The following is a 70,756-nucleotide window of genomic DNA, read 5'->3' as shown; positions in this document are numbered from 1 at the left end:
TTGTGCAGGTTCCACGTTGGCGCCGGAATCCCTGGTGTTGCGCCGCACTACATCTCGCCGCCATCAACCTTCAACATGCTTCTTGGCTCCTACTGGTTCGATAAACCTTGGTTTCTTACTGAGGGAAAACTTGCCATTGTACGCATCACACCTTCCTCTTGGGGTTCCCAATGGACGCGTGCTGTACGCGTATCAAGGGGCGATGCGAGGGGCCCACACAACAGGGCCGCGCGGCCAGGGGCCGGCCGCGCCGCCCTGGCGTGTCGCCGCCTCGTCGCCCCACTTCGTTTCCCTTTCGATCTTCTGGAAGCTTCGTGGAAAAATAAGCCCCTGGGCGTTGATTTAGTCCAATTCCCAGAATATTTCCTTACTAGGATATCTGAAACCAAAAACAGCAGAAAACAGCAACTGGCTCTTCGGCATCTTGTTAATAGGTTAGTGACGGAAAATGCATAAATATGACATAAAGTATGTATAAAACATGTAGGTATTGTCATAAAACAAGCATGGAACATAAGAAATTATCGATACGTTGGAGACATATCACCTGCTGCGGACCATACCTCCGATCCGGCAACGGCAACGGCTATGGACCCATAGTCCAGGGGTAAACTACTCACACATCACTCCGGAGGCGACCATGGCGGTGAAGAGTCCTCCGGGAGATGATTCCCCTCTCCGGCAGGGTGCCGGAGGCGATCTCCTGAATCCCCCGAGATGGGATTGGCGGCGGCGGCGTCTCTGGAAGGTTTTCCGTATCGTGGCTCTCCGTACTGGAGTTATTATCGACGAAGGCTTATGTAGGCGGAAGGGTGGGTCAGGGGGCGCCACGAGGGGCCCACACGCTAGGGCCGCGCGGCCAGGGCCTGGGCCGCGCCGCCCTAGTGTGGCGTCACCTCGTCGGCCCACTTCGTTTCCCTTTCAGTCTTCTGGAAGCTTCGTGGAAAAATAAGATCCTGGGCGTTGATTTCGTCCAATTCCGAGAATAATTTGGATTTTAGAAACGACTATGATTTAGCCAATGCCATCAGTACCTTTGGGAAACTCCTACATTGGCATCAGGATGATGTGTTACTTGAAAGAACAATCTGTTATGTGGCTTTCCCTTTAGATGCTAAGGTTCCAAGGGATGTGGTGTTCAATAAATTTGCATCTGTTGGAGGAGTAAAGGAATCATGGACTGCAGCTTGCTTTATTCTTACTGCTGAGTTTGCTGATGAATTGCCTGATGATGAGGATCAAATGCCTATCAATGGTAACCCTCACCCTCTACCAGGACAGCTTATGCCCAATCTGAACAATTTTGTGAATCCACAGTTCCCTGAGATAGGTTGGGATGAACAAGAGCAGATGCAGCCTAATGACAATGATCAGGGATTTCAGCATCCTCTGTTTGCTCCTGACCAAGTTCAGGATCCAGTCATGGAGGTGGATGATGAACCATTGCAGCAACAACAGGATGAGGAGCCTGAGCAGCATGTGATCCAGGAGAGTCACCAGTTTAATGACTCTGCAATCATCAACTCTTCAAGCTCAGAAGGTTCAGTTAATATGTTAGCTGATTCACATCAGTTGATCATCAACAGAATTGAAGTTCAGTTTGAAGTCTTGGGCAAGGACATTACATCCTTGTTGGATAGGGTTTTTCCTACATACACAAGCTATCTGCCTAGCTATATTGTTGGTCCTGTTCTGCCTAAGGATATGTTCTTGGACAAAGTCTATAAGGGTTTGGCTCCTGTTTTCCTCTTGAATACAATTCCCCCTGTACTGCCAACCCAGAAGTTTGCTTGGATTGCCAGAGGTATGCCTCTTGTCCCTGAGACAGCACATAGCATCTGTGAGATTTCTGTTGTTGGGAGCAAAGTTGTTGCCAAAAGAAGGAAAAGAATTATTCCACCAACTACAAGAGTTACAAGGAGTGCACTTAAAGTTCAGGTTCAGAATCAGAAGAAGCCTTGGAAGAAAGGATCAAGGAATTCTTTGGGTAATGTCACTTCTCTGTTTACTGACAAAACTGATAGCTCTTCCTGGAATTATAGTTCTGTCAGAAGATGCACTAGGCACATGACCAAAACAGATGGGTATAAGTTTGAAAGCATGCAGGACAAGAGCTCAGTCAGAAAGAAACCTAAGGCTTCCAAACCTGCTGAGGATGAAAGGGAGGAGGTTGCTCCTTTTATTCCCATTCCAACTCTGCAACAAATTGGTAGGCAACTTGAGATCCCAGATGAAGACCTGACTAGGGACAAGCTTATGGCTGCTCCTCAAGAACCCAAGAAGAACAAATCATCCAATGAAGATTAAGTCTTTATGTCAGGAAGTCAGTGCTACTTTTGTGTCAGTATGGGGATATCATTTTGTGTGTGGACTTGTCATGCTAGTGATTGTAATGAACTTATTAAGCTCTGTTATGGGTTTGGGTTGTTATTTGTATGCCATGCTATGCATGGTCCATTACTGCTCCCCTTTAAATGGTTTCAATGAATAGTTCCTCAAAAATGAAGGTTGACTGGAATGTGCTTTGTTGGAATGTCAGAGGCCTGAATGATAAAGATAAAAGATTGCTGGTGTATAATAAAATTGATGAAAGTAATTGTGCTATCATATGCTTACAAGAGACAAAATGTGAAACTTTTGAACATTCTTTTATCAGGACTTTTTGCCCCAAAAGATTTGATAGATTTGCTTTTGTGCCTTCCATTGGGGCTTCTGGTGGGATTATTGTTCTTTGGAACAGCAAAGTTTTCATGGGCAATTTATTAGAAACAACTCACTCTGCTATCAAATTACAATTTGTATCTTCTCATACTGCTGAAACTTGGACTTTGGTCACTGTGTATGGGCCTTGTAGAGGAGTCATGAGAGATGAGTTTGTTCAATGGTTACATGATTTGGATATTCCTATACATGATAATTGGTTACTTATTGGAGATTTCAATTTCATGAGATCAGTTGATAATAGGAATAAACAAGGAGCTGACATGGCAGATATCTTTCTGTTCAATAATATTATTAGTCACTTGGGTCTACTGGAACTACCTCTCAAAGGTAGACGTTTCACATGGTCTAATATGCAAGCCACACCTTTGATGGAGCCGCTGGATTGGTTTTTCACCTCTTGTGAGTGGACTTTAAGATTCCCCAACACTATGGTATTTCCTTTGTCAAAATCTACCTCTGATCATACCCCTTGTGTGGTGTCTATCTCTACCTCCATTCCAAAAGCAAAAAATTTTAGATTTGAGAATATATGGTTGGACCAACCAGGTTTTATGGATGTAGTGAAAAAGGCTTGGGATTTACCAACTCATAAACAGAATGTTGCTTCAGTACTGGCTGCTAAATTCAAAAATCTTAGATATGCTCTCAAGAAATGGGGAAAGAATCTGTCTCATTTAAAACTACTTATTGAGCAGTGCAACAAAGTCATCTTCTTCTTTGATAATTTGGAGGATTCCAGGATTTTAAGTAGGGAGGAATTTAACTTCAGAAATATTGTGAAAGTTCATCTCAAGAAATTATTGGGCATACAATCTGATTATTGGAAGAATAGATGCACTGTTAGATGGATTAAGCTAGGTGGAGAAAATACAAAGTTTTTTCATGCAAAGGCAACAGAAAGATATAGATACAATGTTATATCAGTAATCAAGGATGAACTTGGGAATTCTATGGTGGAGCACAATCAGAAGGCAAATGCTTTTTGGACATGTTATAAGAATAGGATGGGAGTTACAAATGATAATGCCACACAAGCTGATATTTCACATCTTATTAACCCAGTGGAGGGATTGGATATTTTGTCACAAGAATTTTCTACAGAGGAAATTGAGGATGTGGTCAAGCACATGAAAACTGATAGAGCTCCAGGCCCTGATGGATTTAATGGTTTGTTTGTTAAAAAATGCTGGCATATCATCAAGGATGATTTCATTAATCTGTGCAGAGATTTTCATAACGGTCAGGCTCCTTTGGAAAGTATCAATAGTTCTTATATAACTTTGATTCCAAAAAATTTATCTCCTGAAACAGTGAATGATTTTAGACCCATTTCACTGACAAACACATGTTTGAAATTTCTCACTAAGCTTGCTGCTAATAGACTTCAGATCCAGATTACAAGATGTATACATGAGAACCAATATGGTTTTATCAGAGGCAGAACTATACAAGATTGCTTAGCATGGACTTTTGAGTACTTGCATCAATGTCATACATCAAAGAGGAAAGTGGTTGTGCTAAAGCTAGATTTTGAAAAGGCTTTTGATACAATTGAGCATAAAGCTATCATAAAAATAATGGAGCTAAAAGGTTTTGATCCCACTTTCATCCATTGGGTGTCAGAGATTCTGGGTTCTGGTTCTTCTGCTATTTTATTAAATGGAGTCCCTGGTAAAACTTTTTTATGTAGAAGAGGAGTTAGACAGGGAGACCCTTTATCCCCTCTTTTGTATGTGCTAGGGGGAGACTTGTTGCAAAGTTATATCAACAATGCATATAGGGCAGGGAGATTGCAAGCACCAATACCAAACAGAGGAAGTAATGATTATCCTATTGTACAATATGCAGATGATACTATTATCATGTTAGCAGCTAAGGTAGAACAATTGCAAGTTTTGAAAGAAGTGCTTAAGGAATACACAGCTTTCACTGGGCTTAAGGTCAATTATCACAAATCATCACTTATACCAATCAATATTTCTCAGGAGGAAGCTGAGACTCTTTCAACAGAAATACAGTGCAATATTGCCTCAATGCCTTTCCCATATCTTGGTATCCCCATGGGTACAACTAAGCCAACAATAAGAGATCTTTCCCCACTCACTGATAGAATTGAGAGGAGACTCACTGCTTCTGCTTCTTTTCTGTCTTATGGTGACAGATTAATTCTGGTCAATTCAGTTTTATCCTCAATGCCTATTCATTTCCTTGGTACTTTGGACATACCAGATGGGGTGATAGATGTAATTGATAAAGCTAGAAGGAATTGTTTATGGAGGAAAAGGAAAGATGATGACAAAGTGCATTCTTTAGCCTCTTGGGATATGGTCTGTAAGCCAAAGAATAAGGGAGGATTAGGTATCATAAATTTGAAGATTCAAAATAAGTGTCTCATGATGAAGCAACTACACAAATTCTATAACAATGTGGATCTTCCTTGGGTCAAATTAATTAGGAACTCATATTATTATAAGGAAGTGCCACATGCTGTTACTTCTTGTGGATCATTTTGGTGGAGGAACATTATGAAATATTTTGACATATACAGACAATTGGCACATTGCAAGCTTGGGAATGGGGAGACAATTCTATTTTGGTCAGATAATTGGAATGATTGGATTATTCAGGAAAGATTTCCAAGACTGTTTTCTTTTGCCAAAGACAAACTTATTTCAGTCAAAGAGGCCTTACAAACTACTGATCCAGCTCAGGCTTTTCACCTTCCAATTTCTTCTGAGGCTGCTGATGAGCTGCGAATTCTTCAAGATATGTTAGCAGGGGTGGCCACAACAAACAATGATGATCAGTGGCTTATATCAATTAATAAAACTGGTGTTTTCATCCCCAGCCAAGTGTACAGAATGAATTTTCAGCATATACCTTCTCACTTTCCCTCACAATGGATCTGGAAGAGTAAGTGTACTTCCAAGCATAAATTTTTTGCCTGGCTCATTCTGCATGATAGAATTAACACAAAGGATATGCTAAGGAGAAGGCATTGGCAAGTTACCTCGGACCATACTTGTGTTCTTTGTCCCACTGATGCTTTGGAGGATTGGTCCCATTTATTCTTTGAATGTACTTTTAGTGTTAGAATATGGATATATTTGCAAATTGACTGGACACAAGGATCTGGACCAGAGATGTTGAAGAATACCAAGAGAAGATTTAAAGGTCCTTGTTTTGTGGAAATTATAATTTTGGCTTGCTGGAATATATGGAAACAGAGAAATAACAAGATCTTCAAGAATATCCGGCCAAGTTTCAGGAATTGGAGAGAAGGTTTCATTTCTGATGTTACCCTGCTTAAACATAGGGTCAAAGAGAGTACTGTGCCCATTTTGTCATCATGGCTTGACAACTTGTTGTAATTTCTTGTAAATAGCTGTAGGTAGTATTTTTTCTCTTTTTTCCTTCTCTTTGTATATACTTTTTATGTTTTAAAGCAATAAAAGGCTGTGGGGGACTCCCCTGCAGTAGTTAGTTTCAAAAAAATACGGAGTATAATATAATGTGGTGTTGATTGTAAAAAAAATCCTTTAAAAACGGATTTATTTTTCTAACCACCTCCCTAAACACCTTTGAATTGTACATGCGCTACTAAACACCAACGTGGTTCCGTCCCTTTCCATCGACCTCAGACTTGATTTCTTTCGTGGCCAACAGGCAACAGGTGATATATGCTGATCTGGATCTCAACCTCGGCTATCGAATCCTGGAAACATTGATGGGGAACAATCTTCCACGTTATCCCGGCCGGATCTTGGACGATGCACCACGTCGAGAAGGAGTGGCCACCGTTCTGATCAGCTGCCGCTGCAACCCCAGCCTGATCTGCCATTGCAAGACGCCATGCTCCCAAGAGGAAACCCCACGGGGAGGAGCCCAACCCATATGCATCGACCATCCGTCTTCCGGCGCCGCCGGCCGTCGGAAGCAAACCCGCAGCAGATCAAGGAGAGCAGCAGCAGCAAGAGACCCGTTCGGAGACCTTCCGGCGGAGCTGCTGCCGACGATCCTGTCAAATCTAGACGTGAAACAGGCCGCGCGGACCAGCCTTCTGTCGAGCGCGTGGAGGCACGCCTGGAAACAATCTCCCAAGCTGACCCTCGACATCGCCGCGCTATGCGGCGGCGACGGATATAAGTCCTCCAAGACCGGCGAGGAGCATTACCGTGTGTTCGTCGACATCGGACGCTACGTGTAGAAGTTCATCAACAACGTCGACACGATACTGCGCCAGCGTCGCGGCAACGGGGTCGAGCTGGAGCTCAGATTCGACGACCACCACCTTCCGCAAATCTCCAGCCGTCTGGATGACTGGATACGTTTCGCGGTCTCGTCGCGGGCGAAAAGCGTGAGAGTTCACGTGTCTGAAAGTGAAACACCTCTGGCATTGAATCGTCATGACCGGTATGAGCTTCCCCTGCAATTGCTCGACGCCGGAGGACGTGTATCCAACCTCCAACATATCCACCTTTCCTCTGTATCGCTCAAAGTTCCTCCCCACACACAGTCTATCGGTTTTCCAAACCTCAAGAGTCTTGCCCTGCGCTTGGTGCCCATGTCTACAAGTGATTTGCAACATATGCTGTCGAATTGCCCTAATTTGGAGCGTCTGGATTTATACATGGTTCGTCTGGATGATGACCTCATAGTGCATCGGCCCTTGCACCGGCTGTTGTACCTGCGTTTGGTTGACTGCGGGGTAACGAAGATAGAACTCAATGCCAACAAGATCACAACTTTCATATTCAGGGGGCATTTGTTTCCTACTGTCATCAACCTCGGTGAAACTCCAGGGCTTCGCAATGTTTGCATTCAGTGTTTTAAGTTAACATTACAACAGGCTGTCAGCTCATTTCCCAAAGCGTTTCACATGGTGCAACGACTGTCTCTCTGTTGTACTTGTGTACTACCCACGGTTCCCTCGCCGCAGGAGAACACCTACTGGTTTTCCCATCTCAGGTACTTACAACTGCTATTCTGTATTTACCCTGAACATTCCGACGCCGCCCTCTCTATTGCGTATTTTCTAGAGACAGCTCCGTTGCTTGAAGAATTGGACATAAAGTTCGTATCAGCTTCCAAGAATGGTGGTGAAGGACCACTGACGAGGTTAGAACAGAGTCAGTCCGAATACAAGCATCTGAGGAGCTTGAGGGCTCGTGAATTCACGGGTCAAAAGGATCAACTAGAGCTTATGATACACATTGTGGAAAATGCCCCCGCTCTTGAGATTTTGACTATAGGTCCAACAAGGCAACATGTTCCAGCTACTAGAGATCGAGTTATGGAAGACGAAACAAGAAGTCTCTCAGATATCCGTCGTAGAGCCATAGCATCCATCGGTGAGAAACTTTCAGCCAAGACAAAGTTCATTGTTGTGTGATTTTTTTTATGTGTGGTTATTAGCCAAGGAGACATGTTAAAACTGAACACAAATTACTCATTTTGGTGATCGAGATGAACACTAATAGTAGCAGTGTGCACTTCTCGTGTAAATTTGAAGGTCCAAGCCTCCAAGGTGTGGCACATCCTAGCCTCTACCACTACAATAGGTAGCATGTGTGCATGGATCCCGGACCTCTACCACTACAATTGGGTGCTGCAGCCGGCTGCTATTATTTCCCTTGTTTGTTTATTGCAAGTTTGCAACACATCTGCTACTGTACTGGATGCCGTTTATGTACGTATTTTTAGCCCTACGTAGGCTCTAGGCTGGTCTTTCTGTGCGACTTGTATATGTGTACATGCCACGCACATCTCCGTAAACAATCGGTAGTTAGGCTGAAGCATCTCTAGCAGAAGTATAAAGCAGCTTTAGAGGCGGAAATATGCGCCCTAACAGCCTGAACTGACTCTAGACGATCTTCCAAAAGCTTTAGCAGCGCATAATTTTTCCTCATCTGCCTCCACGGCCCTCAAATATCATCGTCCAAAAATTCAAAAAAAAAATTCAAAAATTCAAAAAAATATCATCGTCCACGGCCGATCTCCTATAATTTTTCTCATCCAACCCCCCCCCCCCCCCCCCCCCCACATCCCCGCCGCTCCTCGACCAGTCTAGCGCCTGGAACTGGTTGTCGCCGCCTCCGCATAGCCTCCACCGACATTCCTACCCTCTCTGCGTAGCCGCCGGTAGCCTATATCGACCGAATCAAGCGTCGTAGACAAGAAAAAACACCTTAGATGTATGTAGGCACTAATGTTTTTCGGTTTTAGGTTGGTTCCTATTTTCGGTTTTAGGTCGGTTTCTGAAATTCTCAGCAGAGAAAAAACACCTTAGATGTATGTAGGAACTAATATTTTTTCGAAATGAGGAAGCCCCAGCCTCTGCGTCAATTGATGCATATGGCCCTTTATTAATTTATTTAAACGGAATGCTAGGGTGTTCGAGGACACTGCTATGGGGTGTTGGCCGAGTTCTGGATGGTGTCCTACAGGAATGGCGTTTGTGGATTGCTTGTAGAGGTGGGTCGAGGCAAGAAGTAGGGTAGTATCTCTTGCTCCTCATGTCGGAGCGGTGGTGTATGCGTCGGGTCTATTTTGGCATGTCGTGTTGTAAACTGGTTTTAGCTTTCTAGCTTATCTCTCCCTTAATGGAATGACCCGCAGATCTCATGCGAGTTCTCCAAAAAATAATTTATTCAAGTTCAACAAAGTAAACCAAAGTTATTACACGCATATCACCTCTACAAAAATCAGTCATCTAAAAAGAGAAAATAACATGAAGCGCATATGCATCAACATTTAGCCGCAAAAAGTAATACTCTCACCGATTCATATGAATTGACTCAACTTTATATAAAGACACGTTTGTTAACTAGACATTGTCTATATTTAAATAAAATTGAGTTAATTAATTTAAATGAGAAAAAGTATTGTAAACTGAAAAGATCAAATAGAATGGCAGGTCAGCGGCCGCGAAGTCGCTGAGCCGCAACAGTCGGCGGCAAACCAAAGCAAGCCATGACGAAAACCTTGGTATCATCGCCGGCAATACGTTACAATATCTCTTCTGCCCTCGACCCTCCGTAAACATCCCGTGGTTTGTGGCTCGCTCAAAGGGACAAAACTGGAATTAGCAAAAATCCTACCCCTCGCGTCGAGCCCATCGCCTGCACCTGCACGGCGCCGCGGCTACACAAGGCTGCGCAGCCCGCCGTCCGATTCGCCGGCCACGATGCAGAGCTCGCTCGCCAGGCAGCTGGCTCTGCCTGTCCGGCCCGGCCGCCTTGATCGATCCGGCTCGCTCCGGTGCCGCGCCGAGGCCGCGCCGCCGGCGTCTGTCGCTAGGACGGGGCCGCACACCGGGAGGGACCCGGAGGCGAAGAAGCCGGCGTGGCTGCGGCAGCGGGCGGCGCAGGGGGGCAAGTACGCGCGGATGCGGGAGTCGCTCGGCGAGCTCAAGCTCAACACCGTCTGCGTCGAGGCCCAGTGCCCCAACATCGGCGAGGTATATATGCACACCTCGCGCACCACCAATGCTTCGGTCGCGTGATTCGGTCATAGGCTGACTAGCGTTACATGATCAGCACTGCGAATTTCTGCAAGATAGTAAGCGATTGTTTTAACGAAAAATTTCTGCTTTGGGGGCGTAGTGCTGGAACGGAGGCGGAGGGGCGGGCGGGGAAGGCGACGGCATTGCCACCGCCACCATCATGGTGCTCGGTGATACCTGTACGCGCGGATGTCGGTTCTGCGCCGTGAAGACCAGCAACAAGCCTCCGCCGCCGGATCCCGTGGAGCCTCTGAATACTGCCCTCGCCGTCGTCAGTTGGGGGTATGATATATCTGAAGCTACTACTTGCGCCCATCTACCCATTTGCTAGTATTGCCTTGTCATTTTTCAGCGACTGGTTAATCGAGGAACATAAGTAACTAAATTCGTTTATGGTTGTGAAGTTTGTATGTGCATTGATGCAAATAAGCCTTATCTACCTTGCATGAACACATAATATCTGACAAAATGCTGTTCTTTCCAGAGTAGACTACGTTGTGCTCACAAGCGTTGACAGAGATGACTTACCTGATGGTGGAAGCGACCATTTTGTTCAGACAGTGAGAGCTCTGAAGGTCTACCCTGTGCTATTTTGGTTTGTCTTCTATTTGAATTTGACTTTGGTCAAATTCGTGCTAACGATTTATGGACTTCTTATTCAGGAGCTCAAACCTGGGATATTGGTGGAATGCTTAACCTCGGATTTCCGAGGTGATCTCGAGGCTGTTTCCTCTTTGGCAAATTCTGGTCTAGATGTCTTTGCTCACAACATTGAAACTGTGAGGAGTCTGCAAAGAATTGTGAGGGATCCTCGAGCAGGGTAATTTGATCCACTAAATTTTAGTGCCATAGCATTGTATGTTAGACTATTGAAATAAGTTTGAAGCGCCAATAACATAACTTCCCGGATTCACTGACACTATTAACATTACCAATCGTCAACAACTCTTCAGCAGCTAAAATACAAAGAATCACCGGTTCCAGTTTATACTTGCTTATACTCTGATATTTCTTCAGAGGTGTACAATGGTTGCATGTTTGAAACATTGTATAATATCAACATAGTCACATAGAGAATCGACCGCTTAAACCTTTATTTACCTTCTTGTTTACGTGAATACTATACTGAGTTAGCTAAAATCCTCAGACCAACCTAACAAAAATTTCCACAACACGACATTACTATGGTAATGTGATGTACTTCAGAGTTCAGACCATCGACGTGTTTTAGTCTAGGTGATATATCTCCCATTTGTACCCTGAAAAACCATGAATCTCATTTTTATCTAGCTGTCTAACCTTACCAATGCAGATTTCCTCTATATAGGTTGCAATCTGTTGCTGCTGAAGTCATAATCAAAATGTTGGATATTACACATTTACAATATGCAAACATCTATATGTATATAATATCAAAGGCCTAAATTAGTTTCAGGGCAGAGTCTTACTGTCAATTTGATTAGTGAGTTGCTATAGTTGTAATGTTGGTCAGATCCTGGTCTCCTGTATGTGATTGTTTTAGCTGGCCAATTACCACTCCCTCAGGAGTACTTTGTTTGAGTGTTGATAAAATTTGCACGCATATTGATGTAAATGATAACACAAAATAGTATACTCTGGAAATGTCCAGTTAACCCTTGTATCCATTTTTTCATGGCATCTGGCAACGGAAGCATCTCTTATCACCTCTTATTTTTACAGATATGAACAGAGCTTATCTGTTCTGCAGCACGCCAAAAATTGCAAAGAGGGTATGATAACCAAGTCTTCTATCATGCTTGGTCTTGGAGAAACCGATGAGGAGGTGAGACAGGCCATGACTGACTTAAGGGCCATTGGTGTTGATATTCTCACATTGGGCCAGTATTTGCAGGTTAGCCCAGTACCAGCATTTGACTTTGGTGCAGCATGTCTTTGAATCCTTTGTTCTTACAAACCGAACTACTTTATGTTACAGCCAACAGATAAGCATTTGACAGTTAGAGAGTACGTGACTCCTGAGAAGTTCCAGTTTTGGAAGGAGTATGGAGAGTCGATTGGTTTTCGTTATGTTGCTAGTGGACCTCTGGTGAGTACTACATGCCGCTGGTTACTCCTTCATACCACTGGTCTCTGAAAAATGGCACTTTGATGCATAACTGATGTTCTGGAAAGGATATCTTGATTTACCATGCTATAAATTAATCAAGAAATACAGTTTGTGGCCCTATTGCTAATTGTTCAGTCCAGTAGTGGGAGTAAGCATGCCCTTTAACACTTGCTCATATTAGTGATATTTTAAGAGAAAGTTGCGGACAAACCCTCCGGCTTGGTATTTTGAAACCCACATAGATTTCAGAAGTCTGAAACAAGAAATAAAAAACATTCAGACTGAGCTCTAGGTGGTCGAACGCCCTGGACTATGTTCTGCAAGCATACAAACGTAGCCCCTGCACTGCAGTGATTTGCACGAACTCACTTTCGTTATTTTGTGATTCTTGTCAGGTTCGGTCGTCATACCGTGCAGGGGAGCTCTTTGTGGAGAATTTGGTCAGGAATCAGAAAGCCAGACCTGCAGCTTCCTCCTCTTAAACCAATATGCCTACATACAGAAGCAAGCCATCGGATTCCTCTGTCTTGCATGCCTAGCTAGAACAGCACCAGAAAAGGATGGCGACATAATCATTCTATTCTTCTGAAAGTTTATCCCCTGCTTTTCTTCTTTAGATAGCATAGACACATTTGAGCTTTACAGTAGATGCCCTTGTTGGATATAGCAGATCGAGTATGCAGTTTTTTGGTTGTTGTATGTGTATCATTGCCTCTGAAACCATATATGAAAAGCTGTCCGTGAATAGTCCATATGAAGCTGTCCCTCCCAGGTTTGATTACGCAATGCTTTTCACAATCATTTGTGCAAGAAAAAGGAAAGAAACTAGGGCAAGAGGGGAGGCAGCTTGTGCTCCATGACCAGTTGACTGCAATGGTGAACTTGATGAGTTGGTTCATGACAAGTAGACATACTGCAGGCCATGAAATGAAATGGTACTCTTTTTTTTCCAGAAAGACGAAAGCTACTCTTTGAATAGAAAAGGAAAGAAAGAAAAATAAAGCAGAAAATCCTGCAAGACTGAAGACGCTTTCATCCAGGACATCTGAAGCACAAGAAAGCCGTGATGGTGGTGACTGCTCGCTGCACCAGGCGCCATTTTTTGGATGCCATTTTATTAGACGCCCTTGTTGGATAGACCAAATTGAGGATTCTTTTTTTTGGCTCTTGCATGTGTATCATTGCCTCTGAAACCATATATGAAAAGCTGTTCATGAATAGTCCATATAGAGCTCTCTCTCCCCTGGTTTGAGTATGCAATGCTGTTATCCATCATCTGTGGAAGGAAAAGAGAGAAACGAGGAAAAAGAAGGGAGACGCTTGCGTCATGATCAGTTGACAACAAATGGTGCACTTGACGAGTCGAAACATGACAAGCGTACAGACTACAGACTGCAGCCCATGAAATGAAAATTTCTCTGCATTTGGCATTGCCACGTGTAAAATGTTCTATTCTTTTTTTTTCAAGAAAGACGAAAGCTGCTCTTCATATAGAAATGGAAAGATAAAGCGGGCAAAAGAACCGTGATGGTGGTCACTAGTCTGCCCTAGTCCTTGGCTCCCTCCACTGCTCCTCAGCAACACAAGTTGGAAGAAAAGAGGTACGCCGCAGCTGTGCTGTCTAACTGTTGGTAACAATGTGGCCTAGTTGTCTAAGTGGAGGCTGAGCTACATGTAGCTATTTATTTTTAAACACTTAAAATTTGTATTTCAAAGTTTTTTAAAAAACTGATTTTTTTTGTAGAGGCAGCCAATGATGTATATTATGAACATGAAAATCTCAGTAAACTCGTCCATATTCTAGGCTACACAAAAATAACAAATTCTGAAAAATTATATAGTCTATAGATGTGCATTATTCACTATAAAAATTCGTCAGATTTTATCAATTTCGTCTAGCCTAGAATACAACTTAGTTCGCATTGGAATTTTATATCATTATAGCATACATTATTGGTTTGTTTCAGATTTTTTTAAATTTAAAATATAAAATCTGAGTGTTTGCAAATAAAAAGTTAGTGCAGCTTAGCATCTGTTTTGAATTTCGCTTGCTAAAGCTCGTTTTCTCTCCCTCCACAAGCTGCGAAGAAAATCAGTGCTCTGAAACTATTGGTAACAATAGGTAACAATGCGTAGTTGTCACTGCCAAAGCTTGTGATCGTGGTAGGTCAACTTTACCTTAAAAGGCTTAAAGCTCGTGCGGTACAGTAGATGCCTCTTGTTGGATAGACCAAATTGAGTATGCAATTTTTTGGTTGTTGTATGTGTATCATTGCCTTTGAAACCATATATGAAAAGCTGTCCGTGAATACTCCATAGGAAGCTGTCCCTCCCAGTTTTGATTACGCAATGCTTTTCGCAATCATTTTTGGAAGAAAAAAGAGATAAACTAGGGCAAGAGCTGATTCATGACAAGCAGACAGACTGCAGGCCATGAAATGAATGCGCTCTGCATTAAGAATTGCCACTTGTAAAACGAGATGTGAGATGTTCGTCCTTTTTCTTTTCCAGAAAGACGAAAGCTACTCTTGAAATAGATAGAAATGGGACGAAGGAAAGATAAAGCCGGCAATTCTGCACAGCTCTTTCGTCCTGAACATCTGAAGCACAAGAGAGCCGTGGCGGTGGTCACTACTCGCTGCAGCAGGCGCGACAATCACGCGAAACAAGTCGGGGAAAGGGCGTCGCGACGCAACGCTCTGTGCAGTGAGCAGACATGCCTGCGCCATCGTTTTCCTCTCGGTGTAGACAGTTCTGCCCTCGTCTTTGACTTGAGTTCTTATCATAAAGCTATCACTTTTATGCGAAATGTTAGAAAAACTAGCATTTCACATTTTTGGGACTTCGGTGTCAGTTTGCCTTGCTACGCATAACACTGGCTCGGTTGGTTGCTAATCGTGTCAAGGAGGCGCCTGCTCCCCTTCTTGAAGAGGTGACAAGTCCAAGTTGTTGACGCGTTGGTGATTCTTTGGAATCGGCGGAGACTTGTTCTTCTGGTGGGAGTTTGTCAGCTGCATGCTTCGTTTCCGCTTGGATCCGCCGAGCCAAATTCATTCATCAGTGGTTGAGGAGAACATCTCCATAGTTGTTATTTTCGTCGTGGCAGCCCCCGTCAGTCGCCGCAGCTTGTTGTGTCGTGTGTATATAAGAGTGAGTGCTTAGATGAGATCTTAGCTCCGATACTGTAGATCATGCGAGAGCTACATGAGTTATGTAGGGAAGTGAGGTCCGACTCACACGAGATCCCCGGCTATGGCTTCTTCGCCGAGTCAAGCACTAGGCTTTGAGAGGAGTGATGTTGTTGAAGCTGCGGTCTCTCTCGCTCGAGACTGGCACGTGGTTTCTATTGGTGATCGGGTTGAGCTGTCGTCGCAATAGAGACATACCACCTTAGTTGTTGCCTACCTTAGATCCACAGTTGATTTATAGGTCCCAAAAAAAAGTCATGGCATGTCTTTCTCGGCGCGGTGTTAGAGTGTCTTTTTGGAGTATACGTGTGTGTTGCCTTGTGGTCTCTTGTTTTTGGTAGAGTGGTCTCTTGTTGCCTTGTGGCCATAATTTCTTAAAACATAAAAATATAAGGTTTTAAAATTTTCAAAAAGATAAAAGTGGAGGGAGCACTGGTACCCATGTGCACCAAATCCCTGTCGAGTTTTCGCTATAAATGCTAGTACAGATTTGGTGTGCAACACAAGCTGAGAAAGGGGGAAAAAATCAGTGCTCTGCAGCTCCGCTCTGAAAACTGTTGGTAAGCAATGTGCGTGGTTGTCATCGCCAAAGCTTGGGCCTGTGGACCGTGGCAGGCCAGCTTTACCTGAAAGGCTAAAGCTCGTGTGGTAATTAAATCGGACATGGCGTTCTCATGGGTGGTTGATCACGCCTTGTCTTGTCCCCGAAGAAATGGCATTGGCATGGTTGGGGTAAAACCTCGAGCGCGTTCTGCGCTGTGTGCAGTACGCTGTACGGCGCGCAATGTGAAGCAGGAACCGTGTTTCTTCCTCGCCGTTCGTTCCTGCAGTGGTAAATTCGTGAGGGACAGTGGTACTAGCGTGCGATTAGCCGATTACACGCCGCCTCACTCTTGGTCCGTGAATGGTCACGCCACCATGGCGTCTTCACACGTACTACCATTTCATTTCATTGTCATCCCCAGGGCAGCTGGTCCTCCATGCATGGACCAGGGGCAGCTAGCGCACTTGATCTGAACTGATAAGGGCATCTCCAACGCGGTCACCCAAACCCAAAAACGGACGTCAGATTGATCCGTTTGGGTAAAACCTGCTCCTAACGGGCGGACCCATATTAAAAACGGACTGCTGTGGTGTCCGGCACGATCCATAGCTGGCCCAAATTTGGGAGCGATTTGGGGCGAGCCGGACGCGTGCGGGCGTCTCTGGTCATCCGCGCGTGTCCTCCCAAACCCCACATGTCAGCCACACTAGTTAATTCACGCAGACTCCCACAGCCTTCTCTCTCCTCTGTCATTCTCTTTCTTTTTCTGCCATTGATGTTGGCTTTGCTTCCCACCGGAATAGGGCTCGCCGGCCAACCGCCGCCGTCGAGCTCGCGTGGAGGCTCCCCGCTAAACACGACTCCTTTTTTTCGTCCATGCCGGAGGTCGCCGCGGCTGAAACGGAGCCGTGCCGCCGCCCGCGCTGAGCCAGGCCGCGCGAGCACCTGCACGCCGGGCGCGTAGCGACGCCGCCCGTGCCGCATGCCGGAGACGGCGCAAGACGGCGCCCCTGCTTTGCCAAGCCGCCCCGCGCGCCTCCGTCCTCTTCTCAGGCTGCACGCCTCGCTCACGCCCCTCGCCCTCTTCTCAGGCCCGCGGCGGCGACCGAGGGCGTCGGGGCAGCCTCACCAAGAGCGCCGGCTGCGCGGCCGAAGGCGATCGATGGCGTCGGGGACGCGCGGCGTCCTCGGCGGCGCACGGAGCGCCGCGCGACGACGGGCGGAGATGGCGGAGATGGGCGGAGCGGCGCCGCGACGACGCCCGCAAGAACGGAAGGCGGAGCGGCGGCCGACGCGGCTTGGAGCCGACGCGCCGCTCGGCCTTTGCGCCGCGGCGGCGGAGATGGGCGGAGCAACGCCCGCGACGACGCCCGCAAACGGAAGGCGGAGCGGCGGGCACTACGAAGTGGGCGGCGCGGCCGCGTCGGCGACGGGCGGAGGCGGGCTCTGGCGCGTGCGGGGCGGAGGTCGCACAGGCGGGCCGGAGCTCGTCGGTGTGCTCCCGCGCGAGGCGCTCGTCCGGCCGAGGTCGCCGTGCTGCGCGTGGCGAGGGGCTCGTCGGCCAAGGTGGCCTCTGCCTGCCACGCGTGCGTGTTGGCGCGGAGGTCGCCGGGCCAGGGACGGAGGACGCCAGACCAGGGCTCGACGGGGCGGAGTTGGCTGGGGCTGGTTGTTGCCCAACTAGTACTAGTGTGGCTAGAGAAGATGAACAGTAATTTGGGTCTCATTGCGCGTTGGGGAACAAAAAAAAGGAACGGACGTCCTCATCTATCCGTATCTCCGGAGGCCGACCCAAACAGCCAAAATCGGACGACCGAACGCGTCCGTTTGGATCGTAGCGTTGGAGATGCCCTAAATCGCCGTCCGGAGAAATGCAAAGTAAAGCAATTAACGTTCCGGTGATACTCTCTGTCGGAGAACAGTTTATTTAGCTGAAGGACCATTGACCTGTCCTCAGCTAGCGAGGATCAGAGAGGACCACCGGTAAACATACACAGGACGCAGGAAGATCGAACAAGACGGCGCAAGCTGCCGCTGCGCGGTAGTACATGCATGGTCCACGGCGGGCGTGATGAGTTTGGCCCGTGATGGAGTGTCAGGAAACGATCAGGTCGGTCATCAGGTGGACGTATAGTCGTATAGACAGCTGCCGCCTATCCCGTGGCACGGCTAGGCAGCGTCGTTCCTCCGTGTTCCCGCCGGACCACCGAATATATTCGACCGGAAACGCGATGCGCCGTCGTCGCCACGGCAGAGCAGGCGCACGCGGTCGAGTCGGAACAAATCTCGCACGCCCGGGAATCTTGATCCGGTTCGCCGGAGACTTGGCCCGGGTTCACGGGCGCACGCATCCAACCGGTTGGACCTGGCAGAGAGACAGGGCAACGACCCGGAACTAGCTAGGCCCGGCACGAGGCACAGCAACTCCTTATCACAATGTCACGTGCCGTCATTGGTCGTGACACTTGGCAGTATACCACCGTTCTGTAAGATGAGTAGAAATTAAGCATGCATAATTTAACCAAATTGACAAACTAACGAGGCTACAACACTATGGGTGTGACTACAGCTGCCGGTAACAAACTTCGTTTTTCGGTAGAATGATGTCATCGAGTCTCGGTTGAACCCATATTGCAACTCTCCTCTAACATGGATCACGAAGCAACTCGGTAACCGGTTTTCGTAGCTGCAATCTCACTTCATGTGCAACCGAACCTCCCTCCTAAACTGAAAATATATCAACCAAGTGCAAGAATCACAATGCAAATCTGACAATCGCATGTGTCTACTAAGCATGAACTTTGCTCTCGGTCTACCGAGAATTACAAGTTCCAGTATGAAAAACATGTCAGATTTGGCATGGTGAGTGCTGATACTCTTTGTAAACATTTGTTTAGAGTTACCATCGTTTAAATTTTTGGAGAAAAAGGTCCCTAACTGCTACACCGTGGACCCGAGAATCCTAAGCACATTGCTGTCTAGTGGCACGTACGTCCACAATATGGGGAGATTTCTGTGCTCAAACCGGCCTTTATCTAGGCAGTCGATTGCTATTTTTTCAGTAAAAAGCGTTTTGTACTCCGTATTATACTTTTAAAAGATTATAAAGAGTTCACCTGGCTTTTTTATACATGATATACGGAGTATATGACCGCTGACAGCAGTGGGCCCATGGCGCCCAACGGTTACCTGTAACCTCCTCCACCGTCCCACGCAGCATGCATGCACTGTTCTCCAATTGTAAAACATGCATCAGCAGAGCCGAATTTAAGACATTCTTCCGTGACCTAAGACTAGTCACAATGGGAGTATCATAGGTAGTATCATGCATGCCATGTAAGCAAAAATCTTATGTGGCACATCAATTAATGAGGAGAGAGGTGAGAGTAGTATCATAGGTAGATACAGTATCATAGCACGTAAAACTAAAAGTTTTAGTAGCAAACACATCATGTACACATATTTGCATTGAGATTCTACAAAACATTAAATAGGATGGAACTATGATACTAAATTACGATACTTATCGATCAGGGTGTTGTATCATAAAGAGATTACACGTATTTATATCTTGATACGATACTTCCCATTGTGACTAGTCTAACCCCTGATCTCGTCGAATCATCGTCTCCAGTTTAGAGGAAAAACAACACAAAAGCGAGCTGGTGGTTCACTGGTTCGCTGCATGCGGCGAGTGTGTACAGGTGCTAGGAGACGGGAGGAATCTCTGCCGATGGGGCACTCATGGCGAGGCAATTCACCCACATCGAGTTCGACCTCTGACTCCATTTTTTTTTTCTGAAAGCAAAAAAAAAAAAAAGGAACAAGTCCACATTCACGCCGTACAATTTGCCGGCCGGACCGGACATGATTAGGGGCAAAGATTGGAAACGAGAAGAGGAGGCGGAAATCTTTGACCCTAATTTTTAAACATTTTTACATTTCGCCGTGCCGGGCTAGCTAGCCTAGCACGTAGCGGCCGAGCCAGGTCGGAGTATCCGCGATCTCCGCCGGAGTGCCGGTGAGCGGGCAGAACGGTGGCCGACTGTACGAGCGAGCGACGCCCGGCCGGCCCTATCAGTACGTACTGTCATGGTCATTATCATCTTCCTCCCAGGGAAAGCCATGGTCTCCATGGAGTGTCCCGATTTTCTGGTTGCCGCTCAGGACCACATCGGAGAAATATATGACGTACCAACCCCGACACTACGCGTTGCTCGCATGCTTGACCGCTTGCAGCCCGCGCTCTCAGCACCAGCAGGCCAGGACCCAGCTACAACAACTCTCTTCAACTTATTTATCTTCCCGGGTAAAAAAACACCTGCAATTTTTGAGTTGTAATGCCCCGTGAGTAGGGATGCAAATGGAGCGTCGTGAAGATTCTGACATTTTCATGGAAACCGGAAACGGAATAGACATATGTAAAACTTTACGGAACGGAAATGGCCTGCCAATGTTGTTGCTCACACCTTAGCAAAGGAGGGATGCGGCTTAGAATTTAATATAACTTGGTTTCTTGTTTCCCCAGATTGTATTAAGGGCATGCTTGCCTGTGACATGTTAGCTGTGTTAGACGTATATATCTGTATATTGTAGTTTTCCCATATGTTAGGGGGCTTTCTGCATATGTGCACCTGTACATGTACTATATATTGTGGTCTTTGGCCTCCTGGTAATACAACAAGCATATTGCCCTAACATGGTATCAGAGCAAGACAAAGAAGGAATCACCAGGAATTTAAAACACCACGACGCATAAATTAATTCACAGGAATTAGATGAGAATAACAGGACGCGCATCTCCTCCTCCTCCTAGTCCTGGTACGCCCCCTTCGGCGACATCCTCTCCTCCGTCTAGTCCACCTAGTATTCCTCGTTCTCCGGCTTCGGATCCTTCTGATGCTGTCCCTTCTTCCGCTTCTTCTGATGAATTGTCCTCTGCTGATGACCTTCCCCCTTCACGGCCTGTCCGTCAGCGTCGTGCTCCAGCTCGTTACTCTCCTAGTCAGTATGGTCTCTCTGTCGTTTTCGAGCCGACTTCTTATCGGGATGCCGAGCGTCATCCTGAATGGCAGCTTGCCATGGCTGAGGAGATCGCTGCGCTTGAGCGCACTGGCACTTGGGATCTTGTTTCTCCGCCTTCTGGTGTTCGTCCTATCACGTGTAAGTGGGTCTATAAAATTAAGACTCGCTCTGATGGATCTCTTGAGCGCTATAAAGAGCGTCTTGTGGCTCGTGGCTTTCAGCAGGAGCACGGCCGTGACTATGATGAGACTTTTGCCCCTGTGGCTCATATGACTACTGTGCGTACCCTTCTTGCTGTTGCTTCTGTTCGCCGCTGGTCTGTCTCCCAGCTTGATGTTCAGAATGCTTTTCTTAATGGCGAGTTGAGTGAGGAGGTTTACATGCAGCCTCCTCCTGGGTATTCTGTTCCCGATGAGATGGTTTGTCGTCTTCGACGTTCTCTCTATGGTCTCAAACAGGCCCCTCGTGCCTGGTTTGAGCGCTTCGCCTCTGTGGTGACTGCTGCTGGTTTCTCTCCTAGTCTTCATGATCCAGCACTTTTCGTTCACACTTCTCCTCGTGGACGTACTCTTCTTCTTCTCTATGTTGATGATATGATCATTACTGGTGATGATCCTGAGTATATTTCCTTCGTCAAGGCTCGTCTTCGTGATCAGTTTCTTATGACTGATCTTGGTCCTCTTCGCTATTTTCTTGGCATTGAGGTTTCCTCCACTTCCGATGGCTTTTCTATCTCTCAGGAAAAGTACATTCATGATCTTCTTGCTCGTGCTGCTCTTGGGGATGAGCGCACAGTCGATACTCCTATGGAGCTTAATGTTAAGCTTCGTCCTACTGATGGTGATCCTCTTCCTGATCCCACCCGTTATCGCCATCTTGTTGGGAGTCTTGTTTTTCGTGCTGTCACTCGTCCGGCTATGTCTTATCCTGTTAATAGTCTGAGTCAGTTTTTTTCATCTACAACCACGGTTCACAAAAGTCATCACTTCCGTGTACTACGTTTTCTTCGTGGCACGATCACTCGTCGCCTTTTCTTTCCCGTTCCGGCTCTCTCCGGCTCCGGTGCTATTCGGATGCTACGTGGGCGAGTGATCCTACGGATCGTCGTTCGCTTCGCTTCTTGTGTGTTTCTTGGTGGTTCCCTTGTTGCTTGGAAGACGAAGAAACAGGTCGCAGTTTCCCGTTCGAGTGTTGAGGCTGTGTTGCGGGCTATGGCTTTGTTGATTGCTGAGGTGACTTGGTTACGGTGGTTGCTTGCAGATTTTGGGGTCTCTGTTACGACACCCACTCCACTTTTGTCTGACAGTACAGGTGCTATCAGTATTGCACGTGATCCGGTCAAGCATGAGCTGACCAAGCATATCGGTGTTGATGCTTTTTACACACGTGCAGAGGTGCAAGATGATGTTGTTGCGGTTCATTATGTGCCTTCAGATTTGCAGTTGGCGGATTTCTTTACGAATGCACAGACTCGAGCGCAGCATGATTTCTTACTCTCCAAACTCAGTGTTGTGGATCCACCATGAGTTTGCGGGGGGGTTAGATGTATATATCTGTATATTGTAGTTTCTCATATGTTAGGGGGCTTTCTGCATATGTGCACCTATACATGTACTATATATTGTGGCATTTGGCCTCCTGGTAATACAACAAGCATATTGCCCTAACAAGCTGATTAATAAAGCCGTGACAATTCCCTCCTCAAAAAAAAAATTAAGGATGGCGATGGGTAGGCTATGGGTATTGAGAGAATGATTAGTGGATTCAAATTTCTAGCAATACCTACGGATGTTAAGTTTTAACCACACTCATACCCAACATGCATCTGTACCCGTAATTCTTAACTTCTCATGCAATAACAGGAAGTTGAGTATATGAAACTCATCAAAATTTAGAAATCACGGTCTCATTATCATAACTCATAATTTGCCAAGAATAGATGAATCAAACGACAAATTGACAATTGATGACAACTTAACATAAGTTTAACTCAATAAATGGGTTATTCAGCTGCATCGGTCCACTTGTAAGTGTAAACGGCTAAGGTATGTCCCGTGACTTAACGGGTATGTACTGCTTATGCGGGTATTGTACCCGCACTTGTGGATAAATTGTCATCCTTACTGCTAATATTTCATCTAAATGAGGCAAGTAGACGATGAATACTGCTCCATTCATTTCATACGTTTTTCTAAATCGTGATTGCATTTTAGGTTAAAACTAGAAACACGGAGGGAGTAGCCTACATAATATCGTGTGTGGAAAACAAGTGTATGTGCCTTAGTGCAAAAACTGCAATGTGAGTGCATCGCGAGCTTCGTGTACATCTCCGTCTTGACCATTACAAAAGCGGCACGGCAGGCGGACCATGATTTTAGGGTTTGGATCCGTGAAACTGTTGATGATGATTCCTAGACGTGCACTTTTGAAACAGAGATTACTCAGAATCATGAGTTGCATGCGAAGACTGAAGGTCTGAAACACACATTTTTATATAGACATGCTTGGCCTTGTGTTGGCACACTTTTCGAGCTGTTTAAGCTGGGATTGGTGCCGGCAAGCAATCTAGGGTCACAAGATTACTTGCTGCTGCTACTAATATACTTAATGAGCTAGCAGTATGGAACATGAATAATCTGCGATTTCTCATTGAAGAAACAATTTCATGCTCTAATTGAGTCAACAAAATTTACCCTAAAAAATAATATTAAAGGATTGCAATCATAGAAACTGAAATACCATGAAGAAATTTTACATTAGTCGTGCCTAAAGAAACCCTAGCGGCCACACAACCCTCTTCCTCGCATACGGTTTACGTCGGTCTTCCTTCCCTTCAAGAGCCGGTCTCAATGCTAGATGACGTGGGAGACCATGGACTTTCACGCCCATGGAGAGTCTTTGACTACTTTGTGAGGATTTTGTGTCCTCTTGTCGTTTGCACTGATGGTAGAGGTGACGGTGAAGTTAACAAGGGTGTGCTTTGTAGCTCGCACTGTGGTAGGTAGAGAATATGGGTTGAGAAAAATGTTTTTTGGGCTACCAAACAATAGGATCCAAAAAAGGTCGGCCCGACACGAACCTTAAAGCACTCCAGGAGGCCTCCGGGCCAGGCTCCACTACTACTTCGCCGAAGCGGCAGTTCCTCCACGGTTAGACCCGTGCGGGAGGAAAAGGGGAGAAGATTCCCCTTGTTTTCAATGAGAGGTGTTGGACCTCACACGACATGCTTAAAAAATCAACAAACTGGGTCGGTACCTGCTCAACCTCAGCAAGAGGTCCTTAATAATCAATTGGATTGTCATCATCTGTCGGTGCGCTGCGTTCACTCTCTATGATCATGTTGTGCATGATCACGCAAGCGTTCATCACCACCCACATCTGAGACTCCGTCCAAGTGATAGTAGGGTACCAAACAATGGAAAAACATTGTTGGAGAACACCAAAAGCCACTCGACATCCTTGCGACATGCTTCCTGACATGTCACAAAATAAGATCCTTCCCCAAAGCAGGATCTGAGATTGTCTTCAGAAATGTAGCATATTATTCGTAGATATCATCGGCTAGATAGTACCCCTTGTTGTATGTGTGGTCGTTGATTTTGAAGTTGATTGGCGGAGCATATCCCTTAGCTAGCCTTGCAAACACCGGAGAGCACCATAGCACGTTGATGTCGTTGTGAGTTCCTGCCATGCCAAAGAAAGCGTGTCAAAAGAATGGTCATAGTCAGCCACTACCTCAATTATGACACTACACTCTCCTGTGTGTCACTTGTACAACTCTTGCCAAGAAAATTTGTAGTTCTTCCAACCTTAGTGTATGTAGTCGATACTCCCGAGCATCCTAGGAAAACTTCTCGCTGCATTTTGCGCCAATATTCGAGTTGTATCATCTGCATTGGGTGCCCTCAAATAGTCTGGCCCAAACACCGCAACCACAACCCAGTAAAACTTGTAGACACACTCGAGGCATGTCGACTCCGCCATGGGCATAGTCATCGGCTGCATCTGGGGGAGCTCCATATGCAAGACAACACATAGAAGTCTAACTTTGAGGGGCCCCACAAGCCGGGACAGTCTTTCTTGCACATGAAGTATGTGTCATACTCCCTGACGCCTAACACAACCTTCACGAACAAATCCCTGTTCATCCTAAATCGGCGGCGAAAATCCTTGGGCGTATGTGTTGAGTCGTCGGCGAAATAGTCGGAGTCAAGCAATGCGTCGGCTTGCCGATGTCGGTCCTTATTCGGCGCTTTCCCAACCCTTGAACCGACATGCCAAGGGACGACGAGTATGTGCTGGTGAAGGTGGAGAAGGTTGGTCAACATAAACAATTGTTTTTGCCACTCAGCGGTGGCATTGACTTCGTCCTTGATGAACAACTGCACCATCATCTCGTCGTCGCTGTCCATCGCGGCAATCCACCGAACACCGTGTGGGCGGTGGCCAACGGGGGAACCGTTAATACTGACAATAGGTTCGGCAAAAACGGTGGTGGGAGATGGCAGAGGTGTCGACGGTGGCTGTGTGCGGGCAGATGTCACGCATGGGGGAGGCGGTGGCGACAACGATGATAGCCATTCAGAGGGACGGGAGGCGGACCGGGAGTGATGGAGCTGGTGGAGAATGGGCGGGTTTGGCCGCCAAGAGAGTCTCGCGGGGCGAAATCCTACGTTGACGGGAGTGCCGGTGCCCCCAACTCAGCCTTCTACACAAAGGCTGACATTAGGCCTGGAATCAAAACTCGAAACTCGCGACTCGGCTCGCCACGACTCGAACTCGGTGTATAACGAGCCGACCTGAATTTTAAATTTTGTCGTTAAATGAGTTCAAGCTAAACGAGCCGAGTTCATCAAACTCGCTAGTAGCTCATTTAGATCGGTAAAAATAAATAGTAGGTTGTATAATCTGGCGAAACAAATTAATCTAGCCTGAAATGAACAAGTAGTGTCGTGTTGGCTGATACGTCTCAAACGTATCTATAATTTTTGATGCTACATGCTTGTTTTACACCAATTTTGTATATGTTTTACTCATAGTTCGTTGCACTTTTATACACTTTCCGACAATAACCTATTAGCAAGATGCCACAGTGCCAGTTTCCTGTTTTCTGCTGTTTTTGTATTTCAGAAAAGTTGTACATGAAATATTCTCGAAATTGGACGAAACAAAAAGCCGAAGTCAATATTTTACCGTAACGAAGACAGAGTCCATAGGGGAGACGAAGAGGAGCCACAGGGGGGCCAAACCACCCCTTGGCGCGGCCAGGCCTGGGCCCGCGCCAAGGCATGGTCTGGCCCACCCAGGTGGCCACCGACATCGCCCCTCCGCCTATTTATTGACGATCTTGGGAAAACCCTGGATACTCGAGCCTCCATCCATGAGAAGTTCCGTCGCGGCCGCCATCGCAGAACCCATCTCGGGGGGTTCTGAAGCTCTTCTCGGCACCCTGCCAGAGGGGGAAATCATCGCCGGAGGCATCTACATCGTCATGCCCGCTTCCGAAGTGATGCGTGAGTAGTTCATCCCTGGACTATGGGTCCATAGCTGTAGCTAGATGGTTGTCTTCTCCAATTTGTGCTTCATGTTTAGATCTTGTGAGCTGCCCTACATGATCAAGATCATCCTTATGTAATCCTACATGTTGTGTTTGCTGGGATCCGATGAATATTGTATACTATGTTGAGGTCGATTATATATTTATGTCATATGTTATTTGTGATCTTGCATGCTCTGGCCAAGTAGATGCTTGTGACTCCAAGAGGGGGTATTTATGCTCGATAGTAGGTTCATGCCTCTAGTTTTCTGGAAGAGTGACAATAACTTCTAAGATTGTAGATGTGATGTTGCAGTAGGGAGAAAATAACAATGTTTTATCCAAGGGTAATTTTATTGTTTACTTTACACAATTGCTTAATGCGTTAATCTGTTGCTTGCAACTTAATACTGAAAGGGGTTCGGACGGTAACCGGAAGGTGGATTATTAGTCATAGACCCGTTGAATTACGGTCTATGTATTATGCTGTAATACCCAAACGAATCTCATAGTAATCATCATGTCAGGTATGGTCGATATTCTGTCAATTGCCCAGCTGTAATTTGTTCACCCAACATGCTATTTATCTTTATGGAGAGACACCTCTAGTGAACTGTGGACCCCGGTCCTTTCCTTTACACTGATAAATTCAGCAACTGCAATCATGCTCTGTTTCTTACTGCAAAACTCTATTCTCTTTAATTACTGCAAACATCTCCTTCCACTCGATACATTTAATCCTTTGTCTTCAGCAAAACTGGTGAGATTGACAACCTCACTGTAAGTTGGGGCAAAGTATTTTAGTTGTGTTGTGTGCAGGTTCCACGTTGTTGCTGACACCGGTAGTGCACCCTGCCACTAGTCAGCTAGCAACACCTTCAGAAGTCACGCATTTCTCCTACTAGTCGATTAAACTTTGGTTTCTTACTGAACAAAAACTTGCTATTGTGCTAATCATACCTTTCTCTTGGGGTTCCCCAACAGTGTAAAGTCGACGTTACGATAAGCACCATCATTGGCCCAAACTCACCATAATGGACAAGTATATTTGTGTTTTCTCGACATTACGCTCATGATATATTAATTGTTGTAGTTTATATTGTTCTGGTACCATAATTATAATGATTGTTGTGCATCATTCATGCCCAAATATTCAGAAACAATGCATTATCCGTTTTATATATTTTATTTGACAATTTTAAACGAGCTACTCGTGAGTTACTCACGAGCTTTGCGAGTCGAGCCGAGTTTCAAATTTAGACTCGATTGTTAAACGAGTCGAGTCGAGCTAACTCGATTGTTGACCGAGCTTTAGCGAGTCGAGCCGAGTTGGCTTGACTCAGCTCGGCTCGAATTCTAACCCTAGCCAACATGGGATTGCCGGTAATTTTATTGGACTCCAAATTATAGGTTTATTGGACACGTCGGTACGAGCTTAAAAATAAACCAGCCTAAATCGCTATTGAGGTTATCATCTTTTTCATCTTCTTCTGCGAGTTATTCGTCTTCAGACAAAATTGTACTCCGAGAAAACTAGGCCGAACAGCTGGTAAGGGCATGCCCAATGCATAGCCCCAGGGGTGTTGCCTCACAGCTTTATCTTGGTTCGGGTGGTCCAAATTAGGTTCGGATAAGGAGGCAGCCTCTTCATCAGGAGGTAGCCTCTTCAGCCATAAAGTGAAAACTGAGTGAAAATGTGAGAGAGAAAGAGAAAAACCAAAACAGCAATGGAGGCAGCTGTCCAACTAGGCTTGGATAAAACTTTTGACATATGCATGCCATGTTATGGTCTCATTAATATGTCTTTCTCTCAAAAGCTGATTTAGTTTTTCTCTTTCTCTCTCACATTTTTACCCAGTTTTCACTTTATGGCTGAAGAGGTTGTCTCCTGATGAAGAAGCTGCCTCCTTATCCGAACCTAATTTGGACCACCCGAACCAAGATAAAGCTGCGAGGCAGCACCCCTGGTGCTATGCATTGGGCATGCCCTAATCACTCTCCACAGTCTAGAGGCAGTAGAAAACCGAGGTCTCTCCCTCTCCCAAGTTTCCTTCCTGGAACGCTGAGCTACCTCGCCCCTTTCACACAAGCTGACGTGCACACACCTAGGAGGCTTTGCTGGTGCAGTGGTCACTTCTTTACCCTCGCACGCAGAGTCTTTATTGTGTGTGCTTCCTCCTTGTGCAGCCAGCCGCACTGCACGACACTACCGAGACTCAGACTCGGGCACGGCTTAAAAGCGCACACCTCCTCCGCCCTCGCCGCCATTATTGTGCCGCGTGCAACACCGGCACTGCTCCACCTCGCCCAAAGGTTGTCCCTTCCCGTGCTAGTAGTCCCCATGGACGGGCGCAGCTAGTCTTCCCTGCCGGTTCTTGGTCTCCCTCCGGAGTCTGCGGCGGCGAGGTGCGCTCTGACCTCTGAGGCAATGGGGGCGGCGCGGAGGGAGCGATGCGCTGCTCCCTTCCTGTGGGTGCCGGTTCTTGTGGTGCTGCTGTTGCTGGGCGGCGGCGGCGGGGTCGTCCGCGCCTTGGAGGAGGGTGCCGCGGTTTACATTGTGACCATGAAGCAGGCGGCGGCGTCCCACAAGCGCCTCGACTTGGAGAGGTCTGGGGGCACCAGCGTTGCGGCCGCTGGCGGCGGCGGCGGGGATACTCCGGCCACCAGCGTTCTCAGGAAGCCCAGGTGCGGGCCACTCTTAGCAAACATTTCCCCGCTTGTTTTGGGTCCATATGGCTTTGTCAATTTCCCCCTTTTTACAGTTGCCGTGCTAGATTTCACAGTTTTACCCTTAAACGTGAAATTTTCTTCCCCAGTTCAAGGTTTTAGCTCGTTTTTGGGTGGTTTTGGGCCGACTTGATTGTGCTATTAGCATTACTCAGAATCTCAGATGATTGGTGTTACTGAGATTCCTAGTATTTCTTTATCTGCGGACAGGCTTCTATGCATTGTAATTCGTAGCTGAAATTCATTATCTTTTTTTATCGGTACTAGACTTTATGGCCTCCTTTGACATCAATAGATGGTTTGAAGTTGGACTGATGTACTAGAAAGATTAGTGTTTCAACTAAATGTTTCATTAGACTGCAGACTCCCAAGCTATAAAACTATAGTGTATCCTTTATGTGGAACAATTGGCTAATGCAGTCACCTTAACATACTGTTTGTACTTACTTACAAACCAGTACATTTATACCAGTTACCACCAAACCAGTACATTTTCCTAGAAATTCATGTTAGATTGAGTTTGTTCTCTGTCATAACAGTCAAAATTTTCACACCAGAAAAAAAGGAAAAAGAAAGCCAATCTCTACCTTTATCTACTTGTGTAGTAATTTGTTTGGGCTAAAGATGGTATATTTTCTGAACATTAATGTTGATTTAGCTTTTAATCTGTTAAGGCCCAGCAGTCTTTCTTTTTCATGCAATACTGTATCTGCTTTCTTCCTCACACTGATATTAACCTGGTTATGCAGGCATGGTTCATCCAAACCTCTGAATTATGGCTCATACCTTGTTCACCTTCATAATTCTCTCTTGAAGAAGACACTAAGAGGAGAGCACTATATAAAGTTGTACAGTTACAACTACTTGATTAATGGTTTTGCTGTTGTCCTCACTCCTCAGCAGGTATCCAATTTTGTGCGTTTGTTCCTTGCGCTATTTCTGCACTATTATGATATGATCCTTGTAGCATCTTGTTATTACTTATGAGTCACTTGTCAAAGAAAACAGCATCAAATGTCTTGCAAACTTTTGATTATTGCATGATGCCAATATTGCCAGATAAGGAAATTTATGGAAATATGAACTGTTGAACATTGATAATCACTGGTAGTTTTTTTCTCTTGCACCTTGTTAGCTGTTACCCCTCCTTTCTCATTTATTATCTGTTTTCAAGAACTTGTAGAAGATTGCTTATTTACTTATTTCTTGTCTATATTTTAACTGGTTGTCTGCTTGCATCAAAAGGCAGAGAAGCTATATAGGAGAAAAGAAGTGGCAAACATGATATTGGATTTCTCTGTTAGGACCGCAACTACATATACCCCTGAGTTCCTTGGCCTGCCACAGGGTGCATGGGTGCAAGAAGGTGGTCCTCAGTGTGCTGGCCAGGGTGTTGTTATTGGCCTCATTGATACAGGAATTGATCCAAATCACCCTAGCTTTGCAGACGACTTGACAAATGATAATTATCCAGTTCCTGCTCACTATACTGGCAATTGTGAGGTTACAAATGATTTTCCATCTGGATCCTGCAACAGGAAGCTTGTCGGTGCTCGACATTTTGCAGCGTCTGCAATAACCCGAGGAGTCTTTAATGCCTCTCAAGATCTTGCTTCACCATCTGATAGTGATGGCCACGGAACGTGAGTAATACTTTCTGATTTACCCATCCCTGTTATTAATAAATAAAGAAAATACATGGTTTCTATTAGTGTGTCTGGCTGTGCACTCAGACATGCGGCTTTTTTGTTCCATGGTTGTATTCTCCAGTACCCACAGTAATTCTTGTTACTTGACTATCCAACTCTTTTAATTGTATTCATAAATTGTTTTTTAGTGCTAGACGCCGCATATCAGCGTGGTCCAACAATCCATAAATGTAGCCTTGTCTCTCTCTTCCTTTTTTGCGATGAAGCTAGCCCAGTCCTATTATGTAAGTACTCAAGTAGAGTTCAAGCTAGTAACATATTGATGCAATTAAGCTGTAAGAAATGATTTACGCATAAGTTCTGGGAGAAACAGTTCGTTACTGTTTTGTTTCCATTGTTTCTTTCTTTCAATTTGAACTCAAGTATCGCTTTCCATATGGACCAGTTGATCTCTGTACTTATCTCTCAGTTCTAAATAAAATTGCTTAACAAGTTAAGGAAAAACACTGTTGTTTTCTTATCCTAAGATTTGTGCATACAGCCACACAGCCTCCATCGCGGCTGGTAATCATGGAATTCCTGTTATTGTGGCTGGCCATCACTTTGGGAATGCAAGTGGAATGGCTCCTCGTGCACAGTAAGTCTACTACCTTTTGGTTTAGAGGTATATGTATGATTCAGTTTATTACCAAATAATATAACAAATATATTTTTCAGCATTGCTGTCTATAAAGCTCTGTACAAAGGCTTTGGAGGTTTTGCTGCTGATGTAGTGGCTGCAATAGATCAGGTAATGTCTTTTCTGCATATTGCTTATCGGGTGTAAGGACAAAGTCATTGACCCACTTTAGAATTGTGATCCTCTCAGTGAAGAAAAGATATTTTGATAATTGTCTAAAGGGCTTGAGACCCTAAAGGATCGATTATTGTAGCATGTACTAGCTAATCAAGACGGAACACCACACGAAAAAGATCTAAGCCAAGTTTACTGGATAAATCTACATTTGGAAGTCAAATTCTGTGACAAGTGTAAATGTGATGACTAAAAATCTAGTAGGCTTTGGACATATATTTATGTCGGAAGTTTACATGACATCGTTAAAACTTTGAGTGTTGTATTCTTGGCAAAGATCTGCCAACTCGGTAGAAGCATTACAAATTTTAATTAAGAAAGGTGCATTGCAGCATTGTTGACAATGAGACCCTGCATCATATTTGCAGGCAGCTGAAGATAATGTGGATGTGATCAGTTTATCTATTACCCCTAATAGGAGGCCTCCTGGATTGGCTACATTCTTTAATCCAATTGATATGGCACTAATTTCAGCTGTGAAAGCTGGCATATTTGTTGTGCAAGCTGCAGGAAATACTGGTCCTTCCCCTAAGAGCATGTCTTCATACAGTCCGTGGATTTTTACCGTAGGCGCTTCTGCTCATGACAGGGAGTATAAAAATTATGTTGTACTTGGCAACAATTTGACCATTCCAGGAGTTGGCCTTGCTCGTAAGTCCCTATTAAGTTATCTGATTATGGTATGTGTGCACAACTGCACATTGTTATCCTTTTAACCTTTCTTAAATTGCGAACGCAGCTGGAACAGATGGTGATTCCATGTACAATCTAATTGCTGCACCTCATGCACTGAAAAATTATACCAGCAGTCCTATTGAAATGTCCCTAGGGGAGTGTCAAGATTCAAGCCACCTTGATAAAGATCTGATAAGGGGAAAGATACTGGTCTGCAGCTATTCCATAAGATTTGTACTTGGCCTCTCTTCTGTGAAGCAAGCTTTAGATACAGCAAAGAATGTCAGCTCCGCAGGAGTTATATTCTACTTGGACCCTTTTGTCCTTGGTTTCCAGCTGAACCCAACTCCAATGGATATACCTGGACTTATTATACCATCATCTGATGACTCTAAGGTATTGCAGCTAATGCTCCAGCCTTCTTGTTGTAATCTTTAAAAAATACTTCGACAGTCATGTTTCAGGTCCTGCTAAACAGCTTAAGTTATCATACACTAGTTTTCGTTTTGTTGTATGAGTTTGTGGTTCTATCTTAGACTTTGTTCGGCATTGTGGTGGATTAGGATATGTCTAACCAGCTCTTGATTAATGTACGTTGGTTTAACCAACTTATTTCTACCTCAGTGGCTATTTTCCCAAAGTAGATGTTAAAATAAGTTCAGCACAACACAGTTCGGTAATCCAAACTGAGCCTTAATGTATTTCCTAGCTTATTTGAATAATGCAAATCTATCAAGAGGTTAAATATTTTAAATGCTTATCCAGTTTCCAGCGAAACCTTAGTAGACTTATCTAGTTTCTTGACTTTGGTTCATTTTAGTCCGTACACCTTTTAGTTATTGGTTTTGTTAAGCTTAATTTGCCTGGTAGTTAGGCGTATATTTTTGTTTGCTTCAAGCTTGTTTGTATGGATCGATTACTCATGTAGTCATGTGAGGCCTGATAATTTCCATTTCTTAAGGAGAATTAGGGTGCTAACATATGTGACTCAACCTTTCCAGATATTCCTAAGTTATTACAATGAGTCCCTTGTACGAGATGAAACTTCAAACAGAATTGTCAGCTTTGGCGCAGTTGCAAAAATACTAGGAGGTCTGGAGCCAAACTATGGCAGTTCTTCACCAAAAGTAATGTTTTATTCTGCTAGGGGTCCTGACCCAGAGGACAACACATTGGCCAATGCTGATATCTTGAAACCAAATCTGATTGCACCTGGCAGTTCCATCTGGGGCGCTTGGAGTTCACTTGGGTTAGATTCTGCTGAATTTACAGGTAATTTTACAGTTTACCTTGTGTTCCATTTGAAACTGAAGTTTACTTACTCAAGAGTCAAGAGCATCAAACCTATAAATTGCACGTGTTTCCATTTTTTAACCATTTCTTCCTCACTCTGTTAGGTCTACATATATGTATTCAGTAGAATAATATCTAATGAAACTGTTTTTTTTTCGTGAAATTGTGAAACATATGGGTACTAAATTGTGAACTTGATTGTTTCGTGAATGTGAAATTCTTGTAAGGTTGTTGCCCCTCCGGTTGTTGGAAGGCTGTTTTTTCTTTTGTGTGAAGGATAGCTTACATACATTGACTAGCAATTTTGCATTTTGAAATCAAAAGTTCAGGAAGTGCTGTACTGAAATTACTGATGACATTTGTATTGTTCTGTTTGGTTATTGAATTCATTAATAAGATGTTGGATTGGCATTAGACTCCGACCTAATATCGGATCTTCTATTACAATCCATAAACCATGATGGTCGTCTGATTTTACTTTTCAGGTGAAAGTTTTGCGATGCTCTCTGGAACAAGTATGGCCGCACCACACGTTGCTGGCCTTGCTGCTCTGATCAAGCAGAAGTTTCCTTCTTTCACCCCAGCAGCTATAGGTTCAGCGCTGTCTACCACTACAACTCTCAGTGACAGGCAAGGGAGCCCAATCATGTCACAGCGAACATACAGCAACCCGGACTCAACACAAACTCCAGCTACACCTTTTGACATGGGGAATGGGTTCGCCAATGCTACTGCAGCTTTGGACCCTGGACTGATATTTGATTGCAGTAAGTTAATCAGTCATTCAGCCTTTTTCATTTTTTTCTACTAGATTGGCTTTAGTTTATTTGGGATAAAATGCTACATCCGCCAATAAACTGCCGTGTGTTCCTTGAAAGTTGATACTAGCAACTGGGTTTTGACAGACACCGTTGTTAGGTCGATGTATGTCGAATTAGCCATTTATCAGAACATTAGTATGCAAATATGCAATGCCAATGGGTGCATAAGTGCAAGCCACCCTCTAGGTTCTCATTATGGCATCCTGCCCTTCAAGAGGCATTTTGTGTTCAGCAAACATAACAAGTGCCTAACGCCTTTCAAATTGTTTTTTCTTTGATAAACTACAGGTTATGACAACTACTTCTCATTTCTCTGTGGTATAAATGGTTCTGCTCCAGTAGTGACGAATTACACCGGCAGCAACTGTGGGGTCTCCACGATGACTGGAGCAGACTTAAACCTACCCTCAATCACCATAGCAGTGCTCAACCAGTCGAGAACAATAACAAGAACGGTCACCAATGTGGCATGCGACGAGAACTACACGGTCAGTTACAACGCACCTTACGGGGTGACAGTGTCCGCAGCACCTACACATTTCTTCATTCCCAGCGGACAGGAGCAGGTCGTGACCTTCGTTGTGAATGCCACCATGAACAACTCTTCCGCGAGCTTTGGGTTTGTTGGATTCTATGGCGACAGGGGTCACCAGGCGATCATTCCATTTTCGGTCATGTCCAAGGTCGTGTACAGTTCCTGATCACTGATAATCTGACGCCATCCTATGGAATGGTGACCTGACTGATCCAGTATACGCAGCGGCGACTTGACTTGTGGCTAGAATGACCAGAATTTATTTAGTTGTTCTTCTTGTCAGGATTATTTAGTTGTTCTTTTTGTCAGGGTTATTTAGTTGTACATTTTGAAGCATGTCTATGTAAGTAGATGAGTGGGTGAACAATAACTGTAAAGAGAATTTACTAATACGCCCCTCTTTTGACGAATGAGAAATCATTTCCGCAAAAGTATATCGCTCGCCACCTGCACTAATGCTAGCACTACTATATTTGCGTACCAGAAGTTATTGCTTTTGCGTCTGATGACATCTTGTTGTGTTTGCAAAGCATGCTATGGTGGATTTGTGTTGGATATTACATATATAAAACATTTCAGAAGCAGTCACCAAAGGGGTGGTGGCGCAGTTGGCTAGCGCGTAGGTCTCATAGCTAAATGCGAGTGATCCTGAGGTTGCGAGTTCGAGCCTCTCTCACCCCATTTGCAAAGTTGATGATGAAATGCTCCCGTGACAACTTGGGTCGTCACACTCGTCTGATCCAGATGAGATGAGCTAAACTGAACTTTGTTACTACTTTTTTATGTTTTCATCTCGTCATGTAGAAACTTACCCATGTAAGTTTTTGCAAATAATATGACCACCAACCTGCAAAAATCACAAGCTTCATCTCTTTCTAGTAATCCAGAGGAACCTAGCGAACTAGTTTGAAAAATGATGATAATAAATGAAAAAGATATTAGTATGTACATACACAAATATGATGTCACTGGTTGAATTGAACTTAACACAAATCACACTTTTTATTTAGTTCTACAAAAATACTAAACAGGAAAACAATATGCATGCATCCGTCACGTAGAAACTTACCCATGTAAGTTTTTGCAAATAATATGACCACCAACCTTTGCAAAAATCACAAAATGGATTTCTCCAACACAAATATGTAACTGAACTTTGTTACTACTTTTTTATGTTTTCATCTCGTCATGTAGAAACTTACCCATGTAAGTTTTTGCAAATAATATGACCACCAACCTGCAAAAATCACAAGCTTCATCTCTTTCTAGTAATCCAGAGGAACCTAGCGAACTAGTTTGAAAAATGATGATAATAAATGAAAAAGATATTAGTATGTACATACACAAATATGATGTCACTGGTTGAATTGAACTTAACACAAATCACACTTTTTATTTAGTTCTACAAAAATACTAAACAGGAAAACAATATGCATGCATCCGTCACGTAGAAACTTACCCATGTAAGTTTTTGCAAATAATATGACCACCAACCTTTGCAAAAATCACAAAATGGATTTCTCCAACACAAATATGTAAATCGTACCATAAATTTTTTTTTTGCATATGCCACATATGGTCATATTTTATTTATAAAACGGAAAATGGCAACTTTATATTCAATTCCTACATGTCTGAAATTTTTATGAAACAAAACAATGTGTGTTTTTACTAAGTTTCAAAAAACATATCAAAATGCAACTCATGCTCAAAAAAATGTACTCTAGTAATCTTGTGAGTAAAATCACAAGATGAGTTTTTTCCAACACAAGTTGTGTAAACCGTAGGCACTTCATACTTTTTTGCATAGGCCACAAATAGTCATATTCTTACGAAATTAACAAGGTTAAATCTTTACTCAATACCTATGTGCAAGGGTTTCCTTCATAATATATTGAAATTAAGGAGTGTGTTTCTACTATGTTTTTAAAAAAGGATCAAATGTAACATAGGTTCCCAAAAAAGCTCTAATAAGTTATAATATATACAACACTTAGAGCATCTCCAGCCGCGTCCCCCAAAGCGTCCCCCAAAGGGATTTGGGGCGCGCCGGACCAAAAAACCATTCCAGCCGCGTCCACCAAAGTCCATTTTTGTCCGGCGCGGCCCGATACGGTGTCCGGCGCCCCGAGCCCGTCCCCGTCCCACAGGGGACGCACCGGGGACGCCGGACACACCGAAAAGCGAGGCGAACCGACGCGGGCCCGGCGCGTCAGCGGCTCAGTGAAAAATCGTCTCCCACTCCCGCCAAATCCCGCCCCTCCCGCCATATCGCGCCTATCCCGCCGCGCATTTCTGGCCTCCCAACACATATCCCGCGGCCGATTCATTTATCCTTTCCCCGCCGATTTGTTTCTCCCTCCCGCCGTCCACCCGCCGCCGCTACCTTCTCCCCATTCCATGACGCCGCCGGTAGCCCCCAAGAAGATGGCCAAGAAAGCGGCCAAGAAGCCGCCGGGCAATGCGACGAAAGGGGAGAAAGCGCCGTTCGCGAAGCCGCGGAAGGCGCCGGCCCCGAAGAAGAAGCCGGAAGGATGGACCGATGATCAGTGGCATCAAGACTGTCTGCGCCGGAAGATGTCGACGGCGGAGCGGAAAGGACGGAGGGCGGCGGAGCAGGAGAAGAAGGCTCTGGCGGTGCGCCAGCACCAGCACTTAATGGCCGGGTGTCTCGCCGCCACCAACGCGAGCCCATATAGTACGAACATGCCGGTGTACGTTCCGGGAGTCTTCTCTCCGTCGTCATCCGCCTTCTACAACGACGGCCCCTCCGGCACTCCCGAGTGCGTGACGCCTAACTTGTCGCCGCACTACCAGGATGCGCTGCCGCATGGCGGCTTCAACCCCAACAACCTCTACTCTCCGGCGTACGAGCAGCGCGAGCCAGGACCCGGTGCGGACGGCGACCCTTTCACTGGCCGCAGGGGGCCGCTCGAATTCGACGGCGCCGGTGCTGAGGGTGCCGAGGAAGAGGGCGGGGGTGAGGACGAGGAGGACGATGAAGAGGAGGGGGTGGAGGACGAGGACGAGGACGAGGACGAAGAGGGCGGTGAGGAAGAAGACGAGGAGGGTGCCGGTGACGATGATCTCGTGAAGGTCGACGCGGACGGCGTGAAGAAGAAAAAGAAGAAGAAGGCTTCGGGCACACAAGGCCCCAAGTGGACGGCTTTGGAGGATCTTTGTCTGTGCGAGTCGTGGGCGACGGTGAGCCATGACTCCATCATCGGCGCCAACCAAAAACACGGGAAGTATTGGGCGAGAATCAAGGCCGAGTTCGATGAGCGCAAGCTCATCAAGAGCGACTACAACAAAGTGACAATGAAGAGGAGCCAAAAGGCAATGTCGACGCGATGGGCCATCATCCAGGCGTCGGTGAACTCCTTTCATGGATACCATCAGGAATTACTGACCAGAGCCGAGAGCGGCGCCGACCTCTCCCAAATGGTACGACTCTTTCTTCCATAATCTGTAGCACCTACATTGTGTTCGATGAAATGATTCCGCTTCCTTTGGCTAGTTTGATAGGGCCATGGAGGTTTACGCGAGGAACTCGGATGGGCATAAGTCGTTCGCGCTGATGCATTGCTATACCAAGCTCAAAGGGAATGAGAAATGGCGGTTGACGCGCCTGTCGCTGTCCAAGGGGAAGGACGCCATTGATCTGGACGCGGCGTCGGCAACGTCGGCAGGGCGTCCTACTGGCAACAAGGATGCCAAGGCCGCCTTGGCCGACACCGCGTCGTGTGAGAAGACGCAGACGTCGATCACGAAATGCCTCGCGGACGTCTCCTCGACCTTTCTCTCCCGCGCCAAAAAGAACGACGAAAGGTGGGCGGAGCTGTTTAAGAGGCAAGAGGAGAAGTTGGAGCTCAAGAAACGCAGGGACGACATGTCCCTGCTGAGAGCGTCGACAGAGGGAATGCCTCCCCGGACGCGGGCGGCGCACAACTTCTTCAAAGGCCAGATCCTCGACGACATCGAAGCCAAAATGGCGGCGGCCGACGCTGCGGCCGACGCGGCGGCCCAGGAAGAGGCAGCGGCAGCAACTGCGGCGCAAGAGCCGGCTGCCGCGTCTTCGACTGCTACACCATCGTCGGCCTACGCAACGGCGGCGGAGGAGACGGAGCATGCACAACACCAGGCAGATCGCGACGAGGTCATCGTGATCGACGGGACTGCGTCGACTCAGGATACGTCGCCGTCGACCAACCCCTTATTCTAATTTAGCATGCACTATATGGTCTGTAATATGACCGCGTGCCTAGTACTTTGATCTTCGCTACTCTGATCGCGACGATTCGGCGGGAACGATCTCTTTTGAATGCAAAATTTGAATTCTTGATTGGGGGCGGCGTTTGGGGGACGCGACTGGGGAGCGACGTCCCCCAAAGACGGCACGAACAAAACACGTCCCCCAAACACTCAATCCGGCGCTGTTTGGGGGACGCTTTGGAGGACACGGCTGAAGATGCTCTTACACCACGGTACCACAACCTAACATAGTAGTTATAGTGGCAGATTCCTGCATGTTGCAAGACATCGGCAATCAAGATGTATTTTCCCCCTCTACATGAGATATATATCTCCGTTTTCCATGAGTGATCAGATGCAAAATGTATGATCGTGCTCCCAAAGTAATTCTGAATTATAGAATCGAGAAAGAGTTGTAAACTTGGAGTCCGACCACACATTGTGAGGCAAAGAAAATGGCATGTATATAAAGTTGTGATGTGCATCACTGATACGTTGCAAACGTATCTATAATTTTTGATGCTCCATGCTTGTTTTGCACCAATTTCAACATGTTTTATAGGCACTTTGTATCATATTATGTCATTATTTGGACTAACATATTAACAAGTGCCACAGTGCCAGTTTCTGTTTATTATGTCTGTTTATTGCAGAAATAGTCCAAAAATAAGAGTGCTCGGAAAAATCTGAAAAATTCACCAAAATTCTTATTCACCAGAAGACTCCGGGAGCCAGAAGGGGAGTGCCGGGAGAGCCACAAGGTGGCTATACAGGTGCCAGGCGCGCGCCTGGGCCCTGGCCGCCCCTGGCCCATGTACTGGCGCCTCGGGCACCCCCTCGCGTCGCCTCTTCGCCTATAAGAAGCTCCTGACCCTAAAAGTTACGAGGGGTAACTTTTCCGTGGAAGAAGAGCTCCGTAGCCGCCGTCATCGCCGAAACCAAGTTTCGGGGGACATAAGTCTCTGTTCCGACACCCTGCCAGGACGGGAAATTGCGCCCGGTATCTTCTCCATCGACTCCACCGCCATCTTCATCGCCATGTTGCCTCCTATGATGAGGAGGGAGTAGTTCACCCTCAGGGCTGAGGGGCCGTACCGGTAGCTATGTGGTTTCTCTCTCTCTCTCTCTCGTGATATGATCTTTTATGTGATCGTGGACTTTGTAATCTAGATGTTGTTGTGCTACTCTAGTGTTTTATCATATGAACTTTGGGGTCAGCGTGATCGCGGTATGTACCATGTGTGGCTCCCTTATGAATTGTGTAATGTTAGTTCCTTCTATGAATGCTCAAAGTGACAACGTGGGGTGTTCATGGTATTTGGGGCTGCATCTTGAGGTGTGTTTTTATAGCCCATGCACGATGAGTTTGTGTTCTTTATACAACAAGAAACTATTTCATAGTAGCATGATGAAGTGCTTATATTTATATCTAATTATGATTGCATTGTTGAGAGTGCCACTGGTGAAAGTATGATCCCTAGGCTTTGTTTCCAAATATTACATCACACTCCTTAGTGCCAACGAAGCTATTTTCTGGCACCGTTCGTTTACTGTTTTACTACATATTTACTTGTTGCATATTTATATTATCGCTCATATTCATCCATACCACCTGTGTTTTACTATCTCTTCGCCGAACTAGTGCACCTATACATTTGACAAGTGTGTCGGGTGTGTTGGGGACAGAAGAGACTTTTTGCATCTTAATTGCAGGGTTGCTTGAGAGGGATATCTTTGACCTCTACCTCTGAGTTCGATAAACCTTGGGTGATTAACTTAAGAGAAACTTGCTGTTGTTCTGCAAACCTCTGCACTTAGAGGTCCAACACTGTCCACAGGAATAGGAGTGTGCGTAGACATCAGTCACCTAATCACCTATATACGTTGCCAAACAACACCACAAGCTGTGGCCCACTGAGTAGTCTTATAGCAAAGGAAGTACTCCACTATGTATGTTACACAAGCATATCTTAAGATGGGTTTCACTTGTCACAAAAGGTAGTCAAAAAGTGAATCTTGTGGTCAATAGTGGGTAGGACAGCTCTAAAAATAGTATTTATTTATTTCTTATGGTAGTTCACAAGGTTTTTTTTTAGAGCAACCACATATTTCATTACTCGAAAAACAAGTTACATGAAGCAACATATGTGAAAACTAAAAGACAAACCATGATAAAGTAATACAAAACGATCCCTAGGGTCTGCTGCAATCACCGTAGCCAGCTGCCGCCGCTCAACTCTAGCGCCGTCGAGACGGACATTGGAAAAGACGCCGAACCTCCACCATCGCAAGATCCAATAAAGCACCATCGCCAACGAGGCTTTGTGAGTCGATGAATAGGCCTGCTACAAGCAGCGATGCAAATGTCGCTGTGGCAGGTCGACCGAGGGACGTCCCCGTGCTATTTTGGACCAAGATCCGCCGCCTCCCATCGACGAAGTCGAAGAAGAATGACATATCCAACACCTCCGGACCAACATCTTCGCTCCAGAAGAACCACCTCGTCCCGGACCCAGCGCCGTCGTAGATAACAACGAACGTTGGCGACACACCGAGAAAAAGATCTCGTCAAATCCGAAGAAAGACGAGAAGACCAAGCCTCCGATCTGAAGGATCAACAAGCACACAGTGTCATCAACTCCGAGACGCCGCCATGAAAATCGCCGCCGGTATGGGAGTGGAGTTGAGGAAGATTTATTCGCCCACCACCTCAACGACGCACCACAACATACAAACCCTAACTACAAACCGAAGGAACGGGTCCCCTCCCCTTCCAGCCGCGAAACAACAAGCGGAAAGAGAGGGGGCCAACGCCCACGCCGGATTTGGAGAGCCGCCGCCTGTTGCCAGAGATGAGCAAAGCGGTTGGGGCATTTGCGTCCTGGGAGCGAGTTCACAAGGTTTTGAGCTTGTGAATAGCTTGTAAATATGCTCCACTATGTACGTGGAAGTTCTTAAGGTGTATTTTTTTTTTACTTTTGGACATTCTTATGGAAAACATAGTGGATGCCCTTAGAAGTTGGTACCTCTTACCACATAGTATTGCCAACCATGCATTATCGAAATAGAAGTACCCTAAACATTGAACCTATAAGGTGTCATGCAATTTGTAATGGTTTGTTTTTCCCTGAAAAGAAAATCAGCTTCCGCCGAATGCCCGAAAAACCCTGTTTCAAAAACAAAGCCCGAAAAGCCCTTCTTCTTGCTCGTTATCCTGAAGGGAAAACCTTGGTGCCCAGCCAGCCAGCCTAACCATGGAACACAGAGGCTAGCTCCCCAGCACCTGACTCCAGATAACTCTACCCTCTCCGCTTCTTGAACCCCTCGTTGTAGCTTCCTCGTCCTCTTCCAACCCGAAGCCGCGGTCAGCACCAACCGCCGCGTCGGGCCAAGAACCATGGCGTCCTGCTCCCGCCCTTGGCTCTTCCCAGGTAACGGCCTGCTCCTCGTTTCAACCTCCGTTCTGCTCCACACACGGAGCAATTGTTTTTGGCATCCTCCGTTAACCCCGCTTTCCGTCGAACACTCTGCAGGCATGTCGCCGCCGCCGGCTGCCTCCTCCGCCGGGCCGGTTCCTCTCTTCTGCAAGTATTCAGTAATTACCTACCTCGACGCCTCAAATTGTTCAAATTTACTGCGACGGCTTGCTCTCTGGACTAATATTTCGGTTCATTCCGTTCTTGCACAGATGGTGTTTGCTAGTTTGCCTCAGCGGAGAAAAGCAGGGTCGGTCAGAACGCGGAGAGGCAGGATCAGGTCTGTCAAGGATGACTCTATCCATTTAGATCCCTCCAAGATTGAAGCGCCACCGTACTCCAGTTACTTAGACTCCACGTCCGGTCAGCTCGAGCCGGCGTCCGGTGCCCGGGCAAGCATACCTGGGGAGGAGTACTGGCCGGAGGGCACTGCAGCTCGCGTGCGTGCTGCCCGTGCACCTGCACCGGTTGGGGAGTCGTCCGGGACTCCGTCTCTTGGCAAGAAGCCCGGGAGTAGGAGGAAAGGGTACAAGGGGCAGGTAGGATCGGCATCAGCAGCGGATGGCGATGGCGATGGCGAGTTCATTGTGGCCACTGAGGTTCCGTTAGATGATACGTTGGAGGAAACAAAGGATTCACTGGATGAATATGTCACTTACGAGGCGCCCAAGGAAGAGACTCTGAGCGAGTATGAGATGGACAAGATGATGGGGCGGCCGCACCCTTTTGTCGATCCAGCAAAGGCGATGTTGGCAGAGGAACCGAAATCGAGCGAAGAGCTCTGGTGGAATTGGAGGAGGAAGTCTGAGACAGAAATGTGGTCACGATGGCAGAGGAGGCGTCCAGATGTTGACACGGTTAGTATTCAATTGATTGCACTTGCTAATGATAGAATGCGGTCTTTTTTATAGGGTCTGTTTGCCTGTCCTCAACATGGTCACTTAGTAGAATATAAGGTAGATTCACATGCTTTTACTGCACCACGATTACGAGGATTTACAGGGTAGTTTCGTAGTCTTTCTGTGCCCAACTCTGACAGCATATGCACAAGCCGCACTACGGCACACTATGCCCTTATGTCCTGTCATTTCGTATATGAACTGTGCCAATCATTGTCAGGGTCAAGCCAGCTTATTATGCTTTTCTGATGCATCTTCTAGTGCGAAACTTGAATGTGAATGGAGTGGTGTAGATAATAACATAAACAAGATTTTGCGGACGAATATAAGATGAATAGACATATGTGCATCTTTATAAGGACGCCCAATAAAGTAGGGGTTCAACTGAACCTCCACATCTCTTATTAAATACGCCACTGGGTATATACGTGCGTCGCTTGCACATGTGGCGTGCAAGCTTTATGTTGTTGTGTGTACAGTTTATTGGCTCATGGTATGTGCCAGGTACAGTTTCTTCTTTTTCATGAAGTCCTAGTTCAAATTAGTATTTATGTTAACTTCTAGCTCTATGTCATGCTTCAGTTTTAATCTAAATTTTAATGCTTGTTTTGTTACGTTAGGTCTTTGCAAAGGCAATGGCCGAAACTGGTCAGATTAAAATATTTGGAGACCACCCTACAAGAACAGAAGCTGCTCTTGCCAAGACAAGAAGGCATTTACACAAAGAGGAAAGGTTGACTACTAAATACTACTACTGTTTGCTCATAAGTCTGCTACAGCTTTGTTGGACCCTTTTATCGCAAACGTGCAGTTGTGTGCACCTTTATTTGAAGGCTAAATCGTTATTGCTCTTCCCTATACTTGAAAGCCTCCTCGAATAGGCTTTCGCCTGCCATATTAATATAGCAACCACACGATACAACGAGCACTATACATGAAAGCCAGTAGCATTGTTCCATCATATTTTTAGACACTCATTTAAACGTATCTTCTGTTTCCAATTGTTTTGTTGTGTCATAACAAATGTGTGGCAGAATATTATGTAGGTCAAATACCCACAGGTTTTTGGTCCAGTGTCCTGTTTTTTTCTGAAACAGTAGAAGTGCGCTGTTCTAGTTATGAGTTATCTATGGCGTGCGATAGAATTTTTTTTCAGCATTAAATTTTCATGGTATGATTGTCAGGACTAAAGTACTATCTTGTTTACTAGTGCCTCTTATATTTGATATGCAATAAACACAGGTTAGAAGCAGAGCAAAAGAGACTAGAAGAAATAGGACCAATAGCATACTATTCTGAGTGGGTCGAAGCATATAAACAAAAGGACACATCATGGGAAGCCATACAGAAGCACTATGAAGAGACTGGCGAAGATGAGACTACTCAACTGATAACAATGTTTCAACACCAAACTGCCGGTGAATTTCGCACTATGATGGGCACTGATGTTCGTATACAACGAGATCCTTTGGCAATGAGGATGCGTGAAGACCAAATTAAACAGAGTATATATTTTGTTGCTGAAATTCTGATTTTTTTTTATCTTGCCAAGCAACAAAGCTGCTTTTGCTGAATAGTTATATGAAGTTGATCTTGCATTAGCTTCTAATAATCCTACCAGGTTTGGTCCACCCCCCTAAGCTTCGAGGCCAAGTCAACAAAGCACTCTTATCTTTAAAACTGTCTAAGCAGCCCCTCTTAAGGCACCGAATACCATTTCAGTAATCCCCTTGGCCACATTGCTGTCCACAGCGGCAAAACCATCTCAGGGTGACCTTCTACCTCTTACCGGGTTGATACAGGAAAATAACTCACCAGTGTTGAACACAGCAATACTTATGTTTCTTCAGTTTCAGCATTCAAGTGCCACTCTTAGTATGTTTAAGAGACTTTGAACAACTGGTATTTTAATACATCTAAAATATTGGTATATGCTCTGTACTCCAATAAGGGAAACTACCTTGTTACTCTCATAATAAAATAGATGACATGTTATTTTAACTTATGCAACTTTATTAGGGTATGTAATAACTTGGACTTAATCATGTGATGTTCAAATATGCAGTTTGGGGTGGTGATCCTGTTTACCCAACTGTGAACTATGTTCAGGATCCTGATGTAGTGATTGACTACAGGGGTCCGGAATTTCATGAGCCTACCCCTGAGGTTATACCTTATTTGATGGAGGTATGTGATAGCATTTCCACATATTTTTTAGCATTTCACCCTGTGCCAACTAAGTTTTACTAGATTCATGGTTTTGGGTTGTTGTTTCGGAGATCCATAACAGCATACATATGAATTTATAATTTATAATGGTCTTCAGTAGTATATAACACAGCACTGAACACTTAATGTTAAATCGTGTGACTTGTGTCCCTAATGGGACTAATGTTGCAGCTCAGCAATTATACTAACTTTTTTGCATTGCATTTCTCCTTTCAGCATGGGATAATGATCACGAAGGAAGAAATGGATGCACGTTTGAGTGAAGAGCAGGATGAAATCAATCAAGACATCATGGTATACCTTAAATGCTTCTGATTTGGCTGTAACTGATTCTGTTTACAGATCTGCAAAGTCCTCTTTTACTTATCCCTGTTCTGATATGCTGACAGTACATTCCTGAAGTCAAAGATCCCATGGCTACCGCTGTTGATATTGGAGAGCATTCTGTGAGTGTCCAAACTGCTTCTTTTTTAGTTACACAAATGGCTCAGTCCATGCATGTCATACATGAAAAGAAAATGATTGTGAATCTTTTGTTTCATTATATTCATTCTCTTTTGTGGGGAGAATTTATTTTGGTCATGACTGAAGATTATGTGAACTATGGAAACATTTTAAATATCCTATGTATTAAACATTGTTGTCATCTGACTATGGTACTTTCTGCTTTCCAAACAGTACAATGAAGATAGTGATGATGAGGAGGAGGTTGACAAAGCTGCAGCACAGCCTGGGTCGCTAGAGGTATCTTAGTGAACTATTTTACTGGTGGGAACATAGGCATTCTGCAGTTGTCATGATAATATTGCATGTATGCTTTTATTAATCACAACAACAGAAGTATGTTAGTTTGCATATATACTTCTGGGAAGCTGGATGTTGAATATTTTTAGTAACCATCTGACACCAAATAAGTGGGATGAGATGGCTACCAAATATCAATAATTCTCCTATTCCAAGGCTGATAACTCCTTGAAATCATCTGCTCTATATATATAGGATGAGGAAGATGGCGGGGATGAGGCTGAGGAAGTTGAAGGTAAAGCGACTCAGAACTGGAGCGTTTTAAAAACTACTGGACAGGATGAAAAACCAAAGGTATCTTTTATAAACACTCTTATCCTGATGGTGGCAGTTTCTTGCTGTCTTTGGCATTTAGAAACACTGAAACGATAAAGTTCTTGTTGGTCTCATTGGATATCTTACTTAAATGTGTGGATATGTTCAGTTTTGTTTTGTGTAAATTCATGGTATCTTTATATGGTGATACGTGTGCAGGGCACACAACAATAGCAACTTCTATTCCAGATGACAATGCTTGCCTTTTCTCTTTCCAGGAAAAGTTAAAGAAAGATCAGCTGTCACTTAAAGATGCTATTAATGATTCTGAGAACCTCACTGATTTCCTTATGGACTTTGAAGAAGATGAGTAAATACTGCAGGCGTTTATTTTCGTCGTGCGCATGACACAAGGTGAGTAATTACTATTAGGCAAGTGTATCAAATACTCTTTATTATTTAACTTTCTGATAAATCTGAGCAAATTAACTATAGTTTGTCCACTCTCGGAAATCCTGAGCCGGAATCACTGTATGTGCTTCATGAATTTGGCTGAGTTTGTAGGTTTAGTAGCTATACACATGTTGTACAATATTAATATTGAATGGTACAATTATTCTGTGGAGTGAAAGCATGAATATGTTGCACTGATCCAAATAGCCTTAAGCCTTCCTGTGCTGCTTTCCAAGGCGCGAGGCTGCATCCTTAATACGTGCAAGGGATTCAGCAAAGTCGTCCAGAAGTTCATGACAGTCTGGAAACTGTGCCTCATCCAGTGCTAGGTTTACCATGATGGTGTTGACATAGCTTTGATAATTCACAGTTAGGGCCTACACAAGCAAACCAAACAACTAGTTAGTGTTTTGCAGTTTACATGTGCCATAAAGTGGGCAACTTTTGAAAACATCTTGCTATAGAAGTGCTATACATAAGTGTACTTGTACATAGATTCAGGAGTTTATTGCATTTTTTTGTGTGTGTGGAAAGCTTTGTTACCTTTCTTCAGCAAATAACTTGTGATAGCAATTGTAATCTAATATAGCAGAAAAAACTTATGAGATTGGATGATATTGGGCACTAACATGTTAATCTATTTAATTCTAGTGCACAATCATATACATTTGGAGGACTTACTTCCGGAGGCCCATAGCCGCTAGGGGCGATGAAGACAACTGGATGCCCACAAAACTCCACCTGTTCAACCGGGCCAGTCATGTTGGAGAAGGATATGGTAGTGTGGGAGATCATACGATGGAAGATAGCTGCAGCTGCCTGTTTGTTTGTTTGAGTCAGATGTTGCAATGCTGTTAGAAACAAGAACCCAAATAGCTGAAACGTCGACAGTGCAATGCTCTCTATAGATTAGACAGCAGCAAAGCTGACGGCACTGCTGTTGCACTCTAGGATTAGCCAGCCAACATTTCTCTTGGATAGCTAGCTGCTTGCATGTTACCGATTGTACCGAGACAGCATAAAGGACCAAATATATGTACCTTGAGTCCGAAAACTTTGAGTATCACTTCTGCTGCTAGGTGTGTGAACACCACCTCCAGGGAGCTCTTCTTCCTGTCCACAACCTTCTTCGCCTTGCGAACGTAATCCAGCGGGTCGCTGTGCTTGCCTATGAAGAACGGAAGGATGATGAAGCCGAGTTTGTTGTCCCATTTCACATCGCTTCCCTTGCCGGATTCTATCATGTTAACGCATGCCTGCTCATGGGCAGCGAGGATTGAATTATAAAATGATCAGTCCTGCTCTTCAAACTTATTTCAGAAAATTTGAATTATTTCTGTCTTACGTGTAGGCTTGTGGTTGGCCTTAAATTGACGAGAAGTATTGAGCGCACACGTATCTCCTTGTCGGTATCACCTAATAAACACAGGGGAGTCAAGCAGCGCCACAGTCACTATTCTGTTAGGAGCCTGCAATACATTTCTGTGTTTAAAGCAACGCTAGCTTGCCAATAGATCACCTGACTTCCGGAAGTAATAGCGTGATAGGGCAGCGTACGTGACCCCAACCAACACATCGTTAACTGTCTGCAGCGTACATGGAGAAAAACATGGTATTTAGGTGTGAGTTCTGTTGCTCGCAACATGTCAACAGACAAACAAAAAGAAGGTCCGTGTGGCATCAAAATTAACTTCTCCATATCAATTATAAATACATAAGGGGAAATTCTGTTTTGTAAACTTTTGAAACCAGGCAACTCTGATCTCTCACCACTGCCAAAGTTGTATCGTACCAGTGGTATTATAGTTAGGACAATTTAAGAGTTAAGACAGCTTCTGTTCAACTCCTCACTGACTGGCTATTGGCTATCTCTGTATCATAGCCTTTTTTTTTTTGAGAAACACAGTACAAACGTAGACGCTCACATACACGCGCATACACTCACCCCTATGAACGCACACACGCACACCCTACCCCTATGAGCATCTTCGGAAGACTAAGCCGGCGGATTGAATCTTGATTTTTTTTTTGTTTACCTTTTGATAGTTTTTTCCTTTTTTTCTTTCCCTTGATGTAAATATTTGTACAGGACTAGGCTTTTGCCCTTTTTGCTTTCCATCTTAATATAAAATTTTGCACCGCAGGGGCTTTCCCTATGGTAGAGCAGCTTAAAAAAGGAAAACTTTACCGAAACATGAAAGAAATAAAAAAATATCTGGAACAAGAAATTATTTGGGAGAAATTCATAATATTCAGACAACTACAAAAAGGTGTATAATTCAAACAAATTTGCAGAATTTATATATTCTAGTAAGCTCACAAAAAGAGGGAATAGTGCATTAAGATCAAATTTCAGAAACATAGAAAACGCTTAAATATTATTAGAAACCCAAATAATTCAAGAAATAGCACCAAATGGTGAGAATTCACGGAAAAACACTCGTGGTTTTCATTGATTGTGAATTTTCATATTAAACTTGTGATTTCTCATCATTTTTTGTATTAACCATATTTGACATCAAATTGCTAAAAGGTATTTGCTGAACAAATATTTCATAACATGGATGTCAAATATGTGGGAGACAAGGTCTTTGCGTTTCACCCACAATGATTAATTTTAACCCTTGATCGGTACATTGTAACATGTTATATCGGCGAAAATATCTTGAACTGTAGGTACAATTCCACTAGAAGTTGTATATATATTTTGTGTATTAGAGATATTTTTAAATATGATGTTTAAGGAGGCACACTCTATAAAGAAAAGTATTAGAGATATTTTTAAATATGATGCTACAACTCTTTTTTATATAAGCAAGTTGATAGCAGAAAAAAATGATCACAAAAAAAGCACAACTACTATTAAAGACTGACATTTTCATGAAACTATTAAAGATAATACACTTCTATCGGAGAATGAATAAGTATATTTTTTAAAATCTTTTCTCCTAAGTCATTTTTCTTAAATTTGACCGATCTTACAGAAAAATTACAATGCTTGTGAGTTGTGACATGTACTAGATTAGTACCACTCGATCTATATATTTTGAAATGTAGTTTCATGATATATTGATTTGATGTTATAGTTGGTACTTCGTTTTTCTTTATAGAGTTGGTCAGATTTAGAAGAAAAAATGATTTAAGAAAAAAAAGAAGCAAAACATAGTAGTACATTTATTCCGCTGCATACGGAGGTAGTAAGACTACCCATAATGGGAGTATCATAGGTAGTATTATGCATTCTATGCATGCAAAATGCTGATGTGGCAGTGCAATTAAGGATGAGAGAGAGTGTACTAGTATCACAGGTAGATACCGTATCATAGCACATACTACTAGATAAAATAATGTCAAGTAAATCTTGTACACATATTTGCATTGAGATTCTACAAAACAATTAATATATGGAGTCTATGATAGTAGTATATGTATCATGCATTGTGGAGATAGTAACATGTAGTAGTATCATAGGCATGATACTTCTATATGATACTATGCATTGTGACTAGTCTAATACTAGTAGTATCATTTTTTTTTCGGCGGCGGCACCGCGGGAGGCATCCCCGTCCGGCGATCCGCTGTCCGTGCTGGTGGGCGCTGCGGTGGTTAATTTCGCTCACAGGTGTCTCGGGGTGGACAGAGCAGCCTTTGTGGCGCCCATGGCGTCTGTGTGTTGAGTCACGCGATCTGACCCTCGAGGTCGGAGCGACGACGGACGAGAGGCCGGAAGTGGACTTTGGTTTGTTAGTTGTGGATAGAGTCGCCTAGACTAAGGCCATATGCATGTTTGGAACGGTTTAACTTGGGTCGGATCTTTGCGATGATCAAGAATATGAAGCATTTCTTCAGACAATCAGACATGCCACTCAGGATATATGCACTTGCACCTCAGGGAAAAGATCGAAAGGCTCTTACGCATTTCATGGCGTTCTTGACGAACTTGACGTCGTCGAGGCTAAGGCTCCGATGCACGATGCGCTTGCGCTGCGACTCAGCATGGTTCACCCGCTTGAACAGCGTGTGGGGGTCTTTGAGGCACAGTATCGTGGCGAAGAAGGCCACGACGTCCACCGCGGTGTGCCATGCGAGCACGACGAACGACCAGAGCCATGCGACGTACGCCAGGGCGCCCGCCGAGGGGCGCGGGCGCTGGTAGATGGCGCCCGTGCGCGTCGGCAGCGGCGGCATGGCCGGCAGCCTGGTCGGGTCGGCGGCGCTGCGCGTGCAGGCCATGAGGAGCGTGAGCAGCGACATGCCGTCCCCGAGGGAGTGGTGCACCCGGATCGCCACGGTGGCCGTGGCCTCGGAGGTCGGGAAGTCGAAGAGGTGGAACTCCCAGAGCGGCCGGGACCAGTCCATGGGTAGCGTCGAGAGCGACGCGACGTAATCCTCCACGGCCTTGTCCGGGTCGGCGGCGACGGCCGCCGGGTCCAGCACCGGGCAGATGAGGTGGTCCTTCACGTTCACCGTCGTCGGCGCCCACCGCAGGTTGCCGTCCTTGTCCGTCACCTGCACGAACGTCGGCACCGGCGATCGACGTTAGAGAAAGTGAGAAACAGCACGGAACGCAACAGGGAGTACGTACGTGCTAGCGTGGATGGCAGGCATGGTGCGATGGAGTACGTACTTGGATGCTGCGGAAGTGTGGGTAGCGCGCGAGCTGGGCTTCGATGCCGGCGCGGAGGGCCGGGATGTTGAGGGGCGTGGCGGCGCCGATGACGACGATGATGTAGAAATCTTCCACGAGCCTCGCCGAAGGGCTGACGGGCTCCCCCAGCTCGTCGTCTGGCGCCGTCCGCCCGTCAGTTCCATTGTCGTCGCTCGTCGACGTGCGGACCGAGAGCGGCCGCTTCCGCAGGGTGCTGGGAGCTGCCGCTTCCATTGTTGCTGTTTAATTATTAACTAATCTATCGCTGCAGCTCGTCGGCATGGAGCGCCCATGCGTGTAAATAGTACTCGATCCTACTCCGTACTAGGAATGTTGGATAGGAATATAGGATAGCGTGTCTGATTCCCATCTTTTGAAAAGATTCTTTTCCAGCAGCCAACTAAAAATGTTAATGCGCGTGAATTCCGACGTTGACTGCTAGTAATAGATTTGATTTTTGATTAATCTTTAGGCGCTGGAAAATATTCTTTTCAAGCAGCCAACTAAAAGTGTAACGTGGATGCAGGATTTTTAATGGAGAAGAAGAATGGTGCATGGGGATTGGGGATGCGAGATCATAGTGGAAAAGTCCTCTCAGCCTGGGATATCATTACTGAGTGTTAGTCAGCAGCAATGGGATTGCTTGCCTTGAAGGTTTAAAACTAGAACTTGCAAACTGCAACTGTAATCTTGTTACTGAAACAGGTTATGCTTCAGTTGTGGAGTCCTTCAAAGATGACAGTTGTGACCGATCTGAATTGTTCTTCATTGCGAAGGAATTCAACTTATTAAGACAACCAGATTGTCATGTTATCATCTCAAAAGTCAGTTGAAACTGAAAATAGAGTTGCTCATGGTTTATACCAATTAAGCCATAGTGTGTGGTGTGGTGGGGTTTTACAAGCTGCGGTGTTGATCTGCGTGTCAAAAGCAGCCTTAGATGATTGTAATTCAAACAATGTTATTGGATTTATATACAACACATTTTTTAAAAGAAAATTAGAACATCGTGTCTTGTTTTCCATCTTTTGCAACAGCCAACCGAAAGTGTGACTTACAATGCCAGTAGTAGCTCGTTAATGGTTGTTTGACCAACACCTACATTGTTTTCAGGAACGGTTCGTTAATGTGAACGGCCACGATTGCTCTCTGATTGACTGATTGATAGGAGTAGTAACGATTATTATATTGAAAATGAAAGGGAAAGAAAAATGGTACTCCCTTTGTTGTTTGGTCAAAGATGATCTTGCAAGGTGCTGGTGAGGATTAGGCCATCTCCAGCCGCGGCGATGCAAAAGAACACGTTCGCGCGTCCGTTTGCGTCCGTTTGGATGGACGTGTGGACATGCGGATAGTGGCCGGCGTCTTTGGATCGCGCGTTGCACCCAACGCAACTGTCACCCATTTTGCCAACACGGTCAATATATAGTCTATTTCTTTAGGAAATAGGCCGTTTGGCCACATAAATTTATAAATAACACTAAAAACATAGAATAATATCAATTAAAATGTAGCATGACTAGGAAATGAAATATGTCATAGTTTGAATAAGGAACAACTATAAAAATTATAAACTGAGATTGTCAACTCAATTTGTGCGGTCTAGGATCTCTTTCTGCCTCTTCTCGAACCAAGCTTTCTGCACCTCGTTCATGGCGGTCAAGTCTGCGGTCATGATCATGTGGTCCTCGAATTGGCGTTTCAGCTCAACTTCTCTCTCCTTCAGCTCCACCTCTTTGGCCCTCGCCGCTGCAATGAGCTCCAATTCTTTCTCTTTGAGCTCCACTTCCCTAGCTCTCATCTTGGCATGGGCCTCTTGAATCTCAAGCTTCCTCTTTTGGATATCGTAGTAGTTCTTCATGTCCTCTTCCTTCTCCCGACGCTTTCTCTCATCCCTCTAGTTCATGGACACCTCTTTTCCAGTATACAAGTCCTTCAAGGTGCCAACCAAATGCATGGTCGAAGCATCACGCTTCATGTCGGCCTTAGTTGCCTTCTGGCCTCTTGGACGGCTTGCACGAGAAGCGGAGCTTCCGCAAGGCTGGCCACCATCAAGGTCAATGACCATGGCATCTTTGGCAGTCTTGCTGCCAATCAAGCTCGCCATGTAGGACTCGTACCCCTCCTTGTACTTGGGGGTGCCCCGGATTTCCTTCCAACAATGAGAGATGGCAAAGGTCTTTCCGTCATTCACCGTTTTGAAGTAATCCAAAGCTTGAAACACCTAGAGAAAAGCGAGACAACAATGACAAACGTATGTGCAAACAATAAAAGAACAAGTTGAGGTTGAGAACTATGCCAAGTCCTTGACGCCAATGCCGCTAACGGGAACCCGCTTCACGTGATCATACGCAGCCTGAAGCTTGTTGCATTATGCTTGAATTGTTCCCCACCTCTTTTGGAGGGAGCGCTCATTGCGGTCGCTGTTAAATTGGTCATCCTCGTACGGGCGATGCTCATGGAAGTAGTCATGGATCCGGCGCCAGAATGCGCCCCCTTCTGCTCGGCACCTGTCAGTGGATCTTGCCCGATGGCCAACCACATCTCGACGAGCATTTTCTCCTCCAGCTCCGTGTAGTTGCTAGTTCTTTTGCTAACCTAGCGACCTTGACCTTGTGCAGCTGCGGCTTGTGTGAGCTCGTCAACGAACAACGGCTGCTCATCGATGTTCATGGTACCGACATTGCCAATGTTGTCCTCCTCTATGTAAATGGGAGGTGGCGAGGGAGCCTGCTCGGTGGACGGAGGTTGCATGGTGGTCGGCATCGTCGGTGCATAAGATGGAGGGGCCTGCATCGTGGCCACTGCCTGCATAGATGGCGACGTGCACTCACCCGACAAATAGTTGAACAGGTTGTGTGATGAGGACATCCCTACCACACCACTACCCCCGTCATTACAAGATAAAGATGAACCTGCTGTGAAGCTCAAGTCCAATGAAGTTCGGGTTGGACCTATTACAAGGGCTCGTGCGAAGCTACTTAAACAACAGGTGAACTTGTTCCTGAACGATACTTTGATTGATGAGAACTTATACTGCCTAAGTCTTGCTACTTATGTATCATCAGGTATGAAGAGGAGATAAGCATCGCACGAGGAGGAGAGGAGCAGCTGGACGTGAAGATCTCATGGTCGCGCGAGGGAGGAGCGGGAGGCATGCGCGAGAGGACAAGAAGTCCAGGCCGGCCCAGCACCCGGTCAAACCGGCCGCCACGCTGGCACGCCGGTCCCTGGCCCGGTCCGACCGGGCGGCCAGCCGGATCCAACCCGACGCCAACCGGGCGGCACGCTGATGCCAACCGGGCGGGGTACTGAGCCACACGTTCCGCCACCCGATCGTCACCTAGTCCCTGGCCCGGTCCAAACCGGACCGGCCGGTCCCAGGCCCGGTCGACCGGTCCCCAGACCGGCCGTGTCCGAGTCTGTCTCGACCAGATCTATTCTGGGTCGGTTATTCTTGTATCTTTTCGACCAGAAGTCATCCTGGACGCCTATATAAGTGCCCAGGATGCCCCTAGCTTCTTTAGACCATGTTTAAGATAAACCCTAGTTCTTAGTTGTTTGCTTTGCAAAACTATTGAATCCCTACACAATATTGCTTGATATTGTGTAGATCTGAAAGTCTTGTGTGATCTGCTGTTCCATTGGGAATTAGAAGGTTGCAACTTACCGCTTCATGGTCAGCGGCTACGTGCGCAAGTGTGTTGAGTTGCGAATATCTTGCAGGGTTGAGAGCTGTTGCATTGGCGACAGGGACCAATCGAGAGATCTCGTTACGTCATACAAGTTATCATCCACTTCATCAAGTTATCTCCGCTGCAATCACCCCGTGATCATCATCACCACCGTTGCTTACTGAGAAGATCGGGCCACCCCATATCATCTTGGTATCAGATTCTCGGGTTCCCTCGGTAAGCCATCCACAATCCACCCCATAGTTGAGTTGTGTGTGTTTCCTATCCAGAAAAAGCCAAAAAAAATTAGGGTTAGGGTTTGCCATAGCCTTAGATTGCACTAATTTCAAGTTTTAGTTGCTTTTCGTAGTTGTTTTTGCGTATCTTTTTCTTTCATCTAGTTGTTAGGGTTTGAGTCTCTACTTTCATCTAGTTTCAGTTATTGTTACTCTGAGTCCACATAGCGTACAATGTGCTTTTCCCAACCATAGCCACAGCCTATCGAAATACGTGACTAGGAACTTCCCCAGAAGAGACTAGTTTTACCGCTCGTCAGGCTGCTCATTAGGGTTTGGTGCTTTGCATATTTTGTTGGCCGTGTTATCAAGGAGTTGAGTCATTTTAAAAAAAAGAAAATAGAAAAGAAGCAAAAAGAGCTACATAGTTGCGTGTTCTACAAAAAGAAAATCCAAAAAGAAAGTGAAGTGCTAGAAGAATCAAGTGTAGGCCTAAGTTTACTTTACTGCACCCGTAGTTGATCAATCTTGTGCATGTCTCGTTGAGCTTTTCTAGCGTCTCTCTAGTGCATTGTAACCTTTCATCCATATAGTTGCATTGCCACATTTATTGCCTTGTGTGAGTATCATTGGTTGTCTACGGTCAGCGCAAGAGCTTGTTATTGGTGCAAATAGGTAGCCTACCTACAGCCCCACATATATCCTGCTTTGCTGTGTGATTTGTTCTTATATCCTTGATATTCGCTTTGCTACATCCGTGCACTAGTTGTTACTACAAGTGGTAAGCAACACTACTTTACTTTGGAACGGTAAGATCTCCTTTTCTTATCAGTTTTTGAGTGAGTTGTGAGAGTACCACCAAATATTTTTGATTTAGTGCACTAACCTACTAATCATGTCTGCTGGTGATGAAAAAATTGTTAACCAAGAAAACAAGGATTCTGCAGATATCATCACATGGAGGGAGTATCAAGCTCTTTGTAATGAGATGCGACGTGAATCCCGCACTCAAAGTGATGATCTTAGGGGAACGGTCCAAGGGATCTCCCAGAAGCTGGATACTACATGTGAGACCGTCACTACAATGAAACATCAAATGACGAATATCCAACGCGCTCTTCAAACTTTGCAAATGACGGTTGACAATCTTACCAATCAACAACAACAAGATGACGACGAAGATCCTGAGCTTCAAGATGACGCACACGATGCTCGTGGTGCGCCACGTGGTAATTGTCCTCGTGGGTTGGCTGAACTCCGACATCCTGGTCGTGGTTTTGAGGAAGACGATGGATTGGGTAAGCCTAAGTTCTCCATACCCAAGTTTGAAGGAGGTGCTGATGTTGAAGAATACCTCACTTGGGAGCTCAAGATTGAGAAGTTATGGAATTTACATCCACACTACACTGAAGATAGGAAGATCAAGCTTGCTTCTTCCGAATTTGATGGCTATGCATTGCGTTGGTGGGATGCATTTGTTCGTAACCGAGACGAGGATGGTGAGCAACCTATACGCACATGGCGTGCTATGAAGGAGGCGATGACCTCTCGCTTTGTGCCTACAAATTACTTGCGGAATATATTTGATAAGTTGACCCTATTGCGACAAGGTGTGAAGACTGTGGATGAATACTACATGGAGATGGAGATGCTTATGCAGCGTGGCCGTGTCCGTGAGTCTCTCGAGATGACAATGCAGCGTTTTCTCAACGTCTTGAAGTATGATATAAAAGGAATTGTTCGTCACTACAGTTACACCAATATGAATCAATTGTTACATCATGCACGAGAAGCTGAATCACATTTGGCTGACGAAGCAAAGGTTAAAGGTCGAGCTTCAGGAGCTGGGCGCTTCACGCCTCGCGCGCCCCCACCTACGGTGCCGGCGCCATCGACGCGCTCCGCACCCTACTCTACTCCGTCTAGCAAGCCGGTCTCCAATGTGTCTAACGCAAAGAAGTCTGAATCTGCTGCAAGTACGAGTGGCTCTAACATGTCTACTGCGCGCAATCGTGATATGGCTTGTCATACATGTGGTGGCAAAGGTCACTTCAAGAGGGATTGTCCTAACCGTAAAGTCATGATTATCAAAGAGGACAATGAGTATGAGACTGGAGATGATGTTGATCCTAATGCTCCAGACAATGATGACTATGACACTGATGGTGAAGATGCATATCCGTCTGATGCTCGCACCATTGTTGTGTCGCAGCGTGCTCTTAATGTGTTGCCTAGTGCATCTACTCAGCGCTGCAATTTGTTCCAGACAAAGGCTTTAGTTGGTCCTGACAAGGCTTGCAAGGTCATTATTGATGGCGGGAGTTGCCGCAATTTAGCAAGCAAGGAGTTGTGTACCAAGCTGAAGTTGAAGTATCTACCGCACCCGCATCCATACTATATTCAGTGGTTGAGAGACAATGGTGAGATGAAGGTAAACCACATGGTGCGTGTTGAGTTTGCGATTGGACCGTATAAGGATTCCATTGATTTTGATGTGGTTCCTATGACGGTGTGTCACCTACTATTGGGTCGGCCTTGGCTCTATGACCGTTATGTGCAACACAATGGCCGTGCCAATACATATGATCACTTGGAGTTCAAGGGCAAGAAAATTAACTTACAGCCTATGTCACCACAACAAATTGTCAATGAATCTTGTCAGAAAGTTTAAGTGAACTTGGAGGATGCTTCTTTAGATAGGCGAGAGAATTGTAATGTCGTGAGTGATATAACGAAAAGTGAGAGAGTGAATTTCTTAGTCTCATTAGCCACCAAAGAAGACATGAGAGAATTTAGCGAGGATCCTACAGCCATGCCTCTTGTGCTTTTGTACAGGGGTACGATTTTGGTTTCTAACGACATGACCCCTCTTCCTCTTGATGTTTCTAATGTTTTGCAGGAATTTGGCGACGTGTTTCTGGATGAGGTTGATATCTACGCGCGCTTCTATTCCTGTAGACAGTGTTGGGCCTCCAAGAGCAGAGGTTTGTAGAACAGCATCAAGTTTCCCTTAAGTGGATCACCCAAGGTTTATCGAACTCAGGGAGGAAGAGGTCAAAGATATCCCTCTCAAGCAACCCTGCAACCACAATACAAGAAGTCTCTTGTGTCCCCAACACACCCAATACACTTGTCAGATGTATATGTGCACTAGTTTGGCGAAGAGATAGTGAAATACAAGTGGTATGAATGAATATGAGCAGTAGCAACGGCGCCAGAAAAGTGCTTGTTGGCGTGTAGTAAGTAAACATGCAGCAGAACAGTAAATAAACGGAGATTGCAGTATTTGGAAACAAGGCCTAGGGATCATACTTTCACTAGTGGACACTCTCAACATTGATCACATAATAAAACTACTCTACACTCTCTTGTTGGATGATGAACACCACTAGCTGTGTAGGGCTACAAGAGCACCTCAATGCCGGAGTTAACAAGCTCCACAACATTCGATATTCATATTTAATTAACCTTAGAGTGCATGATAGATCAACACAATTATACCAAGTACGAACATAGCATGCACACTGTCACCTTCATACTATGAAAGGAGGAATAGATCACATTAATACCATCATAGTAATAGTTAACTTCATAATCTACAAGAGATCATAATCATAAACTACGCCAAGTACTACATGATGCACACACTGTCACCATTACATCATGAAGGAGGAATAGAGTACTTTAATAACATCACTAGAGTAGCACATATATTAATAGTGACACAAAGCTCATTGCAATCATAAAGGAATATAAATAAGCACTTCACTATGCTAATCTGAATTACTCTCTGGCAAGATAATATCTAACTCAAATCATAACTCAGTGAATAAGTATTCTGTGAAATATAGCCTAAGAGACCCACACGGTGCACACACTGTCACCTTTACACACGTGGGACAAGGAGTCTCCGGAGATCACATAAGTAAAATCCACTTGAATAGCATAACAACATCTAGATTACAAAGCTCATCATATGGATCTCAATCATGTAAGGCAGCTCATGAGATCATTGTATTGAAGTACATAGAGAGAGAGATGAACCACATAGCTACCGGTAGAGCCCTCAGCCTCGATGGAGAACTACTCCCTCCTCATGGGAGACAGCAGCGTTGATGGAGATGGCGGTGATGTCGATGGAGAAGCCTTCCGGGGGCACTTCCCCGTCCCGGCGGCGTGCCGGAACAGAGACTCCTGTCCCCCAGATCTTGGCTTCACGATGGCGGCGGCTCTGGAAGGTTTCTCGTACCGTGGCTTATTCGTATCGATGTTTTAGGTCAGGGACCTTTAAATAGGCGAAGAGGCGGAGTCGGAGGGCTGAAGAGGCGGCGACACAGTAGGGGGGCGCGGCCCAGGCCCTGGCCACGCTGATACGTCCAATTTGCATCACTATTTTATATCATAATTTGCTGTTATTCATTGATATATTTCATATTGGGACACAATACTTATGTTATTTCATCTATTTTGCATGTTTCATCATTATTGGAGGATCAAGCACCGGAGCCAGGATTCTGCTGGAAAAAGCACCGTCGGAACGCAATATTTCGGAAGATCAACTGTGGAAGGAAATTATACCAAAAATCCTATTTTCAAGATGACGAAGGAAGCCAGAAGGAGGAGCCAGGTGGACCCAGGGTGGGCCCACACCATAGGGCGGCGCGTCCCATGGCCTGGCCGTGCCACCATGTGGTGTGGGGGCCCCACAGCCCCTTTCGCCTCCTTTTCTTCGCGAAACCCTTCGTCCCGAAAACCTAAGCCACAGAGGGTACCTCGCGAAGAGTTACAGCCGCCTCTGCGGGGCGGAGAACACCAGAGAGAAAAGAGCTCTCCGGCGGGCAGGAATCCGCCGGGGAAATTCCCTCCGGGAGGGGGAAATCGACGCCATCGTCACCGTCATCGAGCTGGACATCATCTCCATCGCCATCATCATCATCTCCACCATCATCACCGCCATCTCCACCGCAGCACCTCGTCACCGCTGTAGCAATTTGGGTTTGATCTTGATTGTTTGATAGGGGAAACTCTCCCGGTATCGATTTCTACTTGTTGTTGATGCTATTGAGTGAAACCATTGAACCAAGTTTATGTTCAGATTGTTATTCATCATCATATCACCTCTGATCATGTTCCATATGATGTCTTGTGAGTAGTTCGTTTAGTTCTTGAGGACATGGGTGAAGTCTAAATGTTAGTAGTGAACTATGGTTGAGTAATATTCAATGGTATGATATTTAAGTTGTGGTGTTATTCTTCTAGTGGTGTCATGTGAACGTCGACTACATGACACTTCACCATTTATGGGCCTAGGGGAATGCATCTTGTATTCGTTTGCCAATTGCGGGGTTGCCGGAGTGACAGAAACCTAAACCCCCGTTGGTATATCGATGCAGGAGGGATCGCAGGATCTCAGAGTTTAAGGCTGTGGTTAGATTTATCTTAATTACTTTCTTGTAGTTGCGGATGCTTGCAAGGGGTATAATCACAAGTATGTATTAGTCCTAGGAAGGGCGGTACATTAGCATAGGTTCACCCACACAACACTTATCATAACAATGAAGATTATTTAGCCATATGTAGCGAAAGCACTAGACTAAAATCCCATGTGTCCTCGAGAACGTTTGGTCATTATAAGTAAACAAACCGGCTTGTCCTTTGTGCTAAAAAGGATTGGGCCACTCGCTGCAATTGTTACTCTCGCATTTTACTTACTCGTACTTTATTCAACTGTTACATCTAAACCCCCTGAATACTTGTATGTGAGCATTTACAGTGAATCCTTCATCGAAACTGCTTGTCAACACCTTCTGCTCCTCGTTGGGATCGACATTCTTACTTATCGAAAATACTACGATACACCCCCTGTACTTGTGGGTCATCAAGACTATTTTCTGGCGCCGTTGCCGGGGAGTGAAGCGCTATTGGTAAGTGGAATTGGTAAGGAAAACCTTTACTGTTTGTGCTGATTTTATTTCGCCTGCTGCTATAAGTCATTATGGAGAGATCTTCTCTTCAATTTCTATTTGGGAAATCTACTACTACTGCAACGGTAGTGGATGAGGCGCCAGGTGAGGAAGTGATACCATATAAAATACCTATGAAAATTATTGAACGTGTTATGGATAACCGCTATGAAGGGGATGGAACTGTCCACCCTGGGGATCATTTATTGTTCTTACATGAATTATGCGGCTTATTCAAGTGTGCAGGTATTGCTATGGATGAAGTGAGGAAGAAACTATTCTCTTTATCGCTGTCTGGTAAGGCGGCGCATTGGTATAAATTACTGGATAATGGGGATTCTCTTGAATGGAATGATATTGTGCCCCGGTTTATTCTAAGTTCTATCCTCCAAGTGAAATTCACAAGGATCGGAATCGCATATATAATTTTTGGCCTCATGATGGAGAGAGTATTGCCCAAGCTTGGGGGAGATTGAAGTCTTTAATGCTCAAATGCCCCATTCATGAGCTTCCTGGTAATGTTATTATTGATAATTTCTATGCAAGACTTTCTTTTCAAGACAAGACCTTGCTGGATACTTCTTGTTCTGGATCATTTACACGCAACAAAGAAGAGTTTAAAAGGGACCTTCTTGATCGGATCCAAGAAAATACTGAAGGTTGGGAGAACGACAAGGATAGAGAATCAGGTATAATTTATGATTATAAATGCATTGAAGCTTTTATGGATACTGATAAATTTCGTAATATGAGTGCTACATATGGTCTTGATTCTCAAGTTGCTGCAAATCTTTATAAAGCTTTTGCCTCTCATTATGAATTGCCAAAGAAGAATTTTGATAAGTATCATGAACCGTATAAAGATAAAATTGATTCATCTATTAATAAATGCGTTGTAGTTGAAACTGCTGATCATGTTATTCCTGAAGCTTATATTGAAAAAACTCCTTTTCCCGCTAAAATGAAGGAGTACTCTGTTATAAATAGTGCGGTTCATAAAAGTGAAAAGAAACCTGTAGAACCTGAAGAACAAATAAAAGTTGAACCTGCTGTTGCAATAGTTAAAGATCTTGTGACTGAAAATGTGGAGGATGGTCATATTATTTTCTGTGAAGATGCTTCTAATATTGTTTCACATCCTAATAAACCCAAACAAGCTAGTGTTCCTATGCTATCTGTTAGAATTGGTGATCATTGCTATTATGGATTATGTGATATTGGTGCAAGTGTTAGTGCTATTCCTTATGAGCTTTACACGGAGATTATGCACAAAATTGATTCTTGTGAACTTGAAGATATTGATGTGGTTATTCAGCTGGCTAATAGAGAAACTATTTCTCCAATTGGTATTGTTCGAGATGTGGAAGTTTTATGCGGTAAGATTAAATATCCTGCTGACTTTTTGGTACTTGGTTCTGCTGCTAGTGATTATTGTCCTATTATTTTCGGTAGACCTTTTCTAAATACTTGTGGAACTATTATAGATTGCAAGAAAGAGAAAATTTTGACTAAATTTGCTGGTGAATCTTATGAGTTCAATTTCTCTAAATTTACCAAAACTCCTTATAAAGCTGATTTGCCTAGTGATGATTTTAAAATGGAGCAATGTGCATCTATTGTTCTTGTTCCTAACAATCCTTTGCAGCAACATTTGGAGGATAGCGAGAGTGAAGTTTTTAGGAAAGAAAGAGATGAGCTTGAGGAAATTTTTCTTCGCCAACCTATTCTCAAGCATGATTTACCGGTGGAAGATTTGGGTACAACACCGCCACCAAAGGAAGATCCTGTTTTTGATTTAAAGCCTTTGCCTGATAATCTTAAATATGCTCATATTGATGATAAGAAAATATATCCTGTTATTATTAGTTCTAAGCTTTCAGAGTTTGAAGAAGAAAGGCTATTGGAAATATTGAAGAAACACCGAGGCGCTATTGGCTACACTCTTGATGATTTGAAAGGGATTTCTCCTTCTATTTGCCAACATGCTATTAATATGGAAGATGATGCAAAGCCTGTTGTTGAACATCAGCGTCGTCTAATTCCGAAGATGAAGGAAGTGGTAAGGAATGAGGTATTAAGACTTCTTGAAGCTGGTATTATATATCCTATTGCTGATAGTAGATGGGTTAGTCCTGTGCATTGCGTTCCCAAGAAAGGAGGAATGACTGTTGTGCCTAATGATAATGATGAGCTCATCCCTCAAAGAGTAGTTGTAGGGTATAGAATGTGCATTGATTTTCGAAAAGTTAATAAAGTTACTAAGAAAGATCATTACCCTTTACCATTTATTGATCAAATGCTAGAAAGATTGTCTAAAAATACTCATTTTTGCTTTCTTGATGGTTATTCTGGGTTTTCACAAATTGCTGTTAAAACTAAAGATCAAGAGAAAACCACTTTTACTTGTCCCTATGGAACTTATGCTTATAGGCGTATGCCTTTTGGTTTATGTAATGCTCCTGCTACTTTTCAAAGATGCATGTCTGCTATTTTTCATGGTTTTTGCGAGAGTATTGTAGAGGTATTCATGGATGATTTTTCCGTTTATGGGAATTCTTTTGATAGTTGCTTGCGAAACCTTGATAAAGTTTTGTAGAGATGTGAAGAAACTAACCTTGTTCTTAATTGGGAGAAATGCCACTTTATGGTTAATGAAGGAATTGTATTGGGACATAAAATTTCTGAGAGAGGTATTGAAGTTGATAGAGCTAAAGTTGAAGCAATTGAGAAGATGCCCTATCCAAGGGATGTTAAAGGTATTCGTAGTGTTCTTGGTCATGCTGGGTTTTATAGGAGATTTATTAAAGATTTCTCCAAGATTTCAAAACCTCTTACTAATCTTCTTCAAAAAGATGTACCATTTGTTTTTGATGACGATTGTAAGGAAGCTTTTGAAACTCTAAAGAAAGCCTTAACAACTGCTCCTATAGTTGAACCTCCTGATTGGAACTTACCATTTGAAATTATGTGTGATGCTAGTGATTTTGCTGTAGGCGCTGTTCTTGGACAGCGAGTAGATAAAAAACTGAATGTTATTCATTACGCTAGTAAAACTCTTGATGCTGCTCAAAGAAATTATGCTACAACTGAAAAAGAATTATTAGCTGTAGTCTTTGCTTGCGATAAATTTAGATCTTATATTGTTGATTCAAAAGTTACGATTCATACTGATCATGCTGCAATTAGATACCTTATGACAAAGAAAGATGCTAAGCCGAGGCTTATTAGATGGGTACTTCTTTTGCAAGAATTTGATTTACATATTGTAGATAGGAAAGGTGCTGATAATCCTGTTGCTGATAATTTGTCTAGATTGGAAAATATTGCTTATGATCCTGTTCCTGTTAATGATAGTTTTCCAAATGAACAATTGGCTGTAATAAAGGTGAGCTCGCGAGACAGTCCTTGGTATGCTGATTATGCTAACTTTATTGTTTCCAAGTACTTGCCTCCAACCTTTTCAGCTCAGCAAAGGAGGAAATTCTTTTATGACTTGAGGCATTATTTCTGGGATGACCCACACTTATATAAAGAAGGAGTGGATGGTATTATGCGAAGATGTGTTCCCGAATATGAACAACAAGAGATATTGAGTAAATGTCATGGTAGTGCTTATGGAGGACATCACGCCGGAGAAAGAACCGCGCAAAAGGTTCTACAATCAGGTTTTTATTGGCCAACTCTCTTCAAGGACGCGAGAAAGTTTATTTTATCTTGTGATGAATGCCAAAGGGTTGGTAATATCTCCAGACGTAATGAAATGCCTATGAATTATACTCTTGTTATTGAACCGTTTGATTGTTGGGGATTTGACTTCATGGGACCTTTTCCGTCTTCAGAAGGTAATACTCATATACTTGTTGCTGTTGATTATGTTACTAAATGGGTGGAAGCCATACCTACAAAAAGTGCTGATGGTGAGACCTCTTTAAGAATGCTTTTAGACATTATTTTTCCTAGATTTGGAGTGCCTAGATATATTATGACTGATGGAGGTTCTCATTTTATTCATGGAGGTTTTAGAAAAACTCTTGCTAAGTATGGTATTAATCATAGAATTGCTTCCGCTTATCATCCTCAAACTAGTGGTCAAGTAGAATTATCAAATAGAGAGATTAAATCTATTTTGGGAAAGACTGTTAATAAAACTAGAAAAAATTGGGCTAGTAAATTGAAGGATGCACTATGGGCTTATAGAACTGCTTATAAAAATCCCATGGGAATGTCACCTTATAAAATGGTTTATGGGAAAGCTTGTCATTTACCTTTAGAACTAGAGCACAAAGCTTATTGGGCTGTTAGAGAATTAAATAAAGATCCTAAACTTGCCGGTGATAAGAGGTTGTTGCAATTAAGTTCTCTAGATGAATGGAGAAGTGAAGCTTATGAAAATGCTAAACTCTTTAAAGAGAAAGTTAAAAAATGGCATGATAGAAGGATTATCAAAAGAGAATTTAATATTGGGGATAAAGTCCTATTGTATCGGTCTCGTCTCAGACTCTTTGTAGGGAAATTACTCTCGAAATGGGAAGGACCATATGTTGTCGAGGAGGTGTATCGTTCAGGAGCAATCAAAATTAGCTCTCTCCAAGGCAATGCTACGCAAGTAGTGAATGGACAAAGACTCAAGCATTATATCTCAGGTGATTCCTATAATGTTGATGTTGATATTATTCAAGTGGAAACACCGGAGGCTTTCATCAAAGGGCAAATTGAAGATCGCTTAACTCGACTTTGAATAGGTAACAGTACTGGTAATGAAAAGTACACAATTTACTTTCCGAACAATATTTTTGCTGTTTCTGGAAAATATGAAAAATTACGAGTTCGAAACGGAGTGGAAAGGACGCACGAGGGGGTGCCACCATAGGGCGGCGCGGCCGACTCCAGGCCCGCGCCGACCTATGGTCTGGCCGCCTCGTCGCCCCTTTCCGACTCTAGTTCGACCTGGTACTTTCCTTGTGTCGTGAAATTTTTTGCTATATAATCCCCCGGACCCCTGGAGGCCCGTATATCGTTTTCTCGACGTGTTTTGTTTCGAGCTGTTTCTGCCAGGATCTGTTTTCAGTTTAGAAGCACCATGGTCTCCAAGAACAAGGGCAAGGAGTTTCTGGATGAAGATGATCGAGATCTTGGGTGGAAAGAGGAAGACAAGGACGTCAAGGAAGAGGATGAAGAAGAGGAGGAGGAAGATTCGTGCGCACACCCGTGTGCTACCATCGCAAGCATCAAGGTGGTGGACAACCCTTTTAGTGCAAACAAGAGCGCAAGAATTCGCACTGGAGGAGCGGTTCCACGTCATTTCCTAGCTCCGAAAACATCTCTATTAGGCATTCACCATCCCTTCCACAATCTAATTTTCAATAATCAAATTGAAGGGACTCCAAAGGCAGCATTGCCTAGCCAGTGGGATATAGATCGTTCTAACACTGCAGGAGGGAAGGAGCCTGAGGCTGAAGAGTGGGGAAATAACTCCAAGAGCTGGGACTCGCCGTCGGACAGACTCCTTAACCGCGTCGAGCACAATTCAGAGATGATTCGCAATCTCACATACAGGATTGATGAGCTTCAGGAGCTTATTGAGAAGCTTGTCAGGAATTCATCACCACCATCGCCAAAGGAGTAATTCATCATCGGTATTGGCATCCCCTTGGTTTGTTCCAAGCTTGGGGGAGTGCCGCGGTATCACATCATCACTACCTTTTACTTTTATTGTCAAGTAGTGTCATATCATGAGTAGGGAAGTTATCATATAAGATGGGTTGCAGTTTGGAAGTATCTCTCCTTTAGTTGGTTATCTATGTATCCCTTGGTGTGAGTTATCGTTATGGAATATTAATGAGAAGTCTTATCATTTACATATTGCACATCTTATTCTAGTTTGCAATCTCTGTCATATGATTTACCTTGTTGTTAGTATTGGTATCACTTTGGGAGCATTGAATAAATCTATTTGGTTTTGGCAAACTTAGCATTGGTCAATAGCAACAACACTTTGAGGTTTAAGTAGAAAAGAGAAATACATGTAGTTGTTTCATTGTCTTTCTTTCTTGTTAGCTCATAGCTTATTATTCTGAAGTTAAAATTGTTTGTGCTTACAAGGAAGATGCATGATTGTTTCTATCACATGTATATTTGTTTGTTTCCTTCAACTCTTATGCTTGCTAATTAGCCTTGCTAGCCAAATACTTGTACTGAGAGGGAATACTTCTCGTGCATCCAAACCTTAGCCCAAACCTATGCCATTTGTGTCCACCATATCTACCTACTACATGGTAATTTCTGCCATTCCAAGTAAATACTTCATGTGCTACCTTTAAACAATTCAAAACTTAGCAATTCTTATTTGTGTCAATGTTTCATAGCTCATGAGGAAGTATGTGGTGTTTATCTTTCAATCTTGTTGGGCAACTTTCACCAATGGACTAGTGGCTTCATCCGCTTATCCAATAATTTTGCAAAAAGAGCTGGCAATGGGATTCCCAGTCCCAAATTAATTAAACTAAATAGACACTCCTCCATGGTATGTGATTGATGGACGGCACCCGAAGGACTCGGTTAGCCATGGCTTGTGTAAGCAAAGGTTGGGGGGAGTGTCATCATCATAATAAAACTAAAATAAAAAGGCACTCCTTCATGGTATGAGATTGTTGGCAGGCACCCGAGGATTCGGTTAGCCATGGTTTGTGAAAAAAAGGTTGGAAGGAGTGCTACATAAAATAAAAATAAAATGGGAGCCGCTCTTTAAAGGTTGTCTGGCAAGGGGGTTAGAGTACCCGCTACCAGTCGTTGACAACAACAAACACCCCTCAAAATGGTACTTTTACCCTCTTTATATGATTTCAAAACTGAAAAAGCTCTAGCACATGATTTAATCCCTGCTTCCCTCTGCGAAGGGCCTGTCTTTTACTTTATGTTGAGTCAGTAAACCTATTTCCCTCCATCTCAAGCAAGCATTTGAGTAGTTGTGATCAAACCATTATATTGTGATTTGCTTCATCATGTCTTTTATTCTTCTTTGTTTAGTACAAGTTTTATCTGAATGAATATAACTTTGCAAGTTATCAATGATTATGAGGAGACCATTATGATTGAGTATGCAAGTTGTGCCATATAAACTTTAACATGAGAGCGCTGCTCAATGAGATAAATATAATCTGTTAATTGTTCTCTGACCAAGAACGAAGTTTGCCATCACCAATTATGATTTCTTATGCACCTTTATTTGTGATTACCTTATACTTGTTTCAAGTTGAGTTATATGAGGAAGTTGACTACTATAATGTCTTGTGCGAATGGATATGATGCTTCTTGTCCGTATTTTATTTATCGACTCTTCACTCCATAAACATGTGGTCCTGTTTATCGAGCTCAGTTTCGCTTGGGGACAAGCGAAGTCTAAGCTTGGGGGGAGTTGATACGTCCAATTTGCATCACTATTTTATATCATAATTTGCTGTTATTCATTGATATATTTCATATTGGGACACAATACTTATGTTATTTCATCTATTTTGCATGTTTCATCATTATTGGAGGATCAAGCACCGGAGCCAGGATTCTGCTGGAAAAAGCACCGTCAGAACGCAATATTTCGGAAGATCAACTGTGGAAGGAAATTATACCAAAAATCCTATTTTTCAAGATGACGAAGGAAGCCAGAAGGAGGAGCCAGGTGGACCCAGGGTGGGCCCACACCATAGGGCAGCGCGGCCCATGGCCTGGCCGCGCCACCATGTGGTGTGGGGGCCCCACAGCCCCTTTCGCCTCCTTTTCTTCGCGAAACCCTTCGTCCCGAAAACCTAAGCCACAGAGGGTACCTCGCGAAGAGTTACAGCCGCCTCTGCGGGGCGGAGAACACCAGAGAGAAAAGAGCTCTCCGGCGGGCAGGAATCCGCCGGGGAAATTCCCTCCGGGAGGGGGAAATCGACGCCATCGTCACCGTCATCGAGCTGGACATCATCTCCATCGCCATCATCATCATCTCCACCATCATCACCGCCATCTCCACCGCAGCACCTCGTCACCGCTGTACCAATTTGGGTTTGATCTTGATTGTTTGATAGGGGAAACTCTCCCGGTATCGATTTCTACTTGTTGTTGATGCTATTGAGTGAAACCATTGAACCAAGTTTATGTTCAGATTGTTATTCATCATCATATCACCTCTGATCATGTTCCATATGATGTCTTGTGAGTAGTTCGTTTAGTTCTTGAGGACATGGGTGAAGTCTAAATGTTAGTAGTGAACTATGGTTGAGTAATATTCAATGGTATGATAATTAAGTTGTGGTGTTAGTCTTCTACTGGTGTCATGTGAACATCGACTACATGACACTTCACCATTTATGGGCCTAGGGGAATGCATCTTGTATTCGTTTGCCAATTGCGGGGTTGCCGGAGTGACAGAAACCTAAACCCCCGTTGGTATATCGATGCAGGAGGGATCGCAGGATCTCAGAGTTTAAGGCTGTGGTTTGATTTATCTTAATTACTTTCTTGTAGTTGCGGATGCTTGCAAGGGGTATAATCACAAGTATGTATTAGTCCTAGGAAGGGCGGTACATTAGCATAGGTTCACCCACACAACACTTATCATAACAATGAAGATTATTTAGCCATATGTAGCGAAAGCACTAGACTAAAATCCCATGTGTCCTCGAGAACGTTTGGTCATTATAAGTAAACAAACCGGCTTGTCCTTT

General features: G+C 44.5%; 4 protein-coding genes across 5 annotated transcripts; 3 read left to right on the top strand and 1 right to left on the bottom strand.

The window, feature by feature from the left end:
* Positions 1-9,808: 9,808 nt before the first annotated feature.
* On the top strand, positions 9,809-13,069 carry LOC127344523 (lipoyl synthase, chloroplastic). Its single transcript, XM_051370822.2, has 7 exons — positions 9,809-10,183; positions 10,329-10,510; positions 10,713-10,803; positions 10,891-11,048; positions 11,930-12,101; positions 12,186-12,296; positions 12,713-13,069. Exons 1-7 carry the CDS (start codon positions 9,911-9,913, stop codon positions 12,797-12,799), a joined length of 1,074 nt encoding a protein of 357 aa, XP_051226782.1. The 5' UTR covers positions 9,809-9,910; the 3' UTR covers positions 12,800-13,069.
* Positions 13,070-28,801: 15,732 nt separating this feature from the next.
* LOC127344524 (subtilisin-like protease SBT2.3) lies at positions 28,802-35,597 on the top strand. The gene is made up of 10 exons (XM_051370823.2): positions 28,802-29,295; positions 30,087-30,240; positions 30,583-30,980; positions 31,528-31,623; positions 31,704-31,776; positions 32,208-32,490; positions 32,579-32,910; positions 33,516-33,786; positions 34,293-34,574; positions 34,917-35,597. The coding sequence occupies exons 1-10, from the start codon at positions 29,039-29,041 to the stop codon at positions 35,327-35,329; spliced, it is 2,559 nt and encodes an 852-aa protein (XP_051226783.1). The 5' UTR covers positions 28,802-29,038; the 3' UTR covers positions 35,330-35,597.
* Positions 35,598-42,601: 7,004 nt separating this feature from the next.
* LOC127344525 (protein PLASTID TRANSCRIPTIONALLY ACTIVE 12, chloroplastic) lies at positions 42,602-48,596 on the top strand. The gene is made up of 12 exons (XM_051370824.2): positions 42,602-42,845; positions 42,948-43,009; positions 43,103-43,747; positions 44,410-44,522; positions 45,032-45,294; positions 45,855-45,976; positions 46,235-46,312; positions 46,408-46,464; positions 46,697-46,762; positions 47,018-47,116; positions 47,356-47,491; positions 48,182-48,596. The coding sequence occupies exons 1-11, from the start codon at positions 42,812-42,814 to the stop codon at positions 47,449-47,451; spliced, it is 1,635 nt and encodes a 544-aa protein (XP_051226784.1). The 5' UTR covers positions 42,602-42,811; the 3' UTR covers positions 47,452-47,491; positions 48,182-48,596.
* Positions 47,515-52,502, bottom strand: LOC127344526 (wax ester synthase/diacylglycerol acyltransferase 11). Of its 2 annotated transcripts, none has more exons than XM_051370825.2 (7): positions 52,158-52,500; positions 51,446-52,039; positions 49,050-49,116; positions 48,876-48,946; positions 48,571-48,786; positions 48,212-48,349; positions 47,515-47,907 (listed from the first exon to the last, which is right to left on the bottom strand). In XM_051370825.2, the coding sequence occupies exons 1-7, from the start codon at positions 52,410-52,412 to the stop codon at positions 47,740-47,742; spliced, it is 1,509 nt and encodes a 502-aa protein (XP_051226785.1). In that variant the 5' UTR covers positions 52,413-52,500; the 3' UTR covers positions 47,515-47,739. The 2 variants fall into 2 exon arrangements, 1 of the variants encoding a protein (XP_051226785.1); XR_007878048.2 differs by having other exon boundaries at positions 47,773-47,907; positions 48,074-48,349; positions 52,158-52,502.
* Positions 52,503-70,756: the final 18,254 nt, after the last annotated feature.

This window comes from Lolium perenne, chromosome 3 (genome assembly GCF_019359855.2).
Source record: "Lolium perenne isolate Kyuss_39 chromosome 3, Kyuss_2.0, whole genome shotgun sequence".
Lineage (NCBI taxonomy): Eukaryota > Viridiplantae > Streptophyta > Magnoliopsida > Poales > Poaceae > Lolium > Lolium perenne.
The sequence above is the reverse complement of the archived record's forward strand: the minus strand, read 5'-3'. Positions and strand labels throughout refer to the sequence as shown.

What these genes read in the sequence shown, in the direction of transcription:
- LOC127344523 (XM_051370822.2), top strand. Translation starts at nt 9,911, where the DNA reads ATGCAGAGCTCGCTCGCCAGGCAGCTGGCTCTGCCTGTCCGGCCCGGC. An exon ending in CTCGCCGTCGTCAGTTGGGG is followed by an intron (nt 10,511 to 10,712) that starts GTATGATATATC and finishes TGTTCTTTCCAG; the next exon opens with AGTAGACTACGTTGTGCTCA. An exon ending in CATTGGGCCAGTATTTGCAG is followed by an intron (nt 12,102 to 12,185) that starts GTTAGCCCAGTA and finishes TTTATGTTACAG; the next exon opens with CCAACAGATAAGCATTTGAC.
- LOC127344524 (XM_051370823.2), top strand. Translation starts at nt 29,039, where the DNA reads ATGGGGGCGGCGCGGAGGGAGCGATGCGCTGCTCCCTTCCTGTGGGTG. An exon ending in TAGTGGCTGCAATAGATCAG is followed by an intron (nt 31,777 to 32,207) that starts GTAATGTCTTTT and finishes TCATATTTGCAG; the next exon opens with GCAGCTGAAGATAATGTGGA. An exon ending in CATCATCTGATGACTCTAAG is followed by an intron (nt 32,911 to 33,515) that starts GTATTGCAGCTA and finishes CAACCTTTCCAG; the next exon opens with ATATTCCTAAGTTATTACAA.
- LOC127344525 (XM_051370824.2), top strand. Translation starts at nt 42,812, where the DNA reads ATGGCGTCCTGCTCCCGCCCTTGGCTCTTCCCAG. An exon ending in CCGCCCTTGGCTCTTCCCAG is followed by an intron (nt 42,846 to 42,947) that starts GTAACGGCCTGC and finishes AACACTCTGCAG; the next exon opens with GCATGTCGCCGCCGCCGGCT. An exon ending in AAATCAATCAAGACATCATG is followed by an intron (nt 46,313 to 46,407) that starts GTATACCTTAAA and finishes ATATGCTGACAG; the next exon opens with TACATTCCTGAAGTCAAAGA.
- LOC127344526 (XM_051370825.2), bottom strand. Translation starts at nt 52,412, where the DNA reads ATGGAAGCGGCAGCTCCCAGCACCCTGCGGAAGCGGCCGCTCTCGGTC. An exon ending in CACACTTCCGCAGCATCCAA is followed by an intron (nt 52,040 to 52,157) that starts GTACGTACTCCA and finishes ACGTTCGTGCAG; the next exon opens with GTGACGGACAAGGACGGCAA. An exon ending in TCAAGAACGCCATGAAATGC is followed by an intron (nt 49,117 to 51,445) that starts GTAAGAGCCTTT and finishes TGTACGCTGCAG; the next exon opens with ACAGTTAACGATGTGTTGGT.